We start from the raw sequence: 72,089 nt of genomic DNA on the forward strand, positions 1-72,089 counted from the left end.
TTGGGCCTCTACCCGGAAGACCATCACCAGCGGTTCCGGGACAATCAAATGATGGCAGAGGACCAGCTGTTCATATGGGCCTGGAAGCTGCATGACACAGCAGTGAGGTGTCTGCAGCCCGGCCATCAGAGGGAGAGGCGTGGCAATGATGGTTCTGGAGCAGTTCATGGACGACCTGGAAATGGCACGTTGGGTCCGCTGCCATCAGTCAGCAAGCTTGGAAGCCACGGTCACCCTTGCAGAGGACCACCTGGCTGCACGGACCGAGGCAGCAGAGATCCACAGCCAGCCAGGAGACAACAGCTCATGCAAGCACTGAGATAGAGGCTCCCTGGCCCCTCATTAGGGGAGCAGCAACTGGTGCTTTGGGCCACAAACCATTTTTCACCTGGTCCGCTTGCCCAGGCCCTGGAAGGAGCAGACAATGTATCCAAGCCACGGTGGGTGGCACAGGAGTGCTGGAAGTGCAGGCGGCTGGGATCTGAGTGTCTGTTGAGGTGTTTCACATACCTGGGGCTCCAAACACCTGCCCTGGTCCAGGAGGGATGTACAGCATTCCAGTAAGTTGTCAAGGGGGTACACGCCAGGCTTTGGTGGACACGGATAACACACAAACCCTGATCCACCAAACCCTAGTGGCGAATCCACTCTGCCTTTAATAATGCCCAATGGCAAATGGGCTATTAATGAAGGCAGAGTAGATGGAGGTGAACTGTGTTCCTAGGGATCTTCACAAGTATCCCATTATACCTCTGCACATAAAGTTCAAAAGAAAAATGCATACAGTGAAGGCTGCAGATAACTCACGTCTATCCCCTATTTCTGGGAACAATTTGCTAGGGATGTGATACGAATGGCTATCCGGTGGATGGTCTACTCCAGGTATTACCTCCTGGAATGCTCATCTGTTTCAGGTCATCTCCTGAGTTGGGATCATGAAAGTGATACTGACTGATCAGGGCACATGATTCATGTCTCTCACACACTTAAAGAGTTGTAGGAATTGTTGGGAATTAAATCTGTTCAGACCTACAGTACGTCTACCACCCTCAAACTGATGGGTTGGTGGAGTAACTGAATAAGACTTTAAATTCCATGATTTGCAAGTTCATTCACAAGGATGAATGCAATTGGGATCACTGGTTAGACCCTTTGTTATTTGCAGTGAGGAAGGCTCCCCAGGGCTCCACAGGACTTTCAGCCTTTGAGCTACTGCTTGGCAGAAAGCCATGGGGGGTGTTGCACCTGATTAAAGAAAACTGAAAGAAAGGTCCAAGCCAAAAATGAGATTCAATGCATCCTGGACCTGAGAGCAAAGCTGCACACTTTGAGGAGGTTATCTGGGGAAAATTTGCTCCAGATCTGGTAACGTCAACACTGTTGACTCAGGCAGTTTTCACCGAGAGACAAAGTACTTGCATTACTTCCTTCTTTAAGCTGAACGTTACTCACCAAGTGACAAGGACCCTTTGTGGTCACACTACAAGTGGAGGATGTTAACTATGAGGTGGTGCGCTTGGGGAGGAGCCACACAAATATGTCACCTCCACATTGTGAAAGCATGAAGAGAGGTGGAAAGCGCTTCTCTGGTGAGCCTGGTTAAGAAAAGGCTATATATATATATATATATATATAAAAACACCCAGCACGCCCCTGCGGGCGGTTTATCCTTCAAGCTCGGGTCCTCTACCAGAGGCCTGGGAGCTTGAGGGTCCTGCGCAGTATCTTAGCTGTTCCCAGGACTGCGCTCTTCTGGACAGAGATCTCCGATGTTGTTCCCGGGATCTGCTGGAGCCACTCGCCTAGCCACTCGCCTATATATATATATATATATATATATATATATATATATATATATTAGGGGTGCAACAATACACAAAATTCACGGTTCGGTTCGGTTCGATACTTTGGTGTCACGGTTCGATATTTTTTCGATTAAAAAAAAACGTTCATGCCTTTTTAATTTGTCATTTATTAAATTTTCACGGCACATTCCGCACCACATCTCTGTGCGTTCATCATTTGTTTGAAGCCAGCTCACCTCCTGCAACTACTTTTCCGAGAATACGCGCTTCTTTTGTGGTTCGGACTCCTTCTGACATTTCTTTGGAGGTGGAAGAACATCACAGTAATTGCTTAAAGGAGCTTGCTTCTTTGACATCTTTAAGAGTTCTAAACAAATGTCTGTCCTCCTCCTGAAAATCTTATGTATGCAAACACGCGTTGCAACTTCTTATCTTGTGCCCGTTTTTTATTTTGACAGCGAAAGCGCACCTGCGGACCACTTATGTGCAGCCCTGGTTATTTCGCTTGTCATATTGCAGCCACAGAAATTCTTTTGTCCATGAAACCATAAAGCTGCACTTTCTTTTTGCCTTATAGTCTGATTTGTCATAACTTTTCCGTTTTGTGGTAAGCTTTTCTTTGGCTGTCACTTCTTCACCCTGACCTGTCTTACTTGGCTCAGCAGAACTAAAATATTGTGGTGAGCTCAGACAAGGAGGAGACGAAGGTATCGTTTGGTCTTGCTTCCCGTGAGCTAGCCAGGGAGCACAGCCGTTTATTGACATCTGCAGAAGAACACTGCCGCTAGCTAACTGCTCAGCGCGGCAACAGCACAGCAACAACAACACACAGGGCGCCCTCTGACCCCGGAAGGACACACCGTCGCAGCGAGAGGGCGTCACCCGTCACTATGGCAACATAAACAAAACATAACTGTACAAACAGAACCCCGAACAGCCCTGACCCGCTACAATATGTATCCTGCTGCTTTTACACACGCACCCACATAACGCTCAGCGATTCTCTGCGCGATCAACCTCTCACATGTTTAAGCTTGCTGCAGGAGATTTCACTTGTCATGTTTGCATAGTAAGCTAACGATTGATAAGACGATGCCAGAGGAATTGGTGCGCAAATTATCATCACTCACCAATCAGTGCTGTCGCTCTCTATACACAGTTCACGCGATTGCAAAGTGAAAGCAAAAAACAAGCGCAAATTCAAACGCGATTTCAATATCTCACATATTGACAGTGGCTCACCAATGCCAATGACATAATTACCCAGCTACATTTCCGAAAGAATGCAAAACCATTGACATATATTTTACCTTCCTACGATAGCCCGACGGGCAGGGCAGAGATAGATTTTGGTAGCCCGACTGGAAAAATCGGGATGTCGGCGATTTTGCGAGCCCTGTATCTGATTGAGGAATCACTCATCTTTGGAAAAGAGAGTTTATTACAGAGAAATGGCTCTTTCCAAAATAAAAGCTATACTATACGCTTCGTCTGGGCTATATTCTCAGCAGCATATTAAACATATCAGGTCCCCATAAGAAGAATCATGTGCTAACGGCTGTCTAAATGACTCGGGTAAAGTTTGTAGCATGCGTGCTTGTTGTTTTTGTCTGCTTCCACTTGTCTTTGCACTAGGATGATGTCGGTGTAAATGTGCAGTCATATTTGTTGTGTTCCCACTAGTGCTGTCAGCGTAAATCTCGTTGAAATGACGTTAACGCCACAACACGGCAAATCTCCGTTAACGAGCTACCGCGGATCGCCCATGCATGGGGCTGGACGGCCAACACCTTAACGAGCTAACTGCGCTAACACACTAGCTCCCACCCATGTAATTGAGCATTGCGTGGCACATCCAACATACTGTTTTACTTTAGTCCATGACGCGCTTACCTTCAGGGTCATACGTCACATGAAAACCAAAATAGTTCCAAACGCCAAATCTGAATGAGGGTGGGGGAGGTTCAATTTGCCATGTTGCAAGGAGAGCTTAACTTCTGTCTCGCTAGCTTGCCCTGCGCTCAGTGAATCTGCTTTCGACTACTCCGCCTAGGCTGCACTGTGGAGCGCAGATCCACTGAGCGCTCAACACAGACAGCATCGTCAGAAGGAAAGTTGATAAAATAAATAAAAAATTTATTTTGTATTGTTCGATACATATGGGTACCGAACCGAAAGCACTGTATCGAACGGTTCAATATCGATACGAGTATCGTTGCACCCCTAATATATACACTCAACAAAAATATAAACGCAACACCTTTGTTACTGCTCCCATTCCCCATGGGATGGACGTAGAGACCTAAAATTCATTCCAGATACACAATATAACCATCCCTCCCAAACAGTGGTCACAAATCAGTCCAAATGTGTGGTAGTGGGCACATCTGCTATATTGAGATAATCCATCCCACCTCACAGGTGTGCCACATCAGGATGCTGATCTGACAACATGAGTAGTGCACAGGTGTACCTCAGACTGCCCACAACAAAAGGCCACCCTGGAATGTGCAGTTTTGTCTCACAGCAAAATGCCACAGATGCCACAAGCAATGAGGGAGCGTGCAATTGGCATGCTGACAGCAGGAATGTCAACCAGATCTGTCGCCCGTGCATTGAATGTTCATTTCTCAACCATAAGCCGTCTCCACAGGCGTTTCAGAGAATATGGCAGCGCATCCAACCGGCCTCACAACCGCAGACCTCGTGTAACCACACCAGCCCAGGACCTCCACATCCAGCAGGTTCACCTCCAAGATCGTCTGAGACCAGCCACCCAGACAGCTGCTGGAACAATTGGTTTGCACAACCAAACAATTTCTGCACAAACTGTCAGAAACCGTCTCAGGGACGCTCAACTGCATGCCCGTCGTCCTCATCGGGGTCTTGACCTGACTCCAGCTCGTCGCCGTAACAGACTTGTATGGGCAAATGCTCACATTCGATGGCGTCTGGCACGTTGGAGAGGTGTGCGCTTCACGGATGAATCATGGTTCACATTGTTCAGGGCAGATGGCAGCTGAGAATGTCCCAGTTCTTGCATGGCCAGCATACTCACCGGACATGTCACCCATTGAGCATGTTCGGGATGTGCTTGACCGGCGTATACGACAGCATGTACCAGTTCCCACGAATATCCAACAACCTCGCACAGCCATTGAAGTGGAGTGGACCAACATTCCACAGGCCACAATTGACAATCTGATAGACTCCATGCGACGATGTGTTGCACTGCATGAGGCAAATGGTGGTCACACCAGATACTGACTGGTTCTGGGTCCCCAGACCCCCAATAGCGCAAAAAACTGCACATTCCAGGGTGGCCTTTTGTTGTGGGCAGTCTGAGGTACACCTGTGCACTACTCATGATGTCAGATCAGCATCCTGATGTGGCACACCTGTGAGGTGGGATGGATCATCTCAATATAGCAGATGTGCCCACTACCACACATTTGGACTGATTTGTGACCACTGTTTGGGAGGGATGGTTATATTGTGTATCTGGAATGAATTTTAGGTCTCTACGTCCATCCCATGGGGAATGGGAGCAAAAACAAAAGTGTTGCGTTTATATTTTTGTTGAGTGTATATATATATATAAAAAAAAACACCCAGCACGCCCCTGCGGGCGGTTTATCCTTCAAGCTCGGGTCCTCTACCAGAGGCCTGGGAGCTTGAGGGTCCTGCGCAGTATCTTAGCTGTTCCCAGGACTGCGCTCTTCTGGACAGAGATCTCCGATGTTATTCCCGGGATCTGCTGGAGCCACTCGCCTAGCTTGGGAGTCACCGCACCTAGTGCTCCGATTACCACGGGGACCACCATTACCTTCACCCTCCACATCCTCTCGAGCTCTTCTCTGAGCCCTTGGTATTTCTCCAGCTTCTCGTGTTCCTTCTTCCTGATATTGCTGTCATTCGGAACCGCTACATCGATCACTACGGCCGTCTTCTTCTGTTTGTCTACCACCACTATGTCCGGTTGGTTAGCCACCACCATTTTGTCCGTCTGTATCTGGAAGTCCCACAGGATCTTAGCTCGGTCATTCTCCACCACCCTTGGGGGCATCTCCCATTTTGACCTCGGGACTTCTAGGTTATACTCGGCACAGATGTTCCTGTACACTATGCCGGCCACTTGGTTATGGCGTTCCATGTATGCCTTGCCTGCTAGCATCTTGCACCCTGCTGTTATGTGCTGGATTGTCTCTGGGGCATCTTTACACAGCCTGCACCTGGGGTCTTGCCTGGTGTGATAGACCCCAGCCTCTATGGATCTTGTACTCAGAGCTTGTTCTTGTGCTGCCATGATTAGTGCCTCTGTGCTGTCTTTCAGTCCAGCTTTGTCCAGCCACTGGTAGGATTTCTGGATATCAGCCACCTCCTCTATCTGCAGGTGGTACATACCGTGCAGGGGCCTGTCCTTCCATGATGGTTCCTCGTCTCCCTCCTCTTTCTTGGGTTTCTGCTGCCTGAGGTATTCACTGAGCACTCGGTCAGTTGGGGCCATCTTCCCAATGTATTCTTGGATGTTCGTTGTCTCATCCTGGACTGTGGTGCTGACACTCACCAGTCCCCGGCCCCCTTCCTTCCGCTTAGCGTACAGCCTCAGGGTGCTGGACTTGGGGTGAAACCCTCCATGCATGGTCAGGAGCTTTCTTATCTTTATGTCAGTGGCTTCTATCTCCTCCTTTGGCCAGCCTATTACCCCAGCAGGGTACCTGATCACGGGCAGGGCGTATGTGTTGATGGCCCGGATCTTGTTCTTACCATTCAGCTGACTCCTCAGGACTTGCCTGACCCTCTGCAGGTACTTGGTGGTTGCAGCCTTTCTAGCGGCCTCTTCATGGTTCCCATTTGCCTGCGGGATCCCCAGGTACTTGTAACTGTCCTCTATGTCTGCAATGTTGCCTTCTGGTAGTTCAATCCCCTCAGTTCTGACTACCTTCCCTCTCTTTGTTACCATCCGACTACACTTCTCCAGTCCGAACGACATTCCAATGTCATTGCTGTATAGCCTGGTAGTGTGGATCAGTGAATCGATGTCTCGTTCACTCTTGGCATACAGCTTGATGTCATCCATGTACAGGAGGTGGCTGACAACTGCTCCGTTCCGTAGTCGGTATCCGTAGCCAGTCTTGTTAATGATCTCACTGAGGGGGTTCAGGCCTATGCAGAACAGCAGTGGGGACAGAGCATCTCCTTGGTAGATCCCGCACTTGATGGTAACTTGTGCTATGGGCTTGGAGTTGGCCTCTAGTGTTGTACGCCACATCCCCATTGAGTTCCTGATGAAGGCTCTTAGGGTCCCATTGATCTTGTACAATTCTAGGCATTCCAGTATCCAGCTGTGGGGCATTGAGTCATAGGCCTTCTTGTAATCAATCCAGGCAGTGCACAGGTTGGTCAGTCTGGTCTTGCAGTCTCGGCTGATTGTTCTGTCTACCAGTAGCTGGTGTTTTGCACCTCTGGTATTCTTGCCAATTCCTTTCTGTGTCCCGCTCATGTATTGACCCATGTGCCTGTTCATCTTAGCCGATATGATGCCTGACAGGAGCTTCCATGTAGTACTGAGGCAGGTTATTGGTCGGTAGTTGGAGGGGACCGGTCCCTTCTTGGGGTCCTTGGGGATCAGGACCGTCCGGCCTTCAGTTAGCCATTCCGGGTGTCTCTCGTTAACTAGCAGCTGGTTCATTTGTGCTGCCAGACGCTCGTGGAGTGCAGTCAGCTTCTTCAGCCAGTAGGCGTGAACCATGTCGGGCCCTGGTGCTGTCCAACTCTTCATACTGGAGACCCTTTCTTGGATATCTGCCACTGTGATGGTTACTGGACCCTGTTCAGGGAGGTCGCTGTGGTCTGCCCTCAGATCCACTAGCCACTGAGCATTGCCGTTATGGGTTGCATCCTTCTCCCATATGCTCTTCCAGTATTGCTCCGTCTCCAGCCTTGGTGGTGCTGTTCTCTTATTGTTCCCTTGCCACTGAGAGTACACCTTTGCTGGTTCTGTGGAGAACAGCTGGTTTATTCTCCTGCCTTCTATCTCTCTGGTGTACCTCCTCAAGCAGCTGGCCAAGGCTGTGAGTCTTTGCTTGGCAGTTTCCAAGGCCTCAGGTATGGACAGCTTGCTGTATTTCTTAGGCACCTTATTTGTCGCACCTTTCTGCAACTCCGTTAGTTGGCTAACCTCCCGCCGTGCTACTTTGATCTTGCCCTCTAGCCTCCTTCTCCATGGAGGGTACTGCCCCTTGTGGCTGTTCAACTTGTAGCCAAGCATCTCACTGATCACTGCTGCCGTATTGTAGATCAGCTTGTTAGTGTCGGTAATCGTGGTTGTAGGTATTGCCCGTAGTGCTGCATTAACATCATCTAGCAGACCTTCTGAGGGTACTTCACGTAATCTTGGTAACCGGCTACGGGGGATCCAGGTTTCAAGCTTGGCCATGATCCTATTTTTCAGGTCAGTTCCTCTCGCACTCAACGATCCTTCTCCTATCGCACTTGGGGCTATGTACCCAATCTCGGGTGGGGGTGATGATATCTCCCCCCTGACCTGGCGTCCTGACTCCTCCTTGCCGTAGCATTTGTGTTGTACCTCGTCAATCTCTAGCTGTGAGAGCAGTCCCTTCTTTCGAATGTTGGACCACTGAGCTACTAGTTGTTTCGCCGTCATTGTGGATGTTGGGTATCGAAGAATCCATAGGTCCCTCATCCTATTCATGTAGCCCCTTCCACCGGGGTTACTTGCATAGTAGCATTCCAACAACGCCCTGTTTTCGTCCCTTGCCCACCGATGCCTTCTTGTTCCAGTAGCCCACTTTTCGTCAGGGTGCCCTGGTTCCTCAACACCTGACGCGGACCTTGTTGATCCGGGCGACGTCCGAGCCGGCATGCCTTCATATTTATCTGTCTCGCTCATGTCTGCGGTAGGCTTGCTTAGCATAGGGGGTCTAGCCTTAGGACCCTTACTGGATACAGACGCCCCAGGCAGAAATCGAACTTGCGATCCTCTGTTCCAAAGGCGTGTAGTTTAACCACTACGCTATCCAGCTATATATATATATATATATATATACACATACACATATATATATATATATATATACACACACACACATTCCATCCATCCATCTTCATCCGCTTTATCCGAGGCCGGGTCGCGGGGGCAGCTGCCTAAGCAAAGAGGCCCAGACCTCCCTCTCCCCAGCCACCTCCTCCCGCTTATCCGGGGGAATACCAAGGCGTTCCCAGGCCAGCCGAGAGATATAATCTCTCCAGCGTGTCCTGGGTCTGCCCCGGGGCCTCCTCCCGGTGGGACATGCCTGGAACACCTCACCCAGGAGGCGCCTAGGGGGCATCCTTTTCAGATGCCCGAACCACCTCAACTGGCTCCTTTCGATGTGGAGCAGCAGCTGCTCTACTCTGAGCCCCTCCCGGATGGCTGAACTTCTCACCCTATCTCTAAGGGAGAGGCCAGCCACCCTTCGGAGGAAGCTCATTTCTGCCGCTTGTATCCGCGATCTCGTTCTTTCGGTCACTACCCACAGCTCGTGGCCATAGGTGAGGGTAGGGACGTAGATCGACCGGTAAATTGAGAGCTTCGCTTTTACACTCAGCTTCCTCTTCACCACGACGGACCGGTGCAGCGTCTGCGTTACTGCAGCTGCAGCCCCAATCCGTCTGTCGATCTCCGGCTCCCTTCTCCCATCACTCGCGAACAAGACCCCGAGATACTTGAACTCCTCCACTTGGGGCAGGAACTCATCCCCGACCCGGAGTGGGCACTCCACCCTTTTCCGGCTGAGAACCATGGCCTGCAGATTTGGAGGTGCTGATCCTCATTCCCGCTGCTTCACACTCGGCTGTGAACCGTGTATATATACATTATTATATTTATATAGTGCTTTTTGAGTCTTTTCTAGTACGGACTACTCAAAAGTACGGATACTGTGTGAACTTGTTCCTATTTTGACCATCGTTATTTGTCTACATGACTTGAAAAGAATATTAGATTCCTGATATAGCAACAGAACTGGTTGCTGAATACAATGAAATATGAGTTAAAATGTTGGTCTCACCAAGAGTAGATAACACGCCGCAAGCAGTCCAGATTAGGAGGCAAGGTCCCACAGCTCCCGAGTACAGCAAAACAGACTTTGGGGAAATGAAAATGCCTGAGCCAATCATAGTCCCCACAATGAGACAAATGCCACTCAGCAGACCAACCTAAGCAAGCACATGGAAAATAAAAAATATTAATGTGTTTTTTCAGTTATTTAATGTCAGTAACTGTTTTCAGGAAACTATCATTCCCATGTGTTCTATAACATCATAATTATATTATAAAATAATATTTTTTTTAGCAACACCGGTTTAATGCGTGGCTGTGCTTCAGCTCTTGGGATCTGAAATAATAGTGGAAATAGTTGATGCACCATTTCCGTGTCATATTTTGATTTTAAGTTGGTTGACAGCAGCAGTTAAACTCAAGAACTGGTTCAATCAGATATCATTACATTGCCACGCTGAGTGAGGCAGAGTAAGCTGCTAAAGACTAAATTAAAGATGAAGAAGTCCCTTATCATTAAAAGCAAAATTCTCACATCTCACAACATGTGAAAACAAACAGCAATGCCACTTTTATAGGTAATTTCATTTTTTTTGTCACTATAGATAGATCAGGCAAGAGATAAGGGCAATACCCAGCAATACCTAGTCATGAAAAAAAAAAAACAGAGAGGCTTGTCATCTCTATACTTGTTTAGAAATTTCCCAAGTATCCTTGAGAGGAGCAAAGAGCTGGTTTAATGTTCCTCAACCAGAGTGAAACCACATTTTTTATTCTGAATCTGAGGTCCAACAAAGGGGCAGACTCTTCTCTTTTGTACCCTTGCATGCATCTTGTAAGGGAGGATACAGAGTATGGTCCCGTCTTCATAAAAAGGATGACCACCACTTTAGTTTGCACATTCAAAGACACCACCTTGACCACAATGTTTCAGAGGCATGTCAGCACACACCCTGATATCCCTTTGTTGGTGTTGATCTGATATCATCATAATAATTTTGGAGGAGGATCCAAAGATCAACACAACAACCAACAACCAACAACCTCTGAGTTTTCAGTTAGTATTTTCCAAGAATTTGGCTAATCCTATTACATTTTCACAAGTAAACCAGCATGAGTAATGTAAACTGGCTAAAGGCAAACCTAACTTGATACTATATTTATTATATTGTATTGATTAATAAAGAAAAACAGGAACGACACATCCTGGGGTTATTGAATCCAGGTTACTGACCAGTGTCCGTGGCACCAAAGCGATAATTAACTAGTTAACTAGTAATTAAAAATTACACACTCTTTCAATTCTAATTGTTTTTTTTTATCAAAACATAATAGAAAAGATGGTTTCACAAAACATTCAATTATACTTTTTCATTTATTTAACAAAAATTAAGCCAAAATTAAAAAAGCAGTATGTAAAAAAACTGTCATGGTGCTGGGTCGTTGGCCCAGCGTTTTGTGTTTTATGATTATTTCCCTCTGTTCTAGTTATTCTGTGTCCTCCCCCCTTGTGTCCGGTTCGGGTTCTAGATTTCCTGTTTTGTTCTGAAAGTCTGTGTCTGTTGTCATTGTGTTCAGCTTGTCTCCTCCGGTCCTCATGTGTATTGGGTTAGCTGTTCTTCCCTCCTGTGTGTGATTACCCGATTACCTTGTGTGTGTATATTTAGTGGGTGTTGGTCTGTGTTCATTGTCGGCTCGGCTGTCTTTCTTGGTATCCTGTTCCTTAGTCTGCGTCTCTCTGCTCCACTCTCCGTTTCGTTAAGATTTCAGGTTTGCTCTTTAGTTTCTCCCAGTTTAGGTTTCCGTTAGTATTTTCTCATGCTTCGTTGCCTGTTTCTGCCACTGCCACCTTGTAAATAAACGCCACTCATATCATCAGTTGGCTGCCTGCATTTTGGGTCCTCCTTTCCTCCACACCACACGGCTCACCCCGCAGCCGTGACAAAAACAATAATAGAAAACTAAGTATACCTCATTCAGTGAGAATTGAGTACCAGCCAATTGCCAATAATCAAATACACTTTTACACAATTAACTGATCATCAGCAAGTATGACCACTTCTAAGAGCAGAAACATTGTCAAGTTGTGGGTCTGAAGCATTCAAGTGTCTGATAACACAATGTTGTAAAGGAAAGACATTAGTAAAAATGTTAAAGAAGCAATTATTACTGCCAATAAATCTGAGGTTTCAAGACACTTCCCAATGTTTTCAACAGTGACTTGAAAAAGTAATCAGTAACTAATTACTGATTACGTCCCCCAAAAAGTAATCTCATTACTTTACTGATTACTTATTTTCAAAAGTAATTAATTACTTAGTTACTTTAAAAAAAAACATGATTTACAACCTGAATAGGTAATAAAGCAATAGATCTTTCAGCCCAATTCTACTTTCTCTGCATAATCCATCATACAAAATGTAATCAAGTAGAAAAGTCTCTTTTTAAACTTGTTTTATTAGTTTTAATCTTTTAACTTTATCCATCAAGCAAAAATTAAATTATAGGCAACATTCTCTGAGTGGAAGAAATTTGTTTGACATTTAAACCTATTTTCTGCGCATTCCAGCACATAAAATAAAATATTTTTTGTGTTTACACTCAGTCTTTCGAATAAATGCAAGTGAAACAGCAGAAAATAAATTAAATCAAAGACTCAGCGGTCCTGTTGCTCTATTTTCACCTGTATAGCAGGCTGATGTTTGCCCTGGTGCAGGTGTGCCGCAGCGGTCAGTGGAAGAATCCGCGAGTTTGTCTGTGAATTTCCCATTCCCTGGTAGTATTTGCCGGTGCTTGCTCGGAAGTTTAGGGGTTTTCTTCCCACGCAGTGAGCAGCGGACCCGCTGCTCTTCATCCTTTGCATGGACACTGCGACGGCGGATCTCCAGTCACCCCATCCCTGGACACTTCTCTACGCCGACGATGTCTTCCTGGCCGATGAATCGCGAATAGAACTGCAATACCAAACGCAGCAGTGGAAGACTCGCCTAGCTGACTTCGGCCTGAGGCTCAACACCAACAAGACCGAATACTTAGAGGCTGGCCCCCAGACCGACGGCACGATCAGCGTCAATGGAGAAGATCTGGCGAAAGTACCTCATTTCAAATACCTCGGATCGATGATCAGCAATGACGGCGATATCCTACTAGATGTACGAGCCAGGATCAACGCAGCGTGGATGAAATGGCGCCAAGTCACCGGCGTCCTGTGTGACCGAAGAATGCCCAATCGCCTCAAGTCAAAGATCTACAAGAGTGTAGTGCGCCCCGTCGCCCTCTATGGATCCGAGTGCTGGCCAGCCACCGCAAAGCACGAACAAGCCCTTCACACGATGGAAATGCGGATGCTGCGATGGTGCCTAGGCCTGACACAATGGGACCACGTCATGAACACCGACGTTAGAAAGAGGATGGGAATCGCGCCAATCACAGATAAGATGCAAGAAGCGAGGCTGCGGTGGTACGGACATGTGGTACGGAGCGATGAGAACTCAGTGGTGAGAACAGCACTGCGGCTCAGCCCCCAAGGACGTCGACCTAGAGGCAGACCAAAGCGGAGATGGATGGACCGAATCAAGGACGACGTGAAGAAGATCGAAGCCGATCTGACCGACGCCCTTGACCGACCCAAGTGGAGACGACTTTGCAGAAAAGTGGACCCTGCAACCGAGCGGGAAAAACGCTAGGAGGAAGAAGAAGCAGTGAGTAGCGGACGCTAATGTTTTTGTCACTTTTTACGGAATGAAACTCAAAGTAAGGTCAGTACTTCCACGCTTTAAACGCTGCACGTTCATACTCTCTGATCTGATCTGCACACAGCTGTTGCCACGAATGTTGCACTCGCTTACGTCATTGTCATCAGACACGGTTTTAGTAACGCAGTAACGCAGCGTGCTTACGGGAAAGTAACAGTAATCTACTTACCTTTTTTACAATAGTAATCCCTTACTTTACTCGTTACTACAAAAAGTAATCAGATTACAGTAAAGTGTTACTTGTAACACGTTACTGCCCATCTCTGGTTGTCAAGAGTGAGTATTCCAGAAAATTCACCCTAAGGTCAGGCTGTTTGGTGCTCGGAAAAAAGACCCCCCAAAAAACAAGAGCTGCGTCTTCCACAGGCCTCCGCTAGCATGTTAAATGTTGCGGATCATGACAGTGCAATTTGAAAAAGACTATACAAACATGGTTTGTGTAGAAAGGTTGGAAGGAAAAAGCATTTTGTATCTAAAAAGAACATGGCAGCATAGCTGAAGTTTGACAAGTTGCATGGGTTGCCAGGTGAAATTGTAGGGTAAAAATGTCCTTTAGGCACACCATATCAACACAAACAACTTTTGACAAATGTTTAGCACACTAGTGGAAGGGTAATGGTTTGGGTGACTCAGCCACAGGACTTGGGCACCTTGTAGTCATTTAGTCAACCGCTAACTCCTGTATACAAAAGTATTCTAGAGTCAGATTTATCTGTCCAACAGCTAGCTTGACCAAAAGTGAGTCATGAGCCAGGAGAATGACCCCAAACACATCAGCAAATCTGTAACAAAGTGGCTGAAAAAAAGAAACTAATCAAGGTGCTGAAGTTCCCTGTCTAAGTCTTGAACCTAATTGAAAAGCTGCATAAACAAATACCTACAAACTTTAGAGCACTGAAGCAATATTGTAAAGAAAATTAGGTAAAAAAAATCCTCCACAATAATGTGAGAGACCAATAAGATAATAATTACTTCAAGTTATGGCAAATAAAAGTGGTTCTACAAGATACTGAATCATTGGGTGTACTTAGTTTGTCCACAAACTGCTTCTGCATTTTGGCTCAGTTTTTGGTAAATAAATAATGAAACATTATAATATGCTATGTGTTGTTGTTCATTTAATGTTTATTTAAATCATTTTAGTACCTGGTAAGGACTGGATTTTTTTTTTTTTACTGTCTTGAATTAGGATTGATGGAGGGTTACTTTTACCATGACTGTAAATGCCGATATAATAAAAGAAGACACGCAGCAGAATTACGTGTGCGCGCGTGTTTGTGTGTGTGTGTGGGGGGGAAGATATGCGTGTATTCACATCGTTTATGTTAATGAGAGTGTGGGGAGTGAGTTGGAGGGTGGGGTGAGCTGCTTTTAACCATGTAAAGCACTTTGTGCTACATTTTTTTTGTATGAAAAGTGCTTTATAAATAAAGATTGATTGATTGATTGATTGATTGATTGAAGAAGCAATAAAAAAGCAATATCACATAAAAACAAGTCTATAAAATGTGTTTAAAGAAGAGACCAAAGTAACTGATTTTCCAAGCCTTATCTCTTCAGGTAGGTCATTCTAAAGCCTAGGGTGTGGTCACTTTTAGATTTATGCTTCAAATGTGAGACGGCCTCCCAGAAGGGCCCTACCTGAGGATATAAGGATGCAAACATTGGGTAAAATCTTAAAGATCTATTAAAATAAACAGCGATCTGGTGGGGCTTGATATAAAGATACAAAGCCAGTGACTTTTCTTTATGCCAGAAAGAGAATTACAGAAGTCTGCAGGAAAATATGTGTGAATGGACTTTTCCAGGATGAGAGCAACGACTATCATAATAATCCTATTTTAACCTGAGAAAACCTTTCAGTTCCCATAAGTTTATTTTAGGTCTTATGGAGCTTATTAGGCGTCTGGATTGCACTGCTGAGTGGATGATTATGGAGTTAATCTGTAGAGACGCTTGCTGTGGTACTGCCTGGTACTAAGTTCCAAGGCTCTATTATTGTAAAAGGTAAGGATGATCCTTTAGTGTGAAAATTTAGTGAGACTTGTTCTCAGGAACCTGCATGTATATAAAAGTCAAGCACACTGGTTCATACTTACATCTTTTTGAAGGGCAACAGCCTTCACCACCTCCTTGTTGTCTTTGGTAAGGTCAGTGGAGCCATTCTGTGACTCCTTTCTCTTCCTTATTCCACTTTCATCCATAGCAACACACTGGTCTATGTAGGGATGGGTATTGATAAGATTTTAACGATTCCGATTCCATTTTCGATTCTGTTTAACGATTCGATTCCTTATCGATTCTCTTATCGATTCTTTTTTTTTTTTTAAAAGGAGAACACTAAAGTCGATTAGCTTAGAACTGTGTTTTATATCTTCTCTTTGAACAAGATAGAAATTTAGGAGTAACATGGCCTTACAAACCCAACAGTGAGATCTTAAGAGAGCCACAGCCTACGGCTCTTCAATGGGGTGTCACAGGGTCCCCAGGAAAAAAAATGTATATGTAAAATAATAAAATAAATATTCTCCTGTAGCAATAACAAAGTTTAACATAAATTATTCTGTAGCAATTACACAAGAATATCCAGTAATGTCCTGCCTACAATTAAACACATTCACTTACCAAAGTGAAATCGGGGGCATCTGCTGTGGCAAATGGGTGCAAGCCTTTGACCACAAACTTAGTCACTGCTCGGTGACATTCGTCTATCCTGGCCTGAAAGGAGACGCTACCGGTAGACTGCAGCGAGAACTGCCAGCATCTGAGCCAGCCAGACTCTGTCTCTCTCATCATGGTTATCTAAATGCAACGCACAGTAATAGCAGGTTTTGTAATAAGGTAAATCGCGCTAACATAATATGCAACGCTAATTGATTAGTTACCTGCAGTATTAACGGGAGAGGACGTGGAAACGCTACCGCTGCTGCTGGGTTGAGCTTCGCTAGTCCGGAGCGGATCAAAAACACGACATTCGTTGAAAGCAATCGCGTGTTTTTTGAGCAAATGCTTTTGCATATTCGTAGTGTTTCCTCCCTTTGATGAAATCTCTACTTTGCAAGTATTGCACGTTGCCCTGTTGTCATCCTTTCTCATAAAGTGTAACCAAACTTTTGAGCGTTTGTGCTGCTCAGGCGCCGTGTTTCCTACTGGGTAAAAGACGCTACTCAACGTGATGACGTCATTCGGGGCGACTGGAATCGATAAGGGAATCGTTTTTAAAAGTGGCAAACGATTCCAAGGAATTGAAACAGTGGTAACCGGTTCTCAACAAGAACCGGTTTTCGATACCCATCCCTAGGTCTATGAGGTAACATAAGTGTTGACACACATTACAGACCACTTGCATTAACTTTTACAGGAAACACATCTTTGTTGTCCCTATAAAAGGTTATCATGACATGATAACGTTTAGAGGGAAAACTATGCTCTTCCATGGGCAGTAAATGTTCCCTTTCATCAAGATACACAGTGACTCTCAGAAACAAGAGCTCACTAAAAATCCACTCAAAGCCAAATCAAAACTAAATTTGTTCACAAATTGATTCCCATAATCTTACAGATTTAATTACATTACCAGGAACAGATATGGCTCAATTGCACAAATTTTGATTTTAAAGAGTTTCACTACAGTATTAACCTCATGCAGTGATATCTTAGACTAATCATCAATAGAGCAGCTCAATAACAGCCTTAAAGAGATCACTGAAATATCTTTAGAAGGGTTTTGGGTTGATTTTAAGTTTATTATAAGGTGATTCAGCATGTAAGCATTGTTTGTGTGGAGCTTTTAAACAAATATAATAGCAATTTTTAACATGTCCCTTAGAGCTGTATTAACTGTAATCCTTAACATTCATTAACTATTTGAGAGTCAAAGGGTTAATTTTAGTGATTTTTTTGTGATTTGTAAAATACAATTTAAAAGTAGAACATTTGGATTTGGCGCTCTTTAGTGCAGTAATGATCAGCTCATATGCTTCATATGCTTTTTAACTGGGAAAAACTGTGAACATATTAGTATTCTAAACATAGACCCCAACTTAAAGTCAAACTAGGAGAACTGGTACAGACTGGCAGTAAGTCAAACATTATAAAAAAGAGTGGGAAGAGCTCAAATGTCTCTTACTCTGACACTCTGTGATAATATTTAACTACAAATTATAATATTAATACTTAACATATATCAAATAACAAACGACTTGTTTAAGATAGAATTGCTTGAATGTAATTACATTTAACAGTAGCTCTGCATCACCACTATCACATACTAGAGGTGGGAATCACCATACATCCCACGATACGATATCACAATATTTACAATATTTAACGCATGATACGATATTATTGCAATTTTTTAAAATATTTTGCGATATTCAGATTCTATACATAAAAGTAAACTTTATCAATATTCATTTTATCTAATATCAAAGTGTCACACTCAGTCTTTCTCTCATTTCAGTCAGTTTTATTGTTGACAAACTTGAACGGTTTGTATTACAGTCTAGTCCAACTTAACTGAATGCAACCATCTGGTACAATTATAGCTATTCTGAACTATGCAATTTATGAAAACTATGCAGCACATTCAGCAACTGAAGAATTTGAAAGTAAATTAAAACAAAATATAATTTTACATTAAATAAAAAAGTTTTAAACTTAATTAAAATAAAACATGTCTTAAATTAAAATAAGTAAACTGTCATGTTTATTGCTGCCAAAAAAAAAGTGAAACACATTTGGACAGTGAAGGAATGTCAGGATTCTTGCTCAGAAAAAGGATCAACATGCACTGAAGTCAGAGCATGTTCCAGTCCACAAAAACCTTTTTGTAACAAAATATCGATTTCTGCTGTCCCTGTATCGATACATTATTAGCAAACAAAATATCACGACACTACACAGTATCGATTTTTTCCCCCACCCCTATCACATACTATGTAATACATGATTATAAAGAAATGCACATTTAAAAAACATGTTTTAACTTACTTAACTTACTTGAAGAAAATAAAAAACTCAATGTTGGACCTTGAATGCAGCTTTTTCAAACCCAGGTGCAGTGTTGTGAACACACAAATTATGTTAAGCTAAGTTCAGCGAAGTAGAGCAGAAATGTCTGATGAAAATTGGAAAAGAAAAAAAAACTGCATTAAACTGAGCAACTCCTCTGGTGGGAGGTTCCCAAATGTGATTGGACAGCTCTACATGAGAAGGGGGATGAGTTAAGGCGAAGTTCTAGCTTCATGAAATCTATTGAGCAGAAGCTTTAAAAAGGGACTGCTTTGAATTACACAGCAGATTTTCTTAACTCATCATATTGTGCAATAGCAAAATTTTAAACATATGCAGCTCCCCAACTTTGTAAAACAGTAACTGAGAGTAAGAATAGAGTGAGAGTCTGACGGCGATACTATAACCATAAAAAAGAAAATCACATGATAAGCTTTCTTTACAGAATGTAGTGGCAGGCCGCCGGGCAGGCAAACAGTTGATGCCACACACTGTGGAACCACCCTTTCGCCTACTTGACGGCGTACAAAGATCCTGAGCGATGAAGCGAAGATTTCCAGTAGTCCAAACGTTTTCAGTGGTATAGGCCTTCAAGTGTCTGTTGGTTGTTAAAGTGTCTTTACAAGGAGAAGGGTTTGTCATGAAGACCTTAGAGTCTCTTCAACTTGCTGCTATAACTTTGCAGCACTCTTCACACACTGAAATTAAAATGGAACTCTAATGGAACCAGCAATTCAAACATAGTCTGCAAGAGCTCACTGTATCTCTCTGACCTGCCTTAGAAACTTTTTAAATGAACTGAAATTGCCAGCCATAAGACGCTACCAGTTACCTGAAATAGAAATGTCAAAATTTGTGACAAACACATCCAATTAAAAGTACTTCTATTAAATGAAAGGCGAGTATATCTTAGAATCACTGTTTGCTATCCATCAACTGTAATTATGAAGAAGACCATATCAGAGCATATTTAAGCAGTTAAAGTAGCAAACAGATGAAAAAGACCATAACGGTTATTTGCTGTAATCACAAACGTTTTATTTTTTTGTGTATTTCATGACCAATAAGATTAATAATTTCCTTAACCATCATGTAAACACAATACAGCCTCATTACAGTATAACTCAGGGGGGGAAAGCATTGTTAAAAATCAATACACAAACATCTACAAATCTTTGATGTTTGGGAACAACAAGAAAAGTTACACATCTGCAAGTCTTCATGTGCTTCTGTCTTTACAACACAATTAAAATGTTTACAATTCCCTTTGCTCAAGTGCTGATTCAAAATCCCAATAGGTTTACATGAAGTGATCTTTGACCAAATAAAAAACATTTTGCAGTGTGGCTAAATAAAACAGTTACTCAATACAGTGATTGCTAAACTCAGCATTGAGCAATCACATCACAATATATATATATATATATATATATATATATATATATATATATATATATATATATATGTGTGTGTGATATATGTGTGTGTGATATATGTGTGTGTGTGTGTGTATTAGGGGTGCAACGATGCACAAAATTCACGGTTCGATATTTTTTCGATACAAAAAAATGTTCATGCTTTTTTAATTTGTCATTTATTAAAATTATGAATATATATTTTAACTCAAAGGTACAGTTTTTAAATTTAATGTTGCTGAAACAAAGTAATAAAAAAAAAATTAATCTATCTGATCGAGAAATCACTCATCTTTGGAAAAGAGAATTTATTACAGAGAAATGGCTCTTTCCAAAATAAAAACTGTACTATACGCTTCTTCTGGGGTATACTCTCAGCAGCATATTAAACATATCAGGTCCCCATAAGGAGAATCATGTGCTAACGGCTGTCTAAATCAGCGGTCCCCAACCTTTTTTGCGCCACGGACTGGTTTATGCCCGACAATATTTTCACGGACCGGCCTTTAAGGTGTCGCGGATAAATACAACAAAATAAAACTAGTACCGGTACCGAAAAAAGAAGATTTATTCATAACACACATGAAAAGACCCAGGAAAACCGAGTTAACGATAAAAACGATAACAAAAAAAAACGCTGAAAACCAATAAAAACCCTGAAAACCATACATTTCACACATGAGCCTCAACTCTCGCGGCCCGGTACCAAACGATTCACGGACCGGTACTGGTCCGAGGCCCGGAGGTTGGGCACCGCTGGTCTAAATGACTCAGGTAAAGTTTGTAGCATGCGTGCTCACCAATGTAATTGAGCATTGCATGGCACATCTGACATATTGTTTTACTTTTGTCCATGACGCGCTTACCTTCAGGGTCATACCTCACATGAAAACCAAAACAGTTTCAAACACCAGATCTGAATGAGGGTGGGGGAGGTTCAATTTCAGGTAGCGTTGAGGCAGTAGCCATGTTGCAACGCGCTTAGCTTCTGTCTCACTAGCTTGCGCTGCGCTCAGTGGATCTGTGCTAGACAGTACAGCCTAGGCAGAGAAGTCGAGCGCAGATCCACTGAGCGCTCAACACAGACAGCATCGTCAGAAGAAAAGTTGATAAAATAAATAAAACATTTTGTATTGCTCGATACATATGCGTACCGAACCGAAAGCACTGTATCAAACAGTTCAATAACGATACATGGATTGTTGCACCCCGAATATGTATGTGTATTGTGTGTGTGTACGTGTGTGTGTGTGTGTGTGTATAGTTCACAAGTATATAATTTTTAAAAGTAAAAACAGATGAAAGCGTACCCTTTCATCTGTTTTTAGTTTATATGTCATATACTTCTGGAATATCCTGCAGATACTCCCACTGTATCCTGCAGTCATTCTATATAAACACAATTTCTGAGCCCTGAACCAACAAATTTAAATTATTTCATTTCATCCTACTTTTGCAGAGAAGTGAGCTCTAAAATGTGTCTCTAAGCCTTTAGACACACTTCCTGTTTCCAAAACTAGACAGAGCATTTTTCATTACCCCGTAGACACCGAAACGCGTTATGCCTTCTCATTCAGTTTTCTCAGGAGGAGCTACATCCATTAGCAGCTGGAGATGCATAGTGATGGGCCCTATCAGGAAACAGAAGTTAGAGGTCAAATCAACACAAGCACTTAAGTAATCATCATTTCATATCAATATTTGATCATATAATTCTACATACTTCTCAACATATATATTTTAAATTTTTACAGTCAAAAATATAAACTTACTCATGATTTTGCGCCCCCAGTTCACTTTTCGGTAGACAAATGGGTAGTAAAGGATAAGACCACTGAAGATGAAGATGGTACAGTAAAGGTATTCCAGCTCTGGCTGATCAATGATGGGTGCCAAGACCAGGTAGCAGGACACCAGGACCATGATGCCTGCTAAGACCACCGGTATCTTCAAGGGAACAGAGAAGTACATAGGAAGTATTTGATTTATGTATTTGATTGTCTAATATTTGATGTAACACTTAAAAATAATAACTTTTACTACTACATTTTGAGACAAAAGCTAAATATGGCTGACTAACAAATAAAACAGAAATTACTGTTGACTGCATAGACGAGTCAAAACAGATAGAAATGTTTTCTAAAAAACTGATAAAATTTTCTAAAATCAAGTATATATTTGACCTTCTATTACTGATCATAACTATTCTGTTAACTAGGTATTGTTAAAATAAATAAAATAAATCCTCAACTCAAGGCTTGATTGTGGTCATTTTTTGTATGATGTGGTTTGTCAATCCAAATTAACAAGGCATCAAAATGAATAAAATGATCTTTTGTGCCAAACAGCATAAAAGATAAACTAGGCTCACCTTAACTGGTCTGTCCAGGTCCTTTCTAGTGAAGCGCATGACTATGAGAGCCAGTGCTGCCAGCCCATAGAAAAACCACTGAGCAAAGCTGAAGTAGTTAATGAGGGCGTTGATATCTGCTGGAATAATGTAGAAAATAGCCAAAACACCCTAAAACAGAGAAAAATTAAACAGTGAAATGCCATGTAGTGAAACAACACAGTGTATTGTTTATCTGAGAATCCATGTAAAATTTATAGGACTTGAAATGACACTGGTTTTTGGGCTCATTTAAAACTTTTACAATCTGTAATCAACACACCGTGAAAGGACATATAACGTTTTAAACAATAGATGGCTGATCATCTGAGGCCAAATAGAATGCATACAAAATGAGTCATTAATGCGTAAGACTCACATTGAATATAAGAGCAGGAGCAGGAGTGTAGCGTTTCACATTAATGTAGGATAAGATTTTCACCATGTGTCCTTCTCTGCCAGATGCATAGACCAATCTGTAGAGCAAAAAACATTAGGTTTACATTATTAATTTTTTTCTTTTTGCTATAAATTTGTTGTATTTTTTTATTTGCTTTTTCGTTCCATCCCCTTCAGGATTCTAACTTTCATTTTCAGATATTGTTTCATTTTTACACATACATAAATATGCACTTCAAACCGCTCTAAAGGTACTGACAGAAATAATCTAGATTATGCCAAACTATCAGCATGACATGCAATATGTAATAGATGTCTCTTTTACCTGCCAGCAGTGAAGCAGCTTCCATTGGCAGAACCAAATGTTGAGAAGACAACAAAGAGAGGAACAATCCAAGATGCTGGGTAAAGGACTCTGTCTCCAAAAGTCTAAAAAAATACAAACTAATGTTTCAGAAAATACAAGGTGTGAAAACATGGGGCTATTATGCTCATTTACAATTGTCATGTCATTTACAGTAATTCAAGATATGAAGCTTGATTTTGACACTTTAATATCAATATTATATATCACTATGTCTAATTTCCTATCTCCCACCAAAAAAGTAATACAATCTCTTCCTTTTATTACAGACAGTGTTGTAATAAAGCTCCTTGGTTGTTTGCATCCATCCTTTACATTACAGTTGTCTTGACCCTGCAGTCAGCTATTGTTGCAGAAAGCTTGTTTTGTACTCAGAGAAAACTTAGCTGTTTCCATTTTACAAGCGTGTCCATCTCACATTAATGGTGACTTAGGCTGGGCAAGCTGAGAAGTCAGCAGCTTTTTCAGGATCAACACAAAAATAAACCTTCTTTGATTTTGTCTTCACTTTTCTCGAAACCAAACTTTTTTTCTTAAATTCTGAAACACATCATCCTTTCTATCCAGTTACTGTAACTGTCAAATACTTGAAACATCATACCTAAAAACTAATATTACTAGCTAGATAAAAATGATTATCAGATTTGCAGTCACTAAGTAAACATTTGTTAAAGTATAGGTGAGTGAATCCCAGTAGCAAGATGCTTATTGACCAGTGTTATCCTTACCACAGCAACCGCTGGAGACAAAAGCAGTTCAGTTGTGGTCATAACAGTGAAGTAAGCAACATTGACCAAAACATAGCACACAGTAACCAAAGGAATCCCAATAACAATCGCCAGTGGCAAGTCCCTGAAATTAATCAACAAAAGAAAAAGTATTTTAAAAAAAATTCAATGCCTTGTGAGTTATTGCTTAACACTAGAGTCTCTTTAAGGCCTGTTTTTACCTGAATGGGTCTTTTAGCTCTTCTGTGATGAAATTTAGTTGGTTCCTGTAAAAGTAATGAAATAGAAAATATATGATACATATTTCTCAGTAGAGCACTGGACTCAAATGTACACTCAAAAAAATGAATGAGGTGGATTGTTCAGTGTATATTAATTATTTATTTTCATTTTACTTAAAATATATGTTTTTGTTAAGTTAACATATGTTTTTCTAATCAAGTCTACGTAATTGTGTCTATTATTCAACGTACATAATACTAATGTGTTACTTGATCGCATAACATTTAAGTTAAGTCAATTAGGATCGATATACCTTGTATATCCACAAGGTGGCAGTAATGCAAAAACAGTTGTAATGAAACCGCGCAGAACAAGAAGGTTTCACGGCTTGTGCCTGCTCATGCGCAAGACTTCAAATTTAACTGAAAAAGGCTGTTTTGGCGCCAAGCTACTGTTTCTTTGAGAGGTAAGACCACTTTTTTCTTTGACTATGTTGTGTAGTATCTATATGTCCAGCATGGTTATATTTTGCGTTTGTCTTACAAGACATGTTATATCGTTTGCGTGCGCTTGTTTTACATTAGTTTTACTGGGTCCTGGACATGCTTATTTTGTGGACTGTGTAAGAAACATTTTTATTGTTTTTTGTTTTATTAAGGGATTAGCTACAGGGGTTCATGGGGTTATTCTTTCAAGGGGTTATTTTTCCATTTGCTTTCTTGGGATTCCTTTTCTGTAATCCGAGAGTCGGAAATATCGAATAGGATAGCAAGGATAGCATAAAGTGACATTTAAAATCCAAAAAGTCAAGGGCGAAAGCCACTGTGACACCATTGTTCTGCTCTATCAGTAATCTGTATTATGTAAAAATGGTCTGTAAATACAGCATGTTTCCTAGCGGAGTTATACATATCAATGTAGTTATAAATTACAGTTTGTGAAAGTACACACTTAATTTTTTTAATAAAATTATTCAAGACATATGAGTGGACAGACAATGGAGGTCGACAGACCTGGTGATAATTGCTTCTATAGAAAGTTAGCACATGGCAGTGTCAATCTCTTGCTTTTCTTCTGAGTAGTATTTTATTTAGTTGTAATTCAAACAATAATTTGCTTCTTGAAATTAAGTAATGAATTTCTTGTTTTACTTTATAAATCTCAGATCCTGCCTTTACCTGCTCCCTCCTATACTGATGTGGTGTATGTGGTATTGCTGAGCTTGTATGTGGTATGTGAACTGTTATAGTTTTAAAAACAAAACTGTTTTATAAGTTAAGTTTTCTTTTGTGACCCATCCCATGCCCCTGTTATTTCTTCTCCACATCTGAACCATGGTAAAGGTTGCAGTTCAAGGGCCTGAGGCATGAAATTCTTTTCAGATCAGCTGTGATCAATATTTTTTGGAACTTGATAAATAACAATAAAAGCTGTAATGGCTCCATTAGCATTTTGTGTAAATGTTTGTGTTAAAATTATAGCTTTAATGAGGTCTTACTACATTAGTTTTAGTTTGTATATGTGTACATATAGTATGTATATTTACAGTACAGTATGTTGTGTTTGTTGACATATTTTCAGGTGGAAGCAGAATATGTGAGGATTACTACTGCTGCACATGTTCCAAGGCTTTTTACACAACTTGACCAATACACTGACCAGCTCATAAAAGTCTTCAAGAAAAAAGGAGGCGTTGCAGGGAAGAAAATTAGACAAACTTTGGCCCCAGCCACACAGGTGCGTTATTCTGTTGGTAGCAAAATATTATGGCTAATAAGATCATTTTCAAATTTAAACAGCTAGTGTATGGTAGCTGCACAGTGCACTTACATTTATATTAAGCAAGACAAAGTTTGGTACTCAAAATGTTGAAAATTTAAATTACCTAAACATATGTAAAATCTGATCCCTCGATTTAGGTTAAACCAGAAGTGAATGTTTTTATGTTATGTTTTGAATGCAAAAAAGATGATGTATTAGTTTGTCTTTACCTCCATTATGGACATATATAATGTGGTGGAAACCCTGCCCAACAGGTTAACTATTCATGTCCATGTGATGATTAGTTGGTCTTGTGTACATGTCTATCTGTGCAGTGGATATGTCATTCATTTTGCGTATAATGTGAGTTTCTGTCATCCTAAAGTATATCTGTTTTCTCTTCCTGTATCTCTGCCACTCTCTACAGAAGGAAACTATTGAAAAGGGGAGGGAGTGTGTCCTCAGGGCACTACCTTTTTACCTGAATGAAGACCCAAGCATCCTCTTCAAAGAATAATTGGTTGGTAATTTTAGTTTTGTTTTTTATCTGTATTAAACCAAATTTTGAATAACTAATGTTGTTGCATGTTGTTGTTGTTGTAATTTGCATGGAACCTGTTTAAATGTTTTGGGAAATCTTCTTGTATACCCAAACTATTTATATTTATCGTTGAATCTGTAGTCTGAAATAGTGGCGCACTGGGGTGCATGTTCCTAATATTGTGTTTACGTCATTAAAGGGTAGCTTTGGCCCTTTTTCTTTCTTTTTTTAAAACTGGATGCCATTTTTCTATGTTTTTGTGTCTAAGCTACAGCTGTTCAGAGGGAGCTGGAACAAATTACCCTTGCTATCTTTACCATCGAAAGAGCTGATGCCAGCACTCCTCCAGCCGATGTGGGTATAACCATCTAGTGTGTCCTGCATGACCTGGAAGACCTGGCCTCTGCATGTGCACTCTTAATGGGTGGGATATATGCACTGAATCTCAGTTAACCTCAAGACTGAAAGCTTTCTTTGAAGTACTTCAGAAGCTCTTCCTTCATCTGTATGTCAGCAGACTCTTGACCAAGGTACAGTTGCTCAAGAATACACTGAATGAATAAGCCAACCTTTAATTTGGATGATGAATGTTCTGTCAGATGGACAGAAGTTTTTCGGAGGCTGAATGGGAATAAAATGGTAATTTGTAAATGACAGATAACGGGAAAATTACATTTAAGAGAAATTTAGAACATTTTGAAAAGTTTGTAAACTACTACAATTTGAGAGATTTTACTGTTGTGGGGGGGCTAGTAAGAGACAATCAAAAGTATTGAGATTTAAAGGATTTAATTGAGAGATGATACTGCACCAGAAATGTTGAAGGGTGGTGTGTATATTAGCGTTCAAGGCATATTGTTATGAGGTGGAAATATGTTCATATTCAGTTTGTGTTACATTGTGTGCATTGTAAAGGTAATTGCAATACATACTAAAAATAAGGGTAAGTTAGGAGGTTGATCTGATATCCTCGTGTTGGTGTTGTTTCCAGATCATCATACTAAATGTTGTTCCAGGATCAACATTGCAAGTGACCAATCAGAATGTTGTGACGTCATACTTTTGCGACTTCGGGAAAAAACGGCGTAAAACAAAAAACTGTACTTAAGCTGCGTGAAACCGCCTCTGTCCGCCGATCAACTGACCCTAACCCTAACCGTAACCCTTTAATAAACATTAAGCAGAATTGATATTGTCCTTGCAACATTGGAATTTCATAAATGCACAAATGGCTTGGCGCGCAAAAGAATAACGTCACAACAATGTGATTGGTCACTTGCAATGTTGAACCTGGAACAACATTTTCATGATGGTCTGGGAACAACACCAACACGAGGATATCAGATCATCCAAGTTGGGAATGCAGGATGAATGTATATTTTGTGGACTTTTAAAGACGAACAATTGTTTCCATGTTAAAATGTTTACATCTGAAGTTTTTTGCCCAAACACTGGTAAAATAAATGTTGACAGTGGCAAGTGTTAAATGGTTACTGCTGTGCTGTTGCAAAAAAACTGAACGCTGACAAGCTGTTTTATTGTTAGACCATAATGTTGGCATGTTTTGTTAAAGTTTTATTTGGGATGGTGATGTAATTTTCTTTGATTGCTAATATCAGTGGACTATTTATTATCATTATTATTATTATTATTATTATTATTATTGTTGTTGTTGTTACATAAATTTTTTTTTAATTGTGGCTGTTGAGGTGGACACTTCACTTTGCATTGTTAAAGGAAAGCACTTCATTGGCATTGTGTTACTGGACTGACCCTAAGCAATCATTGCAAATAGCAACTTTGCTATCCATTTTAGACACTAAAAGAAAAAACACTCACAGACCTTACTAGCATCACATGTGCATATCTCAAGTGTCATCTTATCAATGTGTTATGTGATCTTCAATGCGTTTTTTTTTTCTTCTTCTATTTCTGGTAGATACAGACATTTAATTTAAAGTCTTGATGTTGCATCTGTCTACATACTGTTAATTACTAACCCTAATGAGCTGTTGTGTTTTATTTTGGACTGGGTTTACACAAATGCTCACTGAATGTGTTGGCAATAAAAGAAATTTTAAAAAATAAGTTGGATGTACTTAATTCATTTGTGTGGAACCTGTTGACAAAATAGATTTATGTAAAACTAATTAATAAAGCACAAGGTGGCTGAAAATATAATATTTGAATTAATCTAACTTAAATTTAACATTTTACTGCCACAAATAAGAAATGTGTTGAAGTAACTAATCTAAACTATCTAACCTGAAAATATATCATCTATGTTCATACAACATAACTTGATTTAGTTAGTCTTAAATATGTCTTGTTAATCTTAAGTAGTTTTTTTTAAATTAGATGAACTAAAGATTTTTGCTTTAAACTAACATAATTCAATTTCGTGGAACCTGTTGACAAAATAATTTTAATTAAAGTCAACGTTTCATTTTTTTGAGTGTATATGCACATACTCAGTAACCCAATTAAGTCCAGTTTTTCTGGCCTAATAAACAGAAAAAGAGTTAGCCTCTTCAGCATCTTCGGTAGCAGTAACTTATTCTTTTATGTCTTTCATGTTTTATTTGCCCTTTAAATACAACCTCAGATGAATGACACTAAATCATGTTTTCCATGGAAATTAAAAGGTTTAATACCAACTGGTGCTGCTAATAAACTACACTGCAGTTTTGGCAGTTTTCTAGTCTGGATCATTCAGGTGTGTGTTAACACAGAGGCAAGGGGGAACAGTGTTGGAGAGCAACGGAATACATGTGCCGCCATTACGTATTTAAAATACAAAATATGAGTAACTGTATTCCGTTACAGTTACCGTTTAAAAAGGTGGTATTCAGAATACAGTTACTTTGCTAAAATAAAGGGACTACACGACGGTCTTTCCTGTTTCATATGTTAGGCCAGACCTTCCCAAAGTGTGGGGGCCGCCCCCTAGGGGGGGGCGCAGAGCCATTGCAGGGGGGGCGCGGAATGAAAGAGGGGGGGGGACAAAACGCTTGGACACTGCTAACACGGGCGCCCACAGAAACCAGGGGAGGCTGAGACCAGGGGATACAATTCTACTGTTAATGAACATGTGGTGTCCCCTCACGGAGTTAACTTGACACAATTCTCCTGTGTTTCTGTGAGCACATTATTAGACAAGGTTTTGAGTTCCAAGGATAATGTTACCACCAGCACACAGCCTAAAATGTCACCTGTCTCAGCTAAGGGTGCTAGCACAGCATTATCTGTACCCATTTCTCCATACACTCTACATAACACCCTTGAGTTACAGTCCACCTCAAGCATGGTCCCAAGTCAATGTACCATTACCACTATCATGCTGGTCAGTTCTCATCAACCAGATTCATACCTGAATATTTCATGTTTGCCCAGGAGCTTATCCATGAAGGTTTAAGTCATGTTTTTGTGGGTAATATTGTAATCCTTGTTTTCCCTGTGGCCATAAAGCTTATCTGGGCCATAAAGATAAGTCATTGATTGAGACTGAAAGGAGGAATGTAGAAACAGGGCTTTCTGTTTTAGAGCCTATTATGACAGCCAACATGAGTCTTGAAGTGAATGAGCTGGTCCCTGCCTCAGGACATCTAACACCTGTTTGCTTCTGGACTGATAACTGTAAGATGTCATGTGAATGCAGCCAGCATATCTCCTCGTCAGCTGGGGGGCCCGAGGAGTCCGTCCAGCCTCAGCTTCTGCTTCGCCTGGTCCATAAAAATGAAAAATCACCATCGGCCCACTGGGCAAATGCCCCAATGGCCAGTCCAGCTATGCGGTCAGCTAGTGGGTAACAGGCATCTCCGAAAACATTAGAGCACTTATGCAAATATGTGATGTCTTGATAAATCAAGCAGATATTTCAAGTTTACACAGCACTATTCTTGCCTGAAAATATCGTAAAAGTTTATTTTGTGACCCAGAAAGAGTAATATTTCAAACTCCGCCACTCTGTGTTCCTCTGCCACTGCCTTGTTTGAGTTTTGGACGTAATGGATTCTGGGATATTGCATTTCGTCATTTTGAGCTGATTGGAGACCAAAACAGACTTGCATCCAAGACTGTGATTGGCTGGTTTTGTGGCACAAATATAATGGTGTACAGAAAGAGTTGAGCGCGCACGGGCAGAAAAGTTGAAAGAGCAAGCAACACATTGAGGGCAAGCGCAAATGCAAAAACTGAGCAAGAGGGGCTGCTATTGTGTGTGCGTATGGATAATAGCAAACACTGAAATACATTTTTTTGCATGCAGCAATGAATTTTGTTCACTCAAATTTAGCTTTTCTTCACTCAAAATAAATTTCTCCTCAAAATGCGACACTTGCACCTGCAAAGTTTTTTTTACGTGCGCTCAGAATACTGGCACAAAAATAACGCCATAGTTATGTGTCTGTGAGCGCCAGGGGGGGAGAAAAAGTAGAGTGGAAAAGTACGAGCTGTCACCGAGCAGAAGTGGGAGATGGAAGCATGTAAATATAATAATAACCACTGCAGCCAAAAAGAGTGCCTGACAAGCCCAGTTGTAAGTAAGCTATTAAGACTCGACTGTACACTGTGTTCGTGTTTTCCTCCAAACCAATAAGTTCCTTAGGAGCAGCCTTTCAACACCTCTCTCTGTCTCTCGCTAGCAAAGTTGACAACAAAGTAAAGCTAGTTTTCAGCTACGAGCCCGTATTAGCCAGAGGTCCCTTTACTATGGTTTGGAGCCGCGGACCTGTTTTATATACGCGCGGAATAGTTTTATATACGAGATGACTGTAAAAAGTGCAGCTATACCTAATGTCCACCTACTGTTACTCATTTTATATTAAGATTTAAAAATCTAGTTGCTATTGGCATGGCGAGTAACCTTCAGTAATAAATCACACAGCAATAGTACATTCATGTAGTTGTAAAAAAGCATGGTAATATATTAAGTAATCCAAAGTATTCAGAATATGTTACTCTCATTGAGTAACGTAACGGAATACGTTACAAAGTACATTTTGGGGCATGTATTCAGTAATCTGTAGTGGAATACATTTTAAAAGTAATCTTCCCAACACTGAGGAGGTAAGATAGTAAAGATAGAAGTTAGTAAAGATACTGGAGAAACAACTTTACTATTTGTCAATTTCAGAAGAGTTATAAGCCATGTATACATTTTAAAGCAAGCAAGCAATTTGAAATTCATGAATCTATAGTAGGAAACATTCAAGACAAGTGCCAATATTCCCAGGATTACAGAAGTTGCCAAAAACCGAAGAGTTACATTTCAGTCTCTACAGGCCTTAGTTAGCATGTTCAATGTTAAAGTTGATGACAGTACAAATAGAAAAATACTGAACAAGTATGGCTTTGCTTGGAAGGGTTGCCAGAAAAATATCTCAGTTCTCTAATAAAATATGGTAGCAAGATTTGCAAATACATCTGAAAAAAACCCAAGATTCCTGGAAGTATATTCTTTTCAAAGATGAGACCAAAGTGGAGAATATTTGCCAAAAACAAAAGAAATTATATCAGCACAAACACCTCATACCAACTGCCAAGCAAGGTGGTAGAGCGGTAATGATTTGTGCTCGTTTTACAGAACCTGGGCACCTTGCAGTCATTGAGTTGACCATTAACTCCTCTATATACCAAAGCATTCTAGAATCAAATATGAGACCATTTATCCAACAGTTAAAATTGGCCAAATTGGATCATGCAAGAGAGCAGTGACCCTAACCACACCAGCAAAACTACAAGAGAATGAGTGAAAAATACAAATAAAAAATATAGGTATATCTGTCACTCAGTCAAAATTCAGCCCTTTCTAGCTGAAAAGCTGTGGTAGGAGTCGTGCATAAACAAATGCCCAAAACCTCACTGAACTGAACAGTATTGCAAAAGCAGTGGGCCAGAAATCCTCTATAATGATGAAGGAAACTGAGAGTCATAGAAGAAATGACTAAGTTAATTTATTGCTGCCAAAAGGGGTTGAATCATGGAGTGTATTCCAATTTTCATACACTGTTCCTGCATTTTGATATAACTATTTCATTAACTAATTAATTACATATAATATGTTGTGTGTGTGTGTGGGGGGGGGGGGGGGGGGGGGGGGGTGTATATCTGCTTACTAAAAATATTTTAGTGTAATTTGTTGAATGCTGCCTGATCTGGATACATCAGTAAGGTTATTTGAGATAAAATGCAAGCAGTTTGAAGTATGTCATTTTTAAAAACAAAGCTGTAAAACAGTTTTGTTCTTTTCTTTTCTGAATGCTGAGGATGGTGCCCCTTATTTGAATTCAGAAGAGCAGTACTCATCATATTATCACATATAGCCTGAGAAAGTATGAAACCAAGTAAATAATTACCATCCATCATAAGCCCAAAGCCCATTATAAAATGCAAGTCCAATTGCTCCAAAAGATGTTGCAGTGCCATCAAAAGCATTTGAAAAATTCTCTGTTTTTCCTAGACACAAATACATAATATACAATAATGTTAGTGGTTATACATTGGTTAACATTTATTAACACAAACATTTAAAGACAGAGTTGTATGTATAGATCTATAAGAAGACTGACCTTGTGCCAACAGAACGATTCCTGCTCCAACTATGACAAGAATGATTATAAGTTTGGCTGCAGTAAAGAAGTTCTGCACATAACTTGCCAGTTTGACACTCAAACAGTTGATGAATGTGATGATCACTGCAAAAAAACAGAAAATGTAATCATATATTTTCCCACCTATACATTTATAATTAAACACATTTTTCGAAGAAGACTTGGTATTAGGGGGTTAGTTTATCTGATAATTCTAAATTGACCAAAGGTGTGAATGTGAGTGCAAATGCACGTGGAGCAAGCAGCAGCAACTGTAGAGACTTCAGGACCAGACTGAGTATTGACATAGGTGTTGGAGAGGTTGTTGAGGGTCACTTTGTTGCTGCCCAATCATCTACTGGCGGTGACGATATACTGGATGGGAGAGGGTGATGACCCTCGGGTCTTCCAAGCCACGCTGGAGGCATAACAGTGGCCTCCTGCAGAGTGAGCATCGTGACTACTGCCTCCGCTCTCTGGAAAGGATCAAATGAGCCTGCCGCTGGCCTTACGATAGAGCTTCAACGACATCTGCTGGGCCATCATGGATAACTTGGGCCTCTCCCCGGAAGACCATCATGAACGGTTTCGGGACAGTCAGATGAAGGTAGTGGAACAACTGTTCATGTGGTCCTGGAAACTGAATGACACAGCAGTGAGGTGGCTGTAGCCCAGGCCGTCAGAGGGAAACCACCATGAACTGGTGGTTCTGCAGCAGTTCATTGAAGGGCTGCCCAGGGAAATGGCACGATGGGTCTGCTCCCATCGGTCAGCAAGCTTGGAAGCTGTGGTCACACTTGCGGAGGACCACCTGGCTGCGCAGACCAAGGGAGCAGAGAGCCACAGCCAGCCAGTTACCAGACCACAGCTCATGCAAGCACTCAGACAGAGGCTCCCCGACCCCTCCCCAGTGGAGCGGTCGCTGATGCTTCATGCAACAAACCAATTTTTACCTGGTCTGCTTGCCCAGGCCCTGGAGTGCTGGAAGGAGTGCGCCCGGGATCTGAAACGGGAGTGTCTGTTGAGGTGTTTCGCATACCCGGGGCTCCAAACCCCTCCCCTGGTCAAAGAGGGACATACAGCATTCCAGTAAGGTGTCAAGGGGATATACGCTAGGTTTTGGTGGACATGGATAGTACACAGACCCTGGTCCACTAAACCCTGGTGGCGAATCCACTCTGCCTTCAATAATGCCCCATGGCGAATGGGCTACTAGTGAAGGCGGAGTGGATGAGGTGAACTGTGGTCATGGGGATCTTCGCAAGTTTCCCATTGTACCGCTGCATATAAAATTTAAAGGAAAAATGCATACAGTTAAGGCTGCAGATAACTCACGCCTATCGCATCCCCTATTTCTGGGAACAATTTGCCAGGGATGCAATACGAATGGCTATCCGGTGGATGGTCTACTCTGGGTATTACCTCCTGGAATGCTTATCTGTTTCAGGTCATCTCCTGAGTCGGGATCACCAAAGATTACTGACTGATCAGGGCACATCATTCATGTCTCACACACTTAAGGACTTGTAGGAATTGTTGGGCATTAAATCTGTTCAGACCTGCGTCTACCACCCTCAAACTGACGGGTTGGTGGAGTAACTGAATAAGACTTTAAGTTCATTCACGAGGATGAATGCAGTTGTGGTCATTGGTTAGACCCTTTGTTATTTGCAGTGAGGAAGGCTCCCCAGGGCTCCACAGGACTTTCAGCCTTTGAGCTACTCCTCGGCAGAAAGCCACGGGGGATGTTGCACCTGATTAAAGAAAACTGATAGAAAGGTCCAAGCCAAAAATGAGATTCAATGCATCCTGGACCTGAGAGCAAAGCTGCACACTTTGAGGAGGTTATCAGGGGAAAATATACTCCAGATCCAGGAACGTCAACACCGCTGACTCAGGCAATTTTCACCAGGAGACAAAGTGCTTTTATTACTTCCTTCTTTAAGCTTAATGTTACTCACCAAGTGACAAGGACACGATGATTACGGGACATTAACTGTGAGGTGGTGCGGTCGGGGAAGAGCCACACAAATATGTCATCTCAACATTGTGCAAGCATGAAGAGAGGTGGAAACCGACTTTCTGGTGAGCCTGGTTAAGAAAAGGCTCAGATGTTGTTTGCAGATGTGTTTGCCCCCTGTCCGGCTGTATGAACCTCTCATAGAGCACCATTTTGAAACTCAGCCTGGTGTGATGGTGCGTTCACAGCCATACAGGTTACCTGAACATAAAACACACCCGAACATAAAAATGGGGATAATAGAAGAGTCACACACTACGTGGTGTAGCCCCATAGTTCTTGTGGTGAAAAAAGATGGGTCTGTATTGTACTGCAAAGTGAATGAAGTGTCATGATGTGATGCCTACCCCATGCCCCAGGACAACGAGGCTCTGGACCAGTCAGGCACAGCTGAATTTTTCATGCCACTGGATTTAACCAAGGGCTACTGGCAAATTCCCTTGTCTGCAGAGTCCAAGAAAAAAATGTCCTTCTCCACTCCGTAAGGATTGTACCTATTTGTAACACTTCCGTTTGACTTGTTCAGTGCCACAGCCACCTTCCAGTGCCTCATAGACCAGGTGTAGCGTCCACACGCTTCATATCCTGCTGCCTACCTGGAAGATGTTATCATCCATAGTCATGCTTGTGCATGTGCAATGGGTGGCTGGGATCCTGGAGTCCCTGAGGCAGCTGGGCTCACATCCAACCTGAAGAAGTGTGCAGTTGAACAGAGGGAGGTCCAGTATTTGGGGTACCACTTTGGGGGCGGACAGGTGCACCCAAAGATGGAGAAAACAGCATCCATCACAGCCTGCCCGTGTCCCAAGACCAAGAAGGAGGTGAGGCGGTTCTTGGGGCTGGTCGTGTACTACCACAGGTTCATGCCCGGAAGGGTGAACCAGATCTGGTCCAGTGGATGGAGTGGTGTCAGGCGGCATTTGTGTAGGTGAAGAAGCTCTTCTGTGGGGAGGTCCCCACACCTAACTTTTTTCCTCCCTTTTTGTCCTGCAAACAGACACCTCGAATGGAGGGCTGGCTGTTTTGTCCCTGCAGGTAAGGGGGGTAAAGTGACCGATCTTGTACATCAGCCAGAAGCTGACAGAGTGAGAAGGAGCTGGTGACAGGAGAGTGGAGTCAGCTGGAAAGTGTTTACCCCGAAACACTGTGGAAGCGTAACAAACAAAAGAAACTGTGGGATTATAATATTATTTTATGCCATGTTATACCCCTAATTAAAGATTGTGAATTATTATGTAGTTTTAGTTTGCATTATTCTCCTGAATTAGAAGAAGGTGATAACTATTGCATTTGTTAAACTGATTTGCATTACATTAGACTGCTGATTTATTGTGAATGAATGATATTGTTTTATGATGCATTATACTGCTGAGTTATAAGAAATACTGTTCGCAGAAAGTCATCGCCTTATTTGTCTGATTAGAAGAGAACAGAACATACTGGAGTTTTCTGCCCCATCTCAGCAGGAGCAGATAAACAGGGAGCCAAGGTCATAGCTTAGGCGCTGTGTGAGAGAAAGAATGTGAATGTTTAGGCTTTTATGATTAGGTGGGGGCCACTAGAGGCTATAAGAGTTTGATCAATGCTCCACCATTTTGAGATCTGATGCTGTCTGCGTACGGTGTCCATCTCCCACGCGTGTGATCATTAAAATCATCGTTTGACTCAACCCGGCCGGACCAGTGTTGTTATTTTGGTTTTTCCTCTTGTATCCATCCCCAATATTTGAATCCGTAACAAAACCCATAGTAAGAATACTGTGTGGTCTGAGTTGTGTGTAGGCATCACAGTTGGCTTTAATTATTTTAATTTCAATAAAAGTATTTTTTTTTTACATCTGCAAATTGGAGAGTGACATCGTTCTGGACACCTTACAAAGTAAGGCACACATTAGCTTGAAATGGCTAATGTGGCCTGAAAACCGATTGTCTTCACAATCACTTTGTGGTTTCCATTATAAAGTATAGTCATGTATGAGCTTCTAAAGTGACTCTGTACTTGTGTATAGTTTATTGCTGTTAAGCATGAACTTACATATAGCCGCTGCTGCTAGACACTTGGTGACAATTAGAGGTGGAGAGCAGCCAGGGTAGAAAGGAGTAGAGGCATATTCTGCAAAGCTCAGTGTGATGATAGCAAAGGATGAAGGCTTTAACACCATAATAGTTGTCCAGGAGTAAAGGTAGGCAACAATAGAGCCAAAAGCCTCCATGAAATAGGGGTACTCGCCGCCTGATTTGGTGATCATGGTTCCAAGTTCAGCATAACACAGTGCTCCTATGCAGCCACACACAAAAACACAAAAACACAGAAAGGAAAGTTGTAAAACAACACAGAAGAAGGGACTTTCAAAACTTTGTATGAGTTCATGTATTCAAAGCAGTGGTAAGAAACCTTGCATGTCTGTGACACTCATATATGCTTGGCACACTCAATCGCTGTCATTATATCTCCCTTGCTTCTTATGCTCTCATTTTCAATGCTCTTCACCTCTTATTTTAGTTTTAATAAGATCAAAAGAAATGGTTTCAAATTTGTTTTTTTTCTAAATTTTTGCATTACATTGCAGGTGCTTGTGCTTCCAGAAATATATGTAATATATGATATATAGATAGATATAGATATATATCTATATAGATATAGAGATATAGATATGTAGACACACACACACACTCTCTCACACACACACACACACACACACACACACACACACACACACTTCACCAGTGTGCCACCCAATTTCTGGGCTTTCAAGTTAGGTTGACCAGAAAGTATATCTTCAGATCCATATAATTAGATTCAGGAAATCCAGATTAGATGGAACCCATTTTATATAAAACTCTGTCAAACTACAATAATCAAAATCTAAATACAACATAACTGAAATACAAACTAAAGCCATACTAAATAGCGTGTGCTAGTATAAACAGTACAAAACAAAAATTTAACTGACTTAGATCAGACATCTTTTGTTATTTTTTCCCCATTTAATTGTTTTCTCACATCAAACAGTTCACAGTGTCTGAGTGATAAAACAACGATGTTCTTTACGCTTTTCGGGAACATCTCCTTTGTATCTGTGAGCTTAATTAATCTGAAGACTAATGTGCACTAAAAATCCTCACAATAACGATTTTGACTTCAACAGCCAGTAAAAACATCTTCCACAATGAAAAATTATATTCCTGGCAGAAAACAAAAGGTGATACTGTGTGAGCTTGTTCCTATTCTGACCATCATTATTTGTCTACATGACTTGAAAAGAATATTAGATTCCTGATATAGCAACAGAACTGGTTGCCGAATACAATGAAATATGAGTTAAAATGTTGGTCTCACCAAGAGTAGATAACACGCCGCAAGCAGTCCAGATTAGGAGGCAAGGTCCCACAGCTCCCGAGTACAGCAAAACAGACTTTGGGGAAATGAAAATGCCTGAGCCAATCATAGTCCCCACAATGAGACAAATGCCACTCAGCAGACCAACCTAAGCAAGCACATGGAAAATAAAAAATATTAATGTGTTTTTTCAGTTATTTAATGTCAGTAACTGTTTTCAGGAAACTATCATTCCCATGTGTTCTATAACATCATAATTATATTATAAAATAATAATTTTTTTAGCAACACCGGTTTAATGCGTGGCTGTGCTTCAGCTCTTGGGATCTGAAATAATAGTGGAAATAGTTGATGCACCATTTCCGTGTCATATTTTGATTTTAAGTTGGTTGACAGCAGCAGTTAACAAACTCCAGAACTGATTGAATCAGACATCATTACGTTGCCACGCTGAGTGAGGCAGAGTAAGCTGCTAAAGACTAAATTAAAGATGAAGAAGTCCCTTATCATTAAAAGCAAAATCCTCACATCTCACAACATGTGAAAACAAACATCAATGCCACTTTTATAGGTAATTTCATTTTTTAGTCACCATAAGTATATCAGGCAAGAGATAAGGGTAAGAATGCACTAAATGGTAAATGGCCTGTATTTATATAGTGCTTTACTAGTCCCTAAGGACCCCAAAGCGCTTTTCACATCCAGTCATCCACCCATTCACACACACATTCACACACTAAACTCGTACTTTGTCTAAATCACTGCAAAAGTGTTCCAGATCTTTCTGTGGATCTCATACAGCCTTACCCAGTCATGAAAAAAAAAACCCAGAGAGGCTTGTCATCTCTATACCTGTTTAGAAATTTCCCAAGTATCCTTGAGAGGAGTAAAGAGCTGGTTTAATGTTCCTCAACCAGAGTGAAACCACATTTTTCATTCTGAATCTTGGGTCCTGGTTGGTGTGTTGCCGGGGTTGTGGGCGGGTGGGTGCATGGGGGCCCAGCCCTGGAGCAGGGTGCCGCCGGTGCGTCGAGCCACCTGGGGGGCTCTTCAACTGGTGGGGGAGATTGTCACATCTTGCAGGAGCTTTCCGCTCTTCAGGAACTCTCTCTGCAGGAGGGGGAGATACAGGAGAGGTGGAGGAAGATCTCAGCCTGGGCGTCTATTGTCTTATGAGTGGATGGTGGTGTGGGTGCAGTTTTCTCTGTGGTGGGGTTGGGTGGACTGTCCTGGGCTCTGTGGGGCCGGGGGGCGCTGCTGCACTGGGCCCCGGTCTGGATGGGCCTGGGCCCCCTTTCCCTGGCGGGTCGCGGAGAATGGGGGTGCCTACTGGGGTCAGCGGGGGAGCTGGCCCCAGGGAGGGGTTACCTGCCCCTCCCTTCCTTCCCTCCCCATCTCCAGCTGCCTCCCTCTTCCCGCTCCACCACAACCACCCACACATGCAGGGCCTTGGAGTAGGGGTATGTCACCAGGGTGCAGAGGAGGCTACCCCCCCCCCCCCCCCTCTGTCCCCTTCTGGCTGCCTCTGCCTCAATTTTATCCCACAACTTAGACATTCACATTACTCACACTCTCATTACACATACATATAGGATCTTGGGGGTGGGCACGATACACGGAATCCAAATTACCATCAGGGTGTACACCTCACCCCTGGCGTCGTTGCCCACCTCTCAATTTTAAATACACGTAGACATTGAGGGCTAGCAGGAGGGACTATGCGCTTACCTGCTGCTCTCTGGCAGGTAGCTCCATGCCCTCCTGGGTTTTAAATGCACCTTAGAACACACATGCATCAACACTACAATGAGCAGGTGGAGGGAGGTTTGGAGTCTTCTCTCACCCCCATTCTCTGCGGCCTGCTGGAGCGGGGGGGCTAGGAGGAGGAGTTGGCCGTCCGACTGCGGTCTGGAGTGTGGGGCCTCCCTGCTGCTGCGGAGTCGGGGCGGTCTGCCTCCCCCCACCGCAGGGAAAAGGGTAACACCACCTGGGTCTGGGTGCAGTTCCCCCTCCAGGGGCAAGGGTACCTAGACCCGGTTTGTAGAGTACGCTTGGGGAGTGTGATTGTGTGTACAGCGTCTCTTTATGTCTGTCTCCACGTTGGTTGAGTGTGGAGTAAGTGCATATGAGAGCATGAGGGTGGGAATGGATGTTTGTATCTGTGTGTGCCTGTATGTCTGTGTCTATATGTCAGGTTGGGTGTCAGACGCCACCTCTCTGGGGACATCTCAGGCCCTCCAAGGTTTGGACGCCTATCTCCCCCCACCACCACTTCCCCTGCCAGTGGCGGACTCCCTCAGACATCGGTGCATTGGTGGTTCTTTGTGTCTGGGGGTGGGCGTCCGGGTACACACCGGCTCACTCCTTGGCGGCCGCTTATCGGGGCCTGGAGCCTGGGGCCTGGAGCCTGGGGCTCGCTCGGGCCACTTCGGAGGTGGGGTGCCCTCGGCCTCTCGGCCTGGGGCTCGGTCACTCAGGCACAGCTGGCTGCCGGCGGAGCTCACGGGCACGTCACTGCAACCCCCCCTGGCTTCTGCTCCGCAGCTGCTGAGTGAGCCCTCATCTGGGACTCTCCTCAGCTCTTTCTGGGACAGTGGCGCGGCTGCCCCTCTGTTGGTCTTCCTTGGTCTCTTGTGTTCTGAGGGCCTCTGGATGTCTGGAGTTTTGATCTCCTTCATACCTGCTTCATGCCCTGGAGGACGGGGCTGTGGCCCCCCCACACCCTCTAGCAGATCATTACATGAAGGACCCTTTTAAAAAAACAAGCGCGTCCATGCTCACAGGTGTACACACGGGTGTCACACCCACAAACTACACCCTTTTTGGCTCCTACCTCAAAGCACACTGTGTTCTGTTGATCTTATGTGCTGCACAATAATGTTTAATATTTTGTATTTACTGTCATATTCCCATATATCATTGTGATGTTGTTTATTCTATTACTCTTGTTCTCTTCTGCTTGTTTTCTTTTTTCTTTCTCAACAGGTGATCCAGGTGATCGATATATGCATTTTCTTTTTCTTTTTTTTTCCTGCTTATTCTGTTGGTTTTTGTCTTTTGCCCTTCTCCCCCGTCCCTCTTCTCAGCTGTTTCCCTTTCCCTCTTTCTTTCTCCCCTTCTTTCCCCCAGTCAAGTCTGTCCCGTATTCAGCAAGTGAAAATAAAATAAACAATAAAAGGTGAATCAAATGGACCATTATGGAAAGGCTGGGATGGTCAATTTGTGTAAAGTAAATCCGTTGGGCATCTTTCTTTGCCTTTAGACAATAATTCTGATGGCAAAAGAGCCAAACGGGACAGGCAAAAAAATAAATAAATAAATAAATAAATAAATAAAATAATAGTGGAAATAGTTGATGCACCATTTCCGTGTCATATTTTGATTTTAAGTTGGTTGACAGCAGCAGTTAACAAACTCAAGAACTGGTTGAATCAGATATCATTACATTGCCACGTTGAGTGAGGCAGAGTAAGCTGCTAAAGACTAAATTAAAGATGAAGAAGTCCCTTATCATTAAAGGCAAAATTCTCACATCTCACAACATGTGAAAACAAACAGCAATGTCACTTTTATAGGTAATTTCATTTTTTAGTCACTATAGATAGATCAGGCTAGAGATAAGGGTAATACACTAAACTTGTACTTTGTCTAAATCACTGCAAAAGTGTTCCAGATCTTTCTGTGGATCTCATACAGCCTTACCCAGTCATGAAAAAAAAAACAGAGAGGCTTGTCATCTCTATACTTGTTTAGAAATTTCCCAAGTATCCTTGAGAGGAGCAAAGAGCTGGTTTAATGTTCCTCAACCAGAGTGAAACCACATTTTTTATTCTGAATCTGAGGTCCAACAAAGGGGCAGACTCTTCTCTTTTGTACCCTTCCATGCATCTTGTAAGGGAGGATACAGAGTATGGTCCCGTCTTCATAAAAAGGATGACCACCACTTTAGTTTGCACATTCAAAGACACCACCTTGACCACAATGTTTCAGAGGCATGTCAGCACACACCCTGATATCCCTTTGTTGGTGTTGATCTGATATCATCATAATAATTTTGGAGGAGGATCCAAAGATCAACACAACAACCAACAACCTCTGAGTTTTCAGTTAGTATTTTCCAAGAATTTGGCTAATCCTATTACATTTTCACAAGTAAACCAGCATGAGTAATGTAAACTGGCTAAAGGCAAACCTAACTTGATACTATATTTATTATATTGTATTGATTAATAAAGAAAAACAGGAACGACACATCCTGGGGTTATTGAATCCAGGTCACTGACCAGTGTCCGTGGGACCAAAGAGATAATTAACTAGTTCAGCTTACATTCCACTAACAGTAAGAACACAGGAGGAATGTCACACAATCAATATGAAAAAATAAAATAAAAATTACACACTCTTTCAATTCTAATTGTTTTTTTTTTATCAAAACATAATAGGAAAAAAATGGTTTCACAAAACATTATACTTTTTCATTTATTTAACAAAAATTAAGCCAAAATTCAAAAAGCAGTATATAAAAAAAAATAATAATAGAAAACTAAGTATACCTCATTCAGTGAGAATTGAGTACCAGCCAACTGCCAATGATCAAATACACTTTTACACAATTAACTGATCATCAGCAAGTATGACCACTTCTAAGAGCAGAAACATTGTCAAGTTGTGGGTCTGAAGCATTCAAGTGTCTGATAACACAATGCTGTAAAGGAAAGACATTAGTAAACATGTTAAAGAATCAATTATTACTACCAATAAATCTGAGGTTTCAAGACACTTCCCAATGTTTTCAAGAGTGAATATTCCAGAAAATTCACCCTAAGGTGAAAAAAGACCCCCCAAAAAACAAGAGCTGCATCTCAGAATCCACAGGCCTCCGCTAGCATGTTAAATGTTGCGGATCATGACAGTGCGATTTGAAAAAGACTATACAAACATGGTTTGTGTAGAAGGGTTGGAAGGACAAAGTGTCATGGTCCTGGGTCGTGTGACCCCGTGTTGAGTTTTATGTATCTTTTGTATTCATTTATGCTTTAGCTTAGTTCGTCTAGTTAATTTCTAGGGTGCTGTTTAGCCCTTTGTTTCTTAGTTGTTTATGTCATCTCCCTGTACTCAGTCTCCCTGGTTCGTGCGTCTACCTGTCATGCGTGGTTATGTTTAGTTCATGTCATGTCTAATCTCCATGTTTCCTGTTTTACTTTGAAAGTCTGTATTCAATGTCAGTGTATTTAGTTTCACTTCTCCTGTCCTGTCTTTAGGTTCATGTGTGTCAGCTGTGCTCCCATGTGTGGCCACTTCCCCTGATCATCCCTCATGTGTATTTAGTCTCTGTGTTTCATGCAGTCTGTGTTGCGTTGTCTGTGTTCCCACCCTCCATGTCCTCACGGCCAGTCTTTACAGTCATCTTCATGATTTTCTTAGTCTTCATAGCTTATCAGTATCTGCTTCCAGTTTAGTTTAAGTTCAGTTTAGTCACAGTATTTCTGCTTTGTTTGAAACCTGCTCTCTTGTATTCGCACCGGGGTCCACCACACACACCACCGCACGGTCTGTCTCCTCAGATCGTGACACAAAGCCTTTTGTATCTAAAAAGAACATGACAACACAGCTAAAATTTGAAAAGTTGCATGGGTTGCCAGGTGAAATTGTTAGGGAACAATGTCCTTTAGACACACCATATCAACACAAACAACTTTTGACAAATATTTAGCACACTAGTGGAAGGGTAATGGTTTAGGTGACTTAGGCACCTTGTAGTCATTTAGTCAACCACTAACTCCTGTATACAAAAGTATTCTAGAGTCAGATTTATCTGTCCAACAGCTAGCTTGGCCAAAAGTGAGTCATGAGCCAGGAGAATGACCCCAAACACATCAGCAAATCTGTAACAAAGTGGCTGAAAAAAGAAACTAATCAAGGTGCTGAAGTTCCCTGTCTAAGTCTTGAACCTAATTGAAAAGCTGCATAAACAAATATCTACAAACTTTAGAGCACTGAAGCAATATTGTAAAGAAAATTAGGTGGAAAAATCCTCCACAATAATGTGAGAGACCAATAAGATAATAGTTACTTCAAGTTATGGCAAATAAAAGTGGTTCTACAAGATACTGAATCATTGGGTGTACTTAGTTTGTCCACAAACTGCTTCTGCATTTTGGCTCAGTTTTTGGTAAATAAATAATGAAACAGTATAATATGCTATGTGTTTTGTTCATTTAATGTTTATTTAAATCATTTTAGTACCTGGTAAGGACTGGATATTTTTTTTTGCTGTCTTGACAAGGCTCGCAAAATTTCAAAATCTCTGGTAGCCATTCGGGCAGGCATTCTTCAGTTTTTGGTAGCCCAAAATAAATTTAGTAGCCCGAATAAAAAAGAAAGCAATTTTTTAATGTTTTGTTTCCGTTACAATATTATACTTTAATGTATAATATTGTAATGGAAACAAAAATGAATCAAAAAAAATGTTAAAATACAAATCACAACAACTGTATAAAAATTACAACCATCAACTCAAATACTTGGTTCAAATTGAACAGAAATTTCTATGAACTTGTAAGAATCAGTCTGTGTCAGATCCTGAATCTGAAATTTCCACTGAAGTCATGGGTAAGAGGCAAGTGGAACCAAGATCTAGGCCATTTACTTTTTGAAGTTTGCAAAGACTGCTAAATTTTGCCAATAGTAGTTCACTCTTTCCAATATAGCACGCTTTTTCAGGAGTTCTTGTTGTGCTTGGTTTATTTTTAGTATGTTTTTTTGCAATTGCTGTTTGTTCTGGGAAAGATACTGCAGACTGGGCAATAATGCATTTCTTGCATTTCTCATGGGTTCTGATGGGGTCTTTCTTAAAATTACTGGTCCCAGTAACAAAGGCGCTTGTCGACTCAGAAATCAAATGAAACTCACAACACGCCTGGCAGAACATCATGTTATTTAGCTTGTCATATTCCAGCCACAGAAGTTCTTTTGTCCATGAAACCAAAAAAGCTGCGCTTTCTTTTTGCCTCATAGTCTGATTTGTCCTAACTTTTCCGTTTTGTGGTAAGCTTTTCTTTGGCTGCCCCTTCTTCACCCTGACCTGTCTTATTTGGCTGAGCAGAACTAAAATACCAGCGTAAATCCTGCTGCTTTTACACACGTACTTACATAACGGTCAGCGATTCTTTGCACACTCAACCTCTCACATGTTTAAGCTTGCTGCGAGAGATTTCACTTGTCACTTTTGAATAGTAAGCTAATGAGTGATAAGACGATGTCAGAGGAATTGGTGCGCAATTAATCGTCACTCACCAATCAGTGCTGCTGCTCTCTACACACCGTTCGCACAATTGCAAAATGAAAGTGAAAGCAAAAAACAAGCGCAAATTCAAACGCAATTTCAATATGTCACATATTGACAGTGGCTCATCGATGCCAATGACATAATTACTCAGCTACATTGGCGAAAGAATGCAAAAGCATAGACATATATTTTCCTTCCTATGATAGCCCGACGGGCAGGGCTGAGTTAGATTTTGGTAGCCCGACTGGAAAAATTTTGCGAGCCCTGCTTGAATTAGGATTGATGGAGGGTTACTTTTACCATGACTGTAAATGCCGATATAATAAAAGAAGACAGAATTAAGAAGCAATAAAAAAGCAATATCACATAAAAACAAGTCTATAAAATGTGTTTAAAGAAGAGACCAAAGTAACTGATTTTCCAAGCCTTATCTCTTCAGGTAGGTCATTCTAAAGCCTAGGGTGTGGTCACTTTTAGGGCCCTTCTGGGAGGGCCCTAAAAGAGAGACCAATAAGATAATAATTACTTCAAGTTATGGCAAATAAAAGTGGTTCTACAAGATACTGAATCATTGGGTGTACTTAGTTTGTCCACAAACTGCTTCTGCATTTTGGCTCAGTTTTTGGTAAATAAATAATGAAACATTATAATATGCTATGTGTTGTTGTTCATTTAATGTTTATTTAAATCATTTTAGTACCTGGTAAGGACTGGATTTTTTTTTTTACTGTCTTGAATTAGGATTGATGGAGGGTTACTTTTACCATGACTGTAAATGCCGATATAATAAAAGAAGACACGCAGCAGAATTACGTGTTTGTGTGTGTGTGGGGGGGGGGAAGATATGCGTGTATTCACATCGTTTATGTTAATGAGAGTGTGGGGAGTGAGTTGGAGGGTGGGGTGAGCTGCTTTTAACCATGTAAAGCACTTTGTGCTACATTTTTTTTGTATGAAAAGTGCTTTATAAATAAAGATTGATTGATTGATTGATTGATTGAAGAAGCAATAAAAAAGCAATATCACATAAAAACAAGTCTATAAAATGTGTTTAAAGAAGAGACCAAAGTAACTGATTTTCCAAGCCTTATCTCTTCAGGTAGGTCATTCTAAAGCCTAGGGTGTGGTCACTTTTAGATTTATGCTTCAAATGTGAGACGGCCTCCCAGAAGGGCCCTACCTGAGGATATAAGGATGCAAACATTGGGTAAAGTCTTAAAGATCTATTAAAATAAACAGCGATCTGGTGGGGCTTGATATAAAGATACAAAGCCAGTGACTTTTCTTTATGCCAGAAAGAGAATTACAGAAGTCTGCAGAAAAATATGTGTGAATGGACTTTTCCAGGATGAGAGCAACGACTATCATAATCCTATTTTAACCTGAGAAAACCTTTCAGTTCCCATAAGTTTATTTTAGGTCTTATGGAGCTTATTAGGCGTCTGGATTGCACTGCTGAGTGGATGATTATGGAGTTAATCTGTAGAGACGCTTGCTGTGGTACTGCCTGGTACTCAGTTCCAAGGCTCTATTATTGTAAAAGGTAAGGATGATCCTTTAGTGTGAAAATTTAGTGAGACTTGTTCTCAGGAACCTGCATGTATATAAAAGTCAAGCACACTGGTTCATACTTACATCTTTTTGAAGGGCAACGGCCTTCACCACCTCCTTGTTGTCTTTGGTAAGGTCAGTGGAGCCATTCTGTGACTCCTTTCTCTTCCTTATTCCACTTTCATCCATAGCAACACACTGGTCTATGAGGTAACATAAGTGTTGACACACATTACAGACCACTTGCATTAACTTTTACAGGAAACACATCTTTGTTGTCCCTATAAAAGGTTATCATGACATGATAACGTTTAGAGGGAAAACTATGCTCTTCCATGGGCAGTAAATGTTCCCTTTCATCAAGATACACAGTGACTCTCAGAAACAAGAGCTCACTAAAAATCCACTCAAAGCCAAATCAAAACTAAATTTGTTCACAAATTGATTCCCATAATCTTACAGATTTAATTACATTACCAGGAACAGATATGGCTCAATTGCACAAATTTTGATTTTAAAGAGTTTCACTACAGTATTAACCTCATGCAGTGATATCTTAGACTAATCATCAATAGAGCAGCTCAATAACAGCCTTAAAGAGATCACTGAAATATCTTTAGAAGGGTTTTGGGTTGATTTTAAGTTTATTATAAGGTGATTCAGCATGTAAGCATTGTTTGTGTGGAGCTTTTAAACAAATATAATAGCAATTTTTAACAAATGTCCCTTAGAGCTGTATTAACTGTAATCCTTAACATTCATTAACTATTTGAGAGTCAAAGGGTTAATTTTAGTGATTTTTTGTGATTTGTAAAATTTGGATTTTGTAAAATTTGGATTTGGTGCTCTTTAGTGCAGTAATGATCAGCTCATATGCTTCATATGCTTTTTAACTGGGAAAAACTGTGAATATATTACTATTGTAAACATAGACTCCAACTTAGTCGTACTAGGAGAACTGGTACAGACCGGCAGTAAGTCAAACATTATAAAAAGAATGGGGAGAGCGGAAATGTGTCTTACTCTGACACTCAGTGATAATATTTAAATACAAATTGTAGGAAAGAATTGCTTGAATGTAATTACATTTAACAGTAGCTCTGCATCACCACTATCACATACTATGTAATACATGATTATAAAGAAATGCACATTTAAAAAACATGTTTTAACTTACTTAACTTACTTGAAGAAAACAAAAACCTCAATGTTGGTCCATGAACCTTGAATGCAGCTTTTCCAAACCCAGGTGCAGTATTGTGAACACGCAAATTATGTTAAGCTAAGTTCAGTGAAGTAGAGCAGAAATGTCTGATGAAAATTGGGGGGGAAAAGACAAAAATCTCCATGAGACTGAGTAACTCCTCTGGTGGGAGGTTCCCAAATGTGATTGGACAGCTCTACATGAGAAGGGGGATGGGTTAAGGCGAAGTTCTAGCTTCATGAAATCTATTGAGCAGAAGCTTTAAAAAGGGACTGCTTTGAATTACACAGCAGATTTTCTTAACTCATAATATTGTGCAATAGCAAAATTTTATACATATGCAGCTCCCCAACTTTGTAAAACAGTAACTGAGAGTAGGAATATAGTGAGAGTCTGACGGCAATACTATAACCATAAAAAAAGAAAATCACATGATAAGCTTTATTTCATTTAATTTATACCCTTTTGTTTCTTGAGGGAGATCACTTAATCTGTTACTCAGTGAGCACTCCAAGAATCCCAGTAAGAAACTAAAAGTGACACAACCAAAACACCTATTACGTTTTTTTCTGTTTTGTTTTTTGATACTCTGAAAGAATTCCTTCCTTCTGAGTTTACCTAGCCTGACTTCCTTCACAATGCCTCTTTGATAAGGATATGTGACACCCCTGCAGTTGTGTGCTTGAACATTTGTGAGTTTGTGTGCTCATGTTTGACATTCCCTTTCCACTATACATGTTCTTTTACCTCTGAAAGAACATGTATTTTAGGCTGTAAAGTTAGCTCTGACTAGGTCACCTTTAAATATACCTTCAGATATTATTATACAAATCTTTGCTTCATTATGACATCCACAGATTCTATTACAGACATTAATATTCAATGAAATGAGTGAATCAAGCTAAAAATGAGAAAGCTTTGTATATTGTTAGAGTGAATTGTTAAATGTTTGTCATTTTTATGTTTACCATTTGTACATTGTTTTAACTCTGATGAAAGAAATTTCACTGTCCTTCCCCCCAGATTCTCGAGGTTCTAGGTGGGGAGATGTAGTCTTTTATCACAGACACATCCTTGTGCTTTTGATGTAAGCTTCCTGCGTTTACGACCCTTTGGTCAGCAGGAGGTCTGACACACACACACACACACACACACACACACACACACACACACACGCACGCGCGCACACACACGCACACACACGCACACACACACTTACTTAAATACAGAAGTTCACACATATACATACAATGCCTTGTCTTGGAACCAAGGGGGCGTGGCTTTGTTCTGACGTGTTTTGTGTGAACTGTCTCTCAATAAAAGGCAGCAGGTGGAGGTCAGATCTAGAGGTCATTTTCGTGGTGGACACAGACGAGGCCTCCCTTGCGCAAATAATTGATCGATCGACTGTCTTGTTTTCTTCATGATGAATAAGTCTCTAGAATTACCGGGGCTTGTGGAAACACAGACCCAACATATATAGGATCATATTATGTCTTATGTGAATAATCTTGTATGATCTGTGATGTAAATGTAAGTGCAAATTCAAACAAATGCCTTAACAAAAGTGAACATTGCAGAATTGTTGTGCCTTGTGATAAGGGCAGACAATGACCTGTTTAATTATGTCATTTCATACGCATCTGTTTTAAGAGATGATGGACTATGACTCTTAGGGGATTTGCAATAATGATAACTGTGGTTCAGATAAGACATGATAAGATGAAATAATCCTTTATTAGCTCCACAGGATGGGGGGGGGTTCAGTCTTAAAGCGGCACAGAGATAGACGCATAGAGTCAAATAAAAAAAATACTAGTATCTGTAAAAAAATAAAATGTGGTTGTAGTTGTTGTGGTGGTTGTTGTGGAGGTTGTGGTGGTGGTGGTTGCCATCTCCCTTGGACTTTTACCACATGCTGACTCATTACATAAATGAATGGGGAAATTCACGTGTTTACGTCAGGCATTCAGTTTTACTGGAATTGTGTCATCTCCATGACAAATGTAGATGCGTGATTCATGACTAAACATCACTTTAATCCAATCATCTGCACTCAGTGACTGTTTCTTTAGCCCATTACAAGCTTGTTTTCTCTTGTTTAGGTGTTAGTACTGGTTTTGTTTGGCTTTTTTGTATGTAAATCCATTTAGCCCATATCTTACAGTTCTCTCACAAATTTGACTACAATTTTTGCCCATTCATTTTTCATTTTCCTGTTGTGCTTGTTTTTCTATTTTCAAAGCATATTTCCATGTCCTACACATCTTCCCATGTCCACCTGTATAGTTTCGCCTTAATACCTTTTCCACTTTGATTGAATTTTCTTCAAATTGTAGATACAGCTAACTGAGAATTACCAACATCTCCATGTTGAATTTCCTTCTTGAAGGACTTGTATATTTAATTTGAATATTTAAACTGACAGATCTCTTGTTGGAGGAATACTTCCTTACAGCAGCTTGTTAAAATTTGCAAACAATCTTTTTTTAATTTTTATTTTGAGTGGTTTGATTTGTGCAGGCATTGATGCAAATTCAAAGATGACTCCATATTAAATGTTTTTATTTTTGTTTGTTTTTTTCTGTATGTGATCTAGATTAAAATGCTTTATCAAGTATTGTTGGGTCTATGTTTCCACATGCCCCGCTAGTTTAGAGTCAAAAAGCAGCTCTTGGAGCTCACACTCCTCACCTGTCCCATAGCCCAAATCCTTCAAAGAGCAGCTTCCCTCGCAGCTATTTATTGACAAACTGTTACAATACACATCACAGCAAAAGCACCTCCCCTCGTAAGACCCCTCTTGATTACAAAGACAAGGCACTATGTGTGTATGTGTAGGCACTTGTATGCATGTGCAAGAACGTGTGTGTGTCTATGTGTGTCCATGTGTGTGTTTGGGTGAGTGTGTGAGAATGTGTGTGCGTGTGTGTGTGTATGTGACCTCCTGCTCACCAAAAGGGTCGTAAAAGCAGGAAGCTACAACACAAGAAACAGATCTTCCAGATAGAATGTATCTGCAGTAAAACCTCCCCCAGCACAGAGTGGCTGGAGAGGTGGTCAGAAACAAAGGAATGGCTTTGATCCTACAGTTTGAACCAAGACAAATTTAAGAAACACAATGACAACATTCAACAATTAGACTTAACAAGTATTAAATCTACTAACCTCAGCCAAGGAAGAGTTATGGAGGACTTTTGTCTTTCACCAACAGCACTACTGATTGGACTACAGGCAGCCATTTCAGCCTTGTTACGCATAAGCCTCACTTTGTTCACACTGTGGGTGTGTTTATGGGTGTCATCAACATCACACATAAATAATAAATTATACTGATGGAGATCACTTAATCTGTTACTCAGTGATAATGATAAGCTACATTAAGGAATTATAATCCTAAAATTCCAATTAAACACCTAAAAACCAATCAAATATACCCCCACATGCTCTCATCTCTAGTCATTAAAATCTTGAAGTTTTCATTTGACCTCTGTCAATGGAAAATTGTATTTAGTAGTCAGTATAATCTTTTAGTGATATAAGTTTGCATATGATAGAATACTGCATGTAGTTATTTGTATTAGGAAATATTCAACCATGTATACTTAGAGGCATATAATCAATTGTGTGTGATCTCTAACAGGCTGCAGGCTTGGTGTGCACTCCAGGAATGCACCCCCACGTCCTGGGAGCATGAGAGTTCGTACCTTGTTTTATTGTTTTACGGCAGGATTAACGTAGCTATGTCTGTTTTAGTTTAAGTGCTTCTTTACATATAGATGAACTGTTGGATTTTCCAGACCAGCGGGTTAAGGGAAGTTGTTCATGGGGTCACACTCTGACCCTTTGATCTCACACACACACACACACACACACACACACACACCACTGAAGTATAAATAAAGACCAGGGCAAAGCTCAGCGCGAGTCTCAGTCTGGAGGCTTTACTGAAGAAGTGTTTTAGAACATTTTCCTTAACAACCTCTGTCCACATGTATTTTATTAGTTGTATCTTGGCCTGTCGATCCATCAGTGAAATGGAATGATTTTATGTCATTTTTGAGATTAAGTTTGAAATAATAATAAGGTGAAAAACCAAACTAACTTCAGATCTGGTTAGAATTATATTTGGTTTTGAGTGAGTTAAGAATGTGTATATTTGTACAGATTGGGGTCCATTATGTGTCTCAACAACTTTAGAAGTTAACACAGGATCAATTATTTATACAAGTTCACACTTTACTGGGTCTTACCGGGAATGCTACTATGTGCTTCTTTGTGATTTTTGCAGCAGGTAAACAACACATTGAAACAATGCTGGTCTGAACATTCTGTCCTCCAGGAGATGTTTAACTCTACCACCATCAATGTGTCACAAGAAAAAAAAAACAACAAAGGTGAGGAGGATTACTACAACAATTACAAAGGAATATACCCTCTGATTGATGAAAAAGTGTTTAGTGTTAAACTAGAATTCCTAGACACTTTTGCTGTCTTCATTGTTCCTGCTACTCGTATGTAACTTTGAAATTGGCAGGATATTAAAAAGGCCTATAATGTTCAAGCTGCTTGAGTTGAGTTGGCTCCACTTGTATGTTCCTCAGCTTGATGCGACCTTTCCTGAAAAATATGATTAACCACATTTTTGGGAAATCTCAGTTCAAAATCCCTGCCAAATCTGTTGAAAAAAAGAAATTACATAAATAGAACCTGTCTAACAAACTAGTAATTTAAAAGATATCAAAAAGCAGCACATCATGCACTGTAAAATCTAATTAGTTCCCAGAACTCAAAAAAATTGAGGAAACTCGTTGCCTCAAAAAAAATTGAGTAAAGCTAAGCTAAAAATGACTAAATTAGGACAACTTATTTATTTTGAGTACTCTATACAGGCTCATTTGTTCCCAGAACTCAAGAAAATTGGATCAAGTTTACGTAAGATGACCAAGTTAGGGCAACTTACTCATTTTGAGTACACTGTACAGCCTTGTTAGTTCCCAGAACTCAAAACAATTGAGGAAACTCGTTGCCTCAAAAAAACTAAGTAAAGCTTACTTAAGATGACTGTTAGGACAACTTATTCATTGCAAGTCTGCAGTATTAAGAATAACTTGATATTTCTGACTGTACAATACTAATTGTTTACGTCTGTGAAGGTTCTCAGTCATCCAGGTCATCGTAGTCAAAGGAGCTTGCAAAGAAAAGTGTCTGGACTTCTTTAAGTTACTTGAAGACGTTTCACCTCTCATCCGAGAAGCTTCTTCAGTTCTAAGGTCAAATGGTGGAGAGTCCCAGATATAAACCTAGTGGGAGTGACCCCCCACAGAGGAACAAAAGGACCCCCTGATGATCCTCTAATCGCCTGAGCCAAGGTGTGAAACTGGGTGTGGGTCCCAATCAGCCAGAGTTTTGGGTGAGTTCATTGTGAAACCTGGCCCCACCTTATCATGCGAATTCCTGAGATCAGGTGGCCCAGGATGTGAGTGGGCGTTAAGGCGTCTGGGAAGGGATCTCAAAACTGGATTATAGATGGCAGAGAGTTGGTGTCGTAAACCACCACCTCTGTTCAAAGATGGTCGCTCACAGTGGACATAGATGGCTTCTTTCACTCCTCTTTCTTTGGTTTGAAAGAGGAGTGAAAGAAGCCATCTGGCTCAAGCGATTAGAGGATCATCAGGGGGTCCTTTTGTCCCTCTGTGGGGGGTCACTCCCACTAGGTTTATATCTGGGACTCTCCACCATTTGACCTTAGAACTGAAGAAGCTTCTCGGATGAGAGGTGAAACGTCTTCAAGTAACTTAAAGAAGTCCAGACGCTTTTCTTTGCAAGCTCCTTTGACTAATTGTTTACCTACTGACAAACATTTCAAGTTCAACTAAATGAAAAAACAATTTGTGGTAACCTGAATATGATTAAAAATAATTAACAAAACTTTTTGTAATGATGTTAAAATCAGCCCAACTTTTATTTTCAAACACAACCAAGTATAACAGCCAACATACTGGACACTGTTCTGCTGAACAACACTGTTATATCACTGTTATAATCTCACAATGAAACAAAGTCTCAGATGTAATTATTCTGAAAATAAGTTTAGGCCTACCACAAGTCTGTTTTGTACTTACATTACTTATATAATCAAAATAAAATATTTATTGTTCTGTCACAAGTGCAGTCTCTGATTTAAACAACACATTTGTTTTTCATTCCAACACATGAGCTGGAATGTTGTAATGTTTTAAGGATGCTTGTTTCCAGTCCAGGCATTACTGCCTGAATGACTATCATGGATCGATGTGATCCAAATGTAGGTGCAGAAGAAAGTCTTTAACTTCCCTTAAGTACAGTGGCAGTGGATGTGGGTTGGAGATGCAATGAGCTTGAACCTGCAGGCGACCATCTTCACTGACCACACTATCTGTGACGGAGGACTCATCTCTCCTGGTGTCCTGCAAGCAAACAATCATATTTTTTGGAACATGAACTTAATTGCTTTCTTAAAACATTTTTTATGTGTAATGCTGAAATATCTACTTCATTTATCAAAATATCACATATTTGCAAAAGTGCTTCCACGTTTTCGGAGAGCTCTGTTATCCACCAGCAGCTGACCGGGAGGTCAAGGCTCGATAGAGTCCGGGAGCACAGCTAACTTCTGGCTATTCTTTTCAACCCCCCTGCACTCTTTTGCTACTCAGGTTAAACATGATATATAGTTAGTTAGTTAGTTAGTTAGTTAGTTAGTTAGTTAGTTAGTTAGTTGGTTATGGCTATGGATTGAAAATACCCCCACCCCTAACGGCTGCACCTCCCAAAGAATTTTGTCTGGGCTCTTATCTCACTTTTTTTTATTTCAAACAATCAACAGAAAATTTCACCGACACAGTTTTATGTAAGGTTTTTAAGGCTGTTGTGTTAATTTTTAAGTAACATGACCCCAGCGGCAGCAGCAACGCTAGGCTAACACTAACTAGCTAGCAAGATTATAAACCTGGTGCTAAACTAAGAGAAGCCGCAAAATCAGTTTGAATAAGAGTAAACATTTACTCACCAAGTCAGTGTATCAGGTAAAGATTCACAGCAATGACAATAATCTCTTGAGCTGACGCTTCTCCAGGTTTGTTCAACATATGCCATAACAAATGCTGGCACCATGAACATATGGACTGATCCGAGAGGGAGGAGGAGGTAGTCATGTGGCATTTTCAAAACACATTTTTCATCCTTCCGCCCTGAGAAGCAAAACTTCCAGCTTACTTAGTTTTTCTAAGTTTAGACAACTCAAATAAATTGAGTTTATCAGCATTTTTGCATAAAAAGTACTGGTAACTTATTTAAATCGAGTTCTAATAACAAATTGATAAAAATTGAGTTCAGCCCATTTAATATTTTTAATTAAACACAATATTACATTTTACAGTGTGCCATGATCTAAAGAAACCCAAGAACAACTGAGATTTGCATTGTGGGCTACTTTTTGTGAAAAATTTTGAATTTATCAGTGAGAGAATAAAAATCCTCGTCTCAATCATGTTTAATATCTAAGCAATAATATCTTCAATAAAAGGACTGAATAAATTCCTTGAGGAAGATTGCTGAAACTATCAAGTGAGGGAATTAATCAAGAGGGAAAAACTAGAGAGACAACTATGTTTGCATCTGCAAAAAAAAAAAAAAAAAAAAAAGACCACATAAAAGAGTGGGCACCAAGAGGGAATGTAACCAGGATTTTATTTTAACTTCAAACACTGGCTTCCTCTAGTTCTTGCAGCTTTTGGAGTACCTACCGAATACAAAGGAAATGTTTAAAACGCTTTAAGGAGAATTTGAACCTTTGCCGCAGACACAGTTATAATCTGCTAACACAAAAACACACTGGCATATGAACTCAGTAACCCTGAGACCCAGAACTTATGACCACGTTTCAGACAAATACAAGGGGGAGGGGGTTTAGGATCTGACTGAGTGAGTTTTCACCAACAAAATTTAGAACAGTTTGTGAGAAAGTAAGAGTATTTACTGCAGTGAGAACTTTCAGTTTGACAGATTGGCAGACACTTTCATTCACTGAAACTCCAGAAACAGTCCCTTACTCCCATAAGCCTTTACTGAAATACTTGGAAAATCAAAGTTTCAACTCTAGAGTGTTATTGGCTTTTTCATTTTTATGTTGCAAACCCAGGACAGGAAAGTTACCAATATATGATTCATGGGTAGAGCTATGTTGAAAACAAATATTTACAGATATATATAGTTTAAAAAACATTGAAGCTACACAATTCAATAAAAGCTTAATAATTACTAAATAAGTAAAATGGAATAAAACTGCTGTATTAAAGCCTAAAAAAATCAGATTTAGGGCATTACATGTAACATTACATATTGTAATTACATATTTACTTCTATTTAAAATCATGTTACATTTTGCAATTTAGCTGCCTTTAATTAAAAGACTTTTTTTTCGTTTTACAGCAAAGTAACCACGACACATCATTATAACTGAGATAGATAGATAGATAGATAGATAGATAGATAGATAGATAGATAGATAGATAGATAGATAGATAGATAGATAGATAGATAGATAGATAGATAGATAGATAGATAGATAGATAGATAGATGCTGAAAAACTGTTATAAATTGTATTTAAGGATCGTGTTATTGTTGATCTTCCAGCCTGTAGATGGCGATAACGGCTTCTGTCCCCAGTTCCCCGAATCATGTGACTTCCACCAAAACAAAGCTACCAGCCAGCTGACGGTGAAAGTACAGAGGTCAGAGGCTGAAACTTTTTAGACTGAATGAAACCGCTGCTGGTTTAGGATGAACACGACACTGAAGCACTGGAAAGAGGCGGCCACTCTGATTTTAGCCGCAGGACGCGGGCGTGGTTTCACCCCGAGAGCACCGCTGACAGGGGAAAGCGACTCTGGACAGTCACATCTGCCCCACAGGTCCCTCTTTGATTACGACGTTTTGCTGCTTAAAAGAAGCGGTAAAAGCGGATTCATGCCCAATGCTTATGTGTTTCCTGGGGGAGTGGTGGACGCATCGGATTTTTCCAGTGAGTGGCTGGACATTTTCAGATCTTTCACTAACTCCCTGACTTTCGGGTTAAGAAGTGTCAAACAGCCTCTGGAGACCAGACCTCCAATCTTTGCTACAGACCGACTGAAACTAGGCTCTCCCATCCCGGGCGAAGTCGCCCTCCGGATCTGCGCGTTGAGGGAAACATTTGAGGAATCTGGCGTACTTCTGGTTGCTCCCAAAACAGAGGAGAAAAAAATGTTAAAAAGCATAAAGGACTTTGGTTACATTGAGCGCTACGGGGTGAATGATCTGTGCAGCAGTGAGCTCACCAAGTGGAGGGCTCTGGTTAACCAGAACCCCTCCAACTTTATCAGGATGTGTAGAGAGCTGCAAGTGTTGCCTAACATCTGGGCTTTACATGAGTGGAGCAACTGGCTGACTCCAGCAGGCCGATATGGGACGACGAGATTTGACACAGCTTTCTTCATCTGCTGCTTGCAGGAGATTCCGCATACGCTACAAGATGATAAGGAAATTGAGCGTTTTCAGGTGATTACATATATCCAGCCAGATTAATTTATATTCTTTATAGACGCATGAAACGCACACGTGACCATCAAAACCTGCTTACCAATTCATTAAAAAGGGGGTCAGTCATATAATCCAACAGTATCCCAACTAAAATCTGGGGTCTGGTAGAGCAACTGACTCCTGAGCTACAGCCACTGAGGGGTGGCTCCTTTCTGATTTTTCTATCTCTTGGTATGGCCATATTATTTAGCAAAGATATAGTATAGCCATACTCAGCACAGATGTCCCTGTATACTATGCCAGGCACTTGGTTATAGGGTTCCATGTATCCCCTGCCTGCTAGCATCTTGCACGCTGCTGTTATGTGGTCATCTCAGGAGCATCTTTGCACAACTTGCACCGAGGGTCTTGCCTGGTGTGGTAGGACACAGCCTCTATCGACCTTTTGCTTATAGCTTACAGAAAACAAGAGATGTCAATTTATTCTTATTAGACAGACCTGCAGATCTTTTTGTCCACAGCCCATGCAATGCCAGGGGACAAAGTAAAGCAAAGAAATGCTCCAAATGTAACAGGAAATGAATTCGGAGAACAAAATTAAGACCTTTCAGTAATCACTGCTAAATACTTTATTGATCCCAGAAAGGAAATGATTGTGTTACAGCAGTGGGATAAGGAATAAAAACAGCACAGTCTGCAGTAAATAAACAACCAAATGAATGTATAAGTGCCACAGGTGCACAGTAAGGGAATTATACTGTTAAATAGTGCAAAAATTTACATAGACTACAATGATAACAAACAAAGAGTAAAACTGAAGCGAATGCAAGAGAATAGTGTAAATTGCATTTACAAAAAAATTAATAAAAGTAAACATGAAAGGGTATAATACAAAAATGTGTGTTTTAGATCTTATTCCTGACAGGTATGTTCACCTGTGACAGAACAAAACCTTATTGTACAGTTTTATAGAGAAATATAGGATTGATTTCCACAATCATTCTTTATGGCAGTGTGTTTGAATCAGTCTGAAGGAGCTCTGCTGCCTCAGTAGTGCGGAGTGGAGTGGGTGAGATTGTCTGTGGTGGAGAGCAGTTTGTTCAGTGACCTCCTGTCCCTCACTAACGGAAACACCTCCAAATTCTTGATAGTGATGCTTACCGCCTTGTGAATCAGTTTCTTGACAATCATGATTTCTGTTTTACGACACAGAGTTCGTTTTTGTTTTTTTTAAAGAAGCACAGTTGGAAAATGTCATAGACCTAAGAAGTGGTTCGATACTTGCTCCTTTTTAAATTTTCCCAGTGCAGTCAACTTGCCTCTTAAATAATGTTCCTCATAAAAAAAAAAGTGTGATCTCAGAAAATCACACTGTGAAGCTAGCATCTTCTCTGACCTCCCAAGATAAGAACTGATATCACCTGACACTGAACTTCTTTATACAATTCCTCTACCAATCATTAAAATCTTCCAGGGGCCACTGGTTACACAAGGATAAGTCAGCGTGAGTAATTCAAAAATGGGGTTTTGCAGCTGAAATTACACAGAAAATGTGGTAAAATTAGTTTCAGTGGGTAAATAACACTAGCTCTTTCGGGTGTCTTTGTACCAGCTGATTGATATTGTGTACCAAATCAAAGGTAAGATCACAGTGTTGCAGTTCTAAAACACTAACCCCATCTGTGTGTTTCAGTGGTCCACACCCTCAGAGATCTTGCAGAGCTACCAGGCACAGGAGTTGTGGATTGCGCCTCCACAGTTCTATGAACTCAGCCGCCTGTGCCACTTCCCTCTACTAAATGATCTCCACAACTTCGCCAGCCAGCGTGCCACAGCGGGCTGCGAGCAGTGGATGCCCGTTGTTGTATCAAATGATGAACATCATATATCGCTGCTGCCAGGTGCAGATTTTATCATTATCATTTAATGATTTACACCTATCTATGTTTAATCTTTCCTCTCTCTCTCTTGGACTACTTACTCATCCAGGTGATAAACTTTATCCAGTGGACAGCCCAAGAGACTCTGAAGCTGCAAAAAACACAGCCCCTCAATCAAAGGATCATCAGGATGCTTCCCCGCTCCACCGTGTTGTCATATCAGATCCATACACTTTAAGGGTACAGATCACCATCACTCCAAAATACAAGCACGTCCTCCCTGTTGCACATTCAGCAGTGTCACATGACTCAAAAAGTCAGCTTTGACAACCCTGTGATCCTTGTCCTCCTGTGCCTATGAAATAAAAAGTCACAAAACCAGGCAAATTTACAGTCATATTTTTATATCGGTCTCAGTCATGTTGCTCTCATCACTGTATATTTTATTATGTTAATTTAAATGAGAAATTTTGCAGCACTTTGAGAGTTAATGTGTTTCAGATTGGCTTGTTTTGGGTAGAAATTCCTAGTACATGAAGCTGGAAGAGAAGAAGAAGACAAACATGGACAGAAGAGAAAGAACATTCAGTCTTCAGCTCAGGCCAAACTTTGCAGGACCTGCCAGACAGCTCATTTAAATAATGGCAGTAATCGTGTCTGTTTTTACAGTGTGTAGTTAGTTTTTACGTCAGGACAAAAAGCAACTTCAAAAATTGTATATGCAGTTTAAAGATTAGACAACTTTTTATTTGCACGGACCTGCCTGCACAGACACAGATGCATTAAGAGGTCAGATTTTTGTTCCAATAAAAATGTATATATAGTTATTGCAATCCAAAGACATGTTCTTCATGACTATACAGAGGACCAGAGTATCCTCAAACTTTGTCGCAGTTGTAGTGAAAGCTGAAGGCTGTGTTTGATCAGTTGTGCTTATTACTGGAAATATAGGTTGATTACAGCAATGCTGTTAATGAAATTTGTTAAATCTGATTAATTTAAACATAAAGGCTGCTGAAAAACACAAGTGTCTTGTGTGTGTTCATGGTTGTCCTTGTGTGGAGGATGCATAAGTAGAAGTTTTCCAGAACAGTGTCCTTCAGGACAAATTGAAGCCCTGTGAGAAATACTTTGTGCAAAATGGGCCACGCAGGATTTTTGCCAGTATAAATGAATTTATTATTGAGCATATTTGATCATTATTCATATTAACCTTTCAATAACGCTGCTTTAACCTGCCTTTTTGTGCTATATCTTATGATTATTTGTGATGGACATAAGTAATGAGCCAAATGGTTTGTCCTATTAAAATTAAGGCTCTCAATTCAGTTCAATCATCACAGTATAACACAAAGTCAGGTAAGTTTCAGGCATATTGTAGGGAACATAGACTGCTGTAAATCAGTTTCATCCATTTTGGTGCAAATCAACGTGATAACACATGCAGTGCTTCCTCTCCTTTGCTGTAATTTTTCAGTACCATTCTTGTCAATACTGGCAGCATGAAACAGTACCTGAAGCACATTCCTTTTGCACAGGTAGCCCAGCTCCTCCAGGATGGCATACCTGTTTATACTGTCTAAAAAATGTTTCCTGTATCTCCCAACTATCACCATCAAAAGTGTGGAAGAGCATCAATCCAGCAGCAGGATTAGTATCTGCTTGTTTGTATGAGAAAGAAACACTACCAGAGCTCTGGAAGTGTTTGTTCTGCTCTTTCAAATAGACTTCAAAAGGGCTACTCATGCATGTTTTTCTTATCAAACAGCCAGACACAGGCTCCATGAGGGTGGTGTGAGGTAGTTTGTGTAGAATAAGGAGGGGATGTTTTTCTCATTATCATTTAATATTTTAATATGGCATTATTAGTTCATTAGAAGTATATAACCAGCTTTGCATTAAGCATAAATTGAAGTTTTTGACCTTACATTATTCTTTGCATTACAGTGATGGTGATAACTTTAGTTTGATCTTTTCTTACAGGTACCAGAATAATAACATGATTTTCCATTGCAGATGTAACCCTGATCATTCCATACACATTGCAGTTTGTTGCTTATTCTAGAGTTGTGCTCAAGGTAATTAAAGGTTAAAAGCTACAGCCAGCGCGAGTCTGGCTGATCTATGGAGGGCAAAGGCTTTGAGCTTGGAAGGCCGCACGCGCTTACACAGCACTTATAAGATGTTATTATTGGTGATTTTGTGCTTAGTCATGTTTTAATATGTTTTAAGTAGAAGTAGCTGATCCAGCAATATTCATTTAATACTATATACTTGATTTAGAGCAATACACACTGATGGTCTTAACAAATGAAAGAGTCCTTGTAGCTGCCATGTTGTGTCTTAGCAGGGTACAGACGGTTCCAGGAGACGGGGGCAGTCAGCGTCTGCCCTCGGGAAGGAGACAATGTTATTCTTTGTGTTAAATAAAATTGTCAACATTGATTGTATTACACCTGTCACTACGCATGAGGGGGCGTTCTAATACCCTGATTTCATAAAACTATGGTGATGTGTTTTTTGAGATGAGATCTGAGACTGTCTGCATACAGTGTCCATCTCCCACGTGTGTGATCATTAAATCATCGTTTGACTCAACCCGACCGGACCAGTGTTGTTATTGTGGGTTTTTCCTCTGGTGTCCATCCCCAATATTTTTGAACCTTAACATTTGTTAAACTATCTGAGAAAACAGTTCATATTAACCAGGTTTTAAAGTAAAAGTCTGGATATGATTTGTCATGAAATCCAAGACATGACAAATTTGTTTCTTGTGGAACATGAGCATCCAAAGATTTTTTTCTTTTAGCTTTCAGTGTTCACTTAACTGTATATTTGACATAACAACAAGCTTTGTACAGATACAAAATTAATTTCAGATAAAAGAGGCCAATGGTTGAATTCACCCCGAGAGTTCCAGTACATTATGCACCAGTCACCTTTTTAGAAAAGGTGCAATTCAGAGGTACACTTTCACTAATTCACACTCAAAATGTAAAATGTAAATAAAGTATATTACAACTTTATTTATAATGTTCTTTCTTCTGTAGTAAGAAAGAACCGAAAAACCACCTGTTTTTCGGGCCGGAAAACTGGTGGTGGCTCAACGTACCCATAGCCTTGTCTCACACATTTCTCCAGTACAGTATTTTAAGACAGGATTTTTTTTTCATAACTGTTTTTGGTATCGGCTCTCAAAAACACAAAGTGCACTTTAAATGTGACAGACCACCGTCTGCTGGACTGCTGAGACGACTAGAACAAGTGGGAAGAGGCTGAACCAGCACAAGAGATAGATCCAAATATGCTGTCATAATGTCACCTGTGTTCATCAGAAAAAGTACTTTAATGTCACTCTGATCTGACGAAAACATTTCTCCCAGAAAAAAAAAATGAAGACACACACTGAAGCGAGTCAGCAGCCCTCAGTCTGGTTTTCATCTTTCTGACATATTTTACCTGTCAGCTTGATAAAAGATGCAGAGCTTCTGTCCCCTTTTGCCCTCCCCTGTCCTCACACCTCATCTCTTACTGCTTCAGAGTGCCGTGTGTGTAGGATGGTGGTGGCAGAAAGCGGGTGAGTTGAAATAACGCTGCTGAACCTTCTGTGCTGTTTGCGGAGTATGTTAAGGGTTTCTATGGCAACTCACAGCCTTGAAAACCCACCATCTAAGTCCAGATGAAGTGATGATGCAGTGGTCTGTGTCTGCCAAGTGTGTAGCTCACCTCTTTGTGAACCAGTCTGCTTAGTGTGCTTGTTTCCAAGCGAGCGAATTAAGCAAATACATGGTTTTGTTGTGCATATGTTAAAATAAAATACCTCCAAACAGCTGTTGAGAAACCTGATTTACTCACCTGTAAAGGTGAGTGATGGAGCACTCTAAATATTTGATGCTGTGGCTATTTTCAGGAACATCTTGCATAACTGAAATTTTTTAAAAAGCAATTTAAAAGACACATGAAACAGTCTCTGAGTTGCATGTTGCATAAATGCTCCTCTTCCTCTGGAAGTGAGTGGAACAAATTTTAAAGGGCAGCATTTGAGGATGCTTCATCTCATTCTCTACTTAAATCTCCTCCCTCTCATCCTCATGTTTAATTAATCGCTTTTATATTTTTAGATTTCCGGATGACAATGTAAATCTGTCATAAGTTTCGAGAGATTCAAGGTCCGTGACTCACTGTTAGAAGAGCATAGTGCCTCTGTGAAATGACAGCAACGATAAACAAGATGTCAGAAAGCCTACTGTGAATCAGATGTGAGTAGAGCATGCCACTGATTTTCACACATCGAAGTCTTGCCAAAGAATGCTTTCAGCTTTTTTGTTAGAAGATTAAATATCTTGCATTTTATCTACTTTGTTTACTCTATTATACTAGTTTCTTTTTTAAATGTTTCTCCACAGAATTTCTGTATTGAGAGGTGGAGAAGAGAGAGAGATTCATTTCCTGGAAACAGGAAATGAATCTGAAACTTGAATACCTTTACAATGTTTTACATATAGTTTATATATATATATACACACATATATATATATATGTAAAGGAAGGAGCCTCTGCTTCGAACAGGAATGTGGATGTACTGTAATTGCATTTAAACATGTGAGATAACTACATTCAGCCTAAGACTCAATTGACTTCAAATGCCATGGGTCCACTTACCATATACAATTAGTACAAGAGGACCTCCTTAATAGTGAAGAAGCTGATCATTAGGGTCCTTTCAGGGCTCATGTGATGTGCAGCTTTTCAGGTGCCAGCATTTAAACAGTCTTTTCATTAGAATTTGCATCAAACTGTTATTTTAATGATACAAGTGTAAATATTTATCTTGAATTATTGTTTTTAGTTAAATTGGCTCTTTTGTCAATCTAAATGGACCTCCTTCTGATTTGACTGATGACCAGAGTCATTACTTCCATGACTGTTTGTTGTTTCACTTATGAAATCAATGAGCGTTTAGTGAACATAAGTTAACCAACTTGCAATGAAGATGAGGAAACTCACAGGATGAACACGGTGGCCTGTTGGGGAAAGAAACTCAGACACCTACTTACATGAAGTGGCATGTTTTTTTAAATGAATAATAATGATAACACACAAACACTCTGACACAAAAATGCAATGAGTTTGTGCATAAATCTGGTTTTCTATTTCACTTACATAGACATTATGGCTATGTAAGAAATGAAGTTTTGTGATACCTGGATATTTTAGCCTGGAGGTATCAAAGTACAAGTTACTGTGATTTCAAACCCAGATTATGACAAAGTTTCAATGACCATTATTATTTTTTACCCACATATACATTTCTGAAAATATCTACATGCATGCTTATACCAACAATTTTGCTATCTTTATTTTTTAAGTGCACTTTTGTCTTTTTGACTTTTTACATTTTTTGTCAAACTTTTGTGGAGTTAAAAAAAGTGGAAGATGTTTTCAATCCTTTGCATAATTCTATTTTATGAATTTTAGGGTGGTTTGACAAGCATTAGATGCATTATCTCTCTATATGTTAAGGTTTTTGTTTTTAGCCCAATGTACTAAAGCATGTGACTTGAAAATATTTCTGGAGCAGCACTCGTTTCTGTTCTGCAAATTAATAACTAACTTGCATTTATATTCATGTTGGGCTAAAGAAAACTGTCTTAGTGTGCATCTACCCTTAACTAACAACCACATGGGTGGAAACTTTGACTCTGACTGCTTCCAGTTCAACTGGATGCCAGTCCAGGAATACCCTTAAAGGCTCTTAGATGTAAAACTATTAGGGATTTAAGCATAGTCTACTTTCCATTTAAATTAAGTACTATTTTAAACCTAAGGTGGTTAAGTGGTTAATTCCCTTCTTAAAACATCTCTATGTGTGTTAGATGTATAGATCTCTAGCTTAGGTTTGCAGTGATTACAAACTAGGCCCGGACTGGTACACAACTTACCACACCTTCAGACAAAGTGACCTTACAAGCATGCCTGGTCATGTTTGTAAAGCACCTATCAAACTGCAAGCACATTTTCAAGTGTGTTTCGAAGTTTTATTATAATAAATATACTTGATCGTATGTACATTTTCTGAAACAGCAGTATATACAAACCTTCTATTCATGTTGCAATGTACATTCAACACTGTGCAAGAAAACCCTGAAAAGGAACATGAGCAGGCTTACAGTGAATGGGTGCGTTATTAAAAGACTGTGAACATCTCTTCGGTCCCAAGGCTCTCATCAAGCACATTGTGATTTGATGCGGTAAAGTAAGATGCAGGCCTATTGCAATCTGGCTATACAGATTATTATGACGCATTAAAACGGTGCTGAAAGGAGTGTAGAAGAGTGCAGATTTGATAACATCCGACCAGTGTGGTTTGACGAGCAGAGATTAACTGTGCTGGCTTCCACTATAGTTTCAATAAGACAACCATTTTTTAGATGCCCCCCTGTTTGTTTGAGCAGATTTAACTTTTCTGGATGCAAAGCATCAATCCACAGAACATCATGAGAATAGTTAACCGTAGGCTACATTTCTGCTTGAGCTTTTCCACTAATCCACTTGGATTACGTGTTGTTTATATCATCCTGATGGCTAGACTCTGTCACGTAATTTTATGACCTTTTTTCCCACCCTCTTCCAAAAATAAATGGTCCACTGGCCCTCCCCCCCAAACATACTTTTTCTACCTCACTCCCATTATTTTCACACTTTGGCTATATTGTTCTAGTACATTTTAGCTTATCTAGTGCAATTTCTCGTCTCTGCCAAATACCTTCACAAATCAAGGAAAGCTTAATAACTTTTCTGTGTCCACATTATTTTTCAAGCCCAAAAAGACGCTCTTTCTCTTTCTTATGGGCCTGCAGAGTCTTACCGCTCCCTGGGCAGCTTCACAGGATGTCCATCAGGGTGGGCTTTTGGTTAGACAGTTCACATATTGACGACCAAATAGCCTAGAACCAAGGCGACTATAACGATGACAAAGAATCCAATCACCGCGCAGATTGACGCAAAACCAGTCTCCCTGCTCCCTCCGCCACCTTCTTCTTCTTTGGGCTCTTCTTCGCAGATCGAGATGACACCCACTGAGGAATTCCCTACACTCATGTTGGACTTGAGCTCAGCGCCTGCCTCCTGCTTCGCCTCCACGGCCCACGGCGCCACCTGCACCTTCATCTCCATTTCTTCCATCATCTGGCTCACCTGGGTGATCTCGGCCTGTAGGTCTCTGAGGTCTGCCGTGTCGATATTGCTGTCCGCCTCGTACTTCATATTCTGCACGCTCATGGCCCGGGCCGCCACCGTGGTGGTGCTGCCGGTCATCCCTGTCTGGATGAGGTGTCTTGTGGGCACCTTGAGGGGGAAATCCTGTGCTATCTCTAAGGACCTTTTCATGTCCACCTCAAGAAGCTCCATGCAACTAGAGAACAGCACCCACAGGCGCTCGTACTCGGCCCGATCCTCTTTGCTGATGGTCTTATCTTTGAGCAAAGAAGTCAGTTTAGTCCTGTTGGCCACCGCCAGCTCCTGGGCCTTTTTGCGGGTCTTCTTCAGCTCCTCTCGCAGGTTTTGCGAGTCCGAAGTGCTCCCAAGAGCGATGACCAAATGCCTGTAGCAGGCGGTCACTTTGTTCAAAGCGTCCAGCATTGTTTTGCATTCCTCTTTCCCCATGACTGATAAAAAAAAAAATCTATATCCTTCTTAGAAAATATGAAATGATTAAAAAGGGGGAGCTCTAAACAGCGCGCTTATTCGAACAATGCTTTAGCCACTGACCTCGGTTTAGTTTCCACGGGAGCTCACCAGCCGCTCTCTAAATCCACTCAACGCGCTGGTGAGAGAAAATTCCTCTCTATCCATGCTCCTTCCTGTGCAAGCATATATAGAGAGGGGCTTAGAAAGTAATGCCCCGTAGCCTAAAAGGCTTTAGATTACCTTTGTGTTTTCCAACACGAGATCATACGGCTCCGCAGCCCGTCTCCTGCAGGACGGATGCGAACGTGAAACAATCCAACCACCCTTTTATGAAATTGCGATCCCGATTCAGCCACAGGTGTCACAACATCCGCCTAACCGTTTGCGTAGAGAGCTCGGCGCCTTTTCTCTTCAGCAGCTTAAAATAAATGTTCAAAGAAAATGCGCTGCCGGACAAGTTAGGTTCGCCATTCAGCGTCCGCGAGGAGCAACGCGAGCCATTGTTGTTTTGGTTTGTTTTATCTGCATGAGGAGCTGTCCACTTCAGCACCCGATCGATGATTTTTAAATACCAGTAAGCGCCTTCTGTAGTCACATGTGCACGCACAACAGTGCTATTCAGCGACAGGCAGAGGCAGGGCAGCAAAACAGCTTCACTCCCATTGGTTTTTTTTCCACACAGGCGTTTGGTTTACATTCTTCATGCTATTGGCTGCTCTGTCCATGATGTGGGCAGAACTGCGATGTCTATCAGCAGGGAAGTCAAATCACAAACACCCTAACTCTCTGACAATACCATGGTCATCAGGGTTCCTGCTTACAGTCGGCTGCACGAGGAAAAATAAAGACCGGTGAACCCAGAGAGGAATGTAAAGTAAATAAATAAAAAAATTAGATTGTTATTTATATAATTTTTTACTTAAGTTAAACAATCTATACTTTTAGTATGAATTGTTTAAATGAATGGTTCTTTTCTTCCTCTTGGAACTATCCTCAGTCTGTTTCAGTGTTGCCTATTACTTCATCTTCACTGCTGGAGGTTAGGCTAAAGAGCTTTCACTGGTACTCTCTCTCGTTCCCACAGTTCCCTTTCAATGGCCATAAAATAATCAAACTCTGATGCCCTGCAGTATATATATGTGGCTTGTAGACTTCCTGTGTTCTCTGTGTAACAGAGGCTATATTGCCATCAACATAAAAATGCACTGTACTTTCAACTAAGCTGCAATAGTTAGCAGCACACTGATAAATCTACCCTAATCTGTAATGTATGCCTGCCATCACTATGTTAGGAACTCTCCAACTTCTTGGTAAAGCCAATAACTAATAATAATAACTAATCCCATGGCAACAACTCACTGCACTTAGATGTGTAGACATGGTAAGGATGAATTGCTGTAGTTCAAACTAAGCACCAGAATGGAGAATAAAGGGTATTTAAGTGGTTTTAAATGTGGCATGATTTGTAGTGTCAGACAGGTTCCACTGAGTATTTCAGAAACTGCTGATCTACTGAGATTTTCCCCACATAATCATCACTAGGGTTTACAGAGAATGACCCAAAAAAGGGAAATTATCCAACCAGTGACAGTTCTGTGGGTGAAAATGCATTCTTGTTACCAGAGGTCAGAGGTGAATGACCAGACTACTACAGGCTGATGGGAAGACAACAATAACTTAAATAACCACTTGTTACCACCAAGGTTTGCAGAAGAGCATCTTTGATTGCACAACATATTGAACCTTGAAACAGATAGGCTACAGCAGCAGACAGAGCACACTGGGAGCTATTCATGTTAGCTAAGGACAAGGAAGCAAGGTTAGGTTAATTTAGGTTCATTTGTGTGGGCTCATCAAAACAGGAAAACAGAAAACTGGAAAACATTGGCTGGTCTGACGATTTGATTTCTGCTGCAACACTCAGAGATAGAGTCAGAACTTAGGAATAAATAACACGAAAGCATGAATCCATCCTGCCTTGTGTCAGTGATTCAGGCTCTTGATGGTGGTGTAATGGTGTGTGAGATATTTTTGGCACACTTTGGGCTGTTTCGTACAAGTTGAGCATTGTTTCAATGCCAACAACTTACCCGAGTATTTCTGCTGACCATGTCCATCCCTTAGTGATCACAGTGTACCAATCATCTAATGGTTGCTTTCAGCAAGATAAAAAAACATGTAAAAAAAAAAGATCAAATCAAAGTTGTTTTATTTTATTTCATTTACATATATTTTACATGACAATGTGCTCACAGTCAGTGGACCTCAGTCCATTAAATCACCTTTGGGATGCATCATGGATGTGCAGCTGACATCTGCAACAACTGTATGATGCTATCATATCAATATGAACCAAAATCTCTCACACCATAATCAGTGGAACAAAGAATCAGAAAGTTCTGAAGGTAAAACTGGCTTCCAACCCAAGATTAGCAACATTTTTTCTGATAAAGACATCGGTGAGTGTAGATTGTAGTGGAGGGTGATACATTTGAAAAGCTGCTAAAAAACAAACAAACACTATTGACGATGCTGCACCACCTTTTCATCAGCATATCAAAAATGCATAATTTTGCAATACTAAAAATAACAGAATAAAAAATTACCATCTGGTTGACATGTATTGCACCATTGACTGTCACAGCTGAGTGTGTTCATTGAACCTGATGTGTAATCAGGTTCAATGAACACTGAAAGCAAACCCAAAACAAACTGATGATACCCTGATACCAAAAGATCTTTCATACACTGACTAAACCTTCAGTCATATGTTCCTATAAAAAGATAAAACACTTTGTTTCTCCTTGTGTGTTGTTCCATGTGATTTTAAAGCTACGCCGATGTGATTATGAGACACAGGTTTGCGGAAATAGTATTCAGTTTTTCTCTTGCCATTTTTTTTTTCAGTTTTATAAGTGTGGTAAAAGTGGATAATTTGTGGGTTGTCACCACAGCTGCCTGCACACTGGGAGGAGGCCTGTTGTTGCACACAGTACTGGATGGATAATGTGTTGTTTAGTTGGCTCCTGCTGTGTTGAGAGATGAGAGGCACATAAGGCTGAGTGGTATTTGCCTGCTTTGCTCTTTTTGCATTATTCAAGCGGATGGGGCCTAATGATCCAGTGACTACAGTGCAAAGCTAATGGACTGGAGTGCAGTGCATGCCTGAGGAACTGAGTGAGAGGCTTATTGTTCGTTTCACATAAAATGACATCTGCTGTGGCATGGGAATTGATTTCTTCTGTTCAATTTATTCCTAGTTTGAATCCATTTTTGCTCATATCACTCATTAAAAACATTATGCATGCCCGCCCCTCATATTTGATGCTTTATAAGGTAACTGTGTACTAAAACCTGCAGATCACCATCCCAAGATTACAATATGTGGCTCTGCTGTAAACTGCACTGTTTAATATATTTAAAGTGCTGGTAGCCATTTCAGCACTTTCTGACTAATAACAAATATCTTGGTTGAGTCAGATGATCTTGGCAAATGGATCGTCTTTCCTTTCATGAATATGTTTCCATGGCTACCTCTCACCTCTTACTACTCTTCAGTTATTTTTCTCCAAGGTATTTCATTGCTCTGAGATGTCATCTTTCACTTTGTGCATTTAAAGTTACAAATCAGTTGTTTTCTGTTGTTTATTTCATGTTCTCATGAAATTCCTTAAGGAGCTAACTTTTACACAGACTAAACAAATAACTCAGTTTCAATTTTCATTTCATGCGCTTTCATTAATTTATTTTGAGCTTGAATTTAAAGTGTAAAAAAATAATTAAAAATATAGGAATTCATTCAAAGATTAAAGACCATATGAATTCCCAATAAACGTATAACTGGGCTAATGTAGACTTTATTACCTTTATAAATAACTGATGAAACGCTAAAGTAAGTCGGACTTGCAGGATTAGAAAATTGGCCATAGTCTCTGTCTGTCTACCTCTCTGTCTTTCTCCTCTCCTGTAAAAAGGTTGCTGATAAGCTGTTGTGTTAGATTCAAGTGATGAGTCAGACATGCAGTGGTCTGATTGCTCTCAGTGCCAACACATGATGGAAAACTCCATTTTTGATTTCCACAGGATTTTTGTTTGCACAGGACAGTAAAATGATATAGAACTCTCCAGATATTACTGTTGTTTTTACACAGATTATCGAAGAAATAAAGAAATACCCCCAAATCTCTGTTTGTGTAACAATGCATTATGAGTACATCATTAGATCATTTACACTGATATAGATCCCAAAGAATATGACACATATAGCAAGTTTGTTTAGCCTGGAAGAGCTACAGTGATGCACTAAGTACACACCATGATTCAGTAGCTTTTAGAACTACCTTTAGCTCCAGTACACTGAGTTGCTTTCTGTGTAACTTTATCTCTCAGATCATTGTGGATGAATTTTGACACACTCTTCTTTACAGTGTTGCTTCTTCCTCTCAAGGTCCTGCCACAACATTTCATTCAGGTTGAAATCTAGACTTTGACTGGGCCATTACAACATCTTGA

At 40.6% G+C, this 72,089-nt stretch overlaps 3 protein-coding genes and 1 long non-coding RNA gene across 6 annotated transcripts; 2 read left to right on the top strand and 2 right to left on the bottom strand.

Moving 5' to 3' along the window:
• Positions 1-20,102: 20,102 nt before the first annotated feature.
• On the bottom strand, positions 20,103-51,672 carry slc7a9 (solute carrier family 7 member 9). Of its 3 annotated transcripts, none has more exons than XM_085266941.1 (13): positions 51,615-51,672; positions 47,327-47,445; positions 38,404-38,551; positions 37,099-37,341; positions 33,024-33,149; positions 32,811-32,910; positions 24,152-24,196; positions 23,931-24,054; positions 23,164-23,267; positions 22,819-22,915; positions 22,422-22,571; positions 21,823-21,997; positions 20,103-21,681 (listed from the first exon to the last, which is right to left on the bottom strand). In XM_085266941.1, the coding sequence occupies exons 2-13, from the start codon at positions 47,429-47,431 to the stop codon at positions 21,620-21,622; spliced, it is 1,479 nt and encodes a 492-aa protein (XP_085123067.1). In that variant the 5' UTR covers positions 47,432-47,445; positions 51,615-51,672; the 3' UTR covers positions 20,103-21,619. The 3 variants fall into 3 exon arrangements, with proteins under 3 accessions (XP_085123067.1, XP_085123059.1, XP_085123051.1); XM_085266933.1 differs by lacking the exon at positions 51,615-51,672 and adding an exon at positions 48,429-48,540; XM_085266925.1 differs by lacking the exon at positions 51,615-51,672 and adding an exon at positions 48,420-48,539.
• On the top strand, positions 24,272-28,796 carry LOC146583081 (uncharacterized). The gene is made up of 4 exons (XR_014891246.1): positions 24,272-25,383; positions 25,734-25,889; positions 26,341-26,433; positions 26,723-28,796. It is a non-coding gene; the product is annotated as an uncharacterized LOC146583081 (long non-coding RNA).
• A 5,503-nt stretch (positions 51,673-57,175) lies between the features above and the next one.
• nudt19 (nudix (nucleoside diphosphate linked moiety X)-type motif 19) lies at positions 57,176-60,915 on the top strand. Its single transcript, XM_085266961.1, has 3 exons — positions 57,176-58,026; positions 59,702-59,909; positions 59,998-60,915. The coding sequence occupies exons 1-3, from the start codon at positions 57,271-57,273 to the stop codon at positions 60,213-60,215; spliced, it is 1,182 nt and encodes a 393-aa protein (XP_085123087.1). The 5' UTR covers positions 57,176-57,270; the 3' UTR covers positions 60,216-60,915.
• A 4,997-nt stretch (positions 60,916-65,912) lies between these two features.
• On the bottom strand, positions 65,913-68,191 carry LOC146583083 (regulator of G protein signaling 9-binding protein). The gene has a single exon (XM_085266975.1). It carries the CDS (start codon positions 67,551-67,553, stop codon positions 66,813-66,815), a length of 741 nt encoding a protein of 246 aa, XP_085123101.1. The 5' UTR covers positions 67,554-68,191; the 3' UTR covers positions 65,913-66,812.
• Between the last annotated feature and the right edge of the window lie 3,898 nt (positions 68,192-72,089).

The sequence above is a fragment of the Mchenga conophoros genome, linkage group LG1, assembly GCF_057382185.1.
Source record: "Mchenga conophoros isolate Kocher_MC1m ecotype Shallow Benthic linkage group LG1, M_conophoros_male_GT1.1, whole genome shotgun sequence".
In the NCBI taxonomy this organism is placed as follows: domain Eukaryota; kingdom Metazoa; phylum Chordata; class Actinopteri; order Cichliformes; family Cichlidae; genus Mchenga; species Mchenga conophoros.

Coding starts and splice junctions, on each gene's coding strand:
- LOC146583083 (XM_085266975.1), bottom strand. CDS start 67,553: ATGGGGAAAGAGGAATGCAAAACAATGCTGGACGCTTTGAACAAAGTG.
- nudt19 (XM_085266961.1), top strand. CDS start 57,271: ATGAACACGACACTGAAGCACTGGAAAGAGGCGGCCACTCTGATTTTA. Junction 58,027..59,701: donor AGGAAATTGAGCGTTTTCAG/GTGATTACATAT, acceptor TGTGTGTTTCAG/TGGTCCACACCCTCAGAGAT. Junction 59,910..59,997: donor TCATATATCGCTGCTGCCAG/GTGCAGATTTTA, acceptor TTACTCATCCAG/GTGATAAACTTTATCCAGTG.
- slc7a9 (XM_085266941.1), bottom strand. CDS start 47,431: ATGGATGAAAGTGGAATAAGGAAGAGAAAGGAGTCACAGAATGGCTCC. Junction 33,150..37,098: donor TCTAGCAGCAGCGGCTATAT/GTAAGTTCATGC, acceptor GTTTTTTTGCAG/TGATCATCACATTCATCAAC. Junction 32,911..33,023: donor AATCGTTCTGTTGGCACAAG/GTCAGTCTTCTT, acceptor ATTTGTGTCTAG/GAAAAACAGAGAATTTTTCA.